The sequence below is a fragment of the Lolium perenne genome, chromosome 1, assembly GCF_019359855.2.
Source record: "Lolium perenne isolate Kyuss_39 chromosome 1, Kyuss_2.0, whole genome shotgun sequence".
Taxonomy (NCBI): domain Eukaryota; kingdom Viridiplantae; phylum Streptophyta; class Magnoliopsida; order Poales; family Poaceae; genus Lolium; species Lolium perenne.
Genome location: NC_067244.2, coordinates 42,599,286 through 42,663,104, shown reverse-complemented (window position 1 = coordinate 42,663,104; position 63,819 = coordinate 42,599,286). Strand labels below are relative to the sequence as shown.

The 63,819-nt window shown below is 47.3% G+C and overlaps 3 protein-coding genes and 1 long non-coding RNA gene across 4 annotated transcripts; 2 read left to right on the top strand and 2 right to left on the bottom strand.

The window, feature by feature from the left end:
- Positions 1 to 5,148: 5,148 nt before the first annotated feature.
- LOC127335594 (pectinesterase inhibitor 8-like) lies at positions 5,149 to 5,926 on the top strand. Its single transcript, XM_051362332.1, has one exon. The coding sequence runs from the start codon at positions 5,206 to 5,208 to the stop codon at positions 5,758 to 5,760; it is 555 nt and encodes a 184-aa protein (XP_051218292.1). The 5' UTR covers positions 5,149 to 5,205; the 3' UTR covers positions 5,761 to 5,926.
- Positions 5,927 to 16,910: 10,984 nt separating this feature from the next.
- Positions 16,911 to 31,237, top strand: LOC139832043 (uncharacterized). Its single transcript, XM_071821451.1, has 6 exons — positions 16,911 to 17,171; positions 29,461 to 29,648; positions 29,752 to 29,959; positions 30,051 to 30,266; positions 30,346 to 30,522; positions 31,226 to 31,237. Exons 1-6 carry the CDS (start codon positions 16,911 to 16,913, stop codon positions 31,235 to 31,237), a joined length of 1,062 nt encoding a protein of 353 aa, XP_071677552.1.
- Positions 31,238 to 32,550: 1,313 nt separating this feature from the next.
- LOC127347942 (uncharacterized) lies at positions 32,551 to 37,324 on the bottom strand. The gene is made up of 3 exons (XR_007879656.2): positions 36,845 to 37,324; positions 35,221 to 36,044; positions 32,551 to 35,128 (listed from the first exon to the last, which is right to left on the bottom strand). It is a non-coding gene; the product is annotated as an uncharacterized lncRNA (long non-coding RNA).
- A 5,016-nt stretch (positions 37,325 to 42,340) lies between these two features.
- LOC127347934 (probable F-box protein At4g22165) lies at positions 42,341 to 44,436 on the bottom strand. Its single transcript, XM_051374069.2, has one exon. The coding sequence runs from the start codon at positions 43,964 to 43,966 to the stop codon at positions 42,521 to 42,523; it is 1,446 nt and encodes a 481-aa protein (XP_051230029.1). The 5' UTR covers positions 43,967 to 44,436; the 3' UTR covers positions 42,341 to 42,520.
- Positions 44,437 to 63,819: the final 19,383 nt, after the last annotated feature.

Genomic DNA, 63,819 nt, shown 5'->3' with positions numbered 1-63,819 from the left:
TCCAGATTTCTTTGCTGTCACGAATCTGAGTCCACCTCCCTGCAGGTAGCTCAGAAAATTAAGCCAATTTACGTGCATGATCCTCAGATATGTACGCAACTTTCATTCAATTTGAGCATTTTCATTTGAGCAAGTCTGGTGCCATTTTAAAATTCGTCAATACGAACTGTTCTGTTTTGACAGATTCTGCCTTTTATTTCGCATTGCCTCTTTCGCTATGTTGGATGAATTTCTTTGATCCATTAATGTCCAGTAGCATTATGCAATGTCCAGAAGTGTTAAGAATGATTGTGTCACCTCTGAATATGTCAATTTATATTGTGCACTAACCCTCTAATGAGTTGTTTCGAGTTTGGTGTGGAGGAAGTTTTCAAGGATCAAGAGAGGAGTATGATGCAACATGATCAAGGAGAGTGAAAGCTCTAAGCTTGGGGATGCACCCGGTGGTTCACCCCTGCATATATCAAGAAGACTCAAGCGTCTAAGCTTGGGGATGCCCAAGGCATCCCCTTCTTCATCGACAACATTATCAGGTTCCTCCCCTGAAACTATATTTTTATTCCATCACATCTTATGTGCTTTTGCTTGGAGCGTCGGTTTGTTTTTTGTTTTGTTTGAATAAAATGGATCCTAGCATTCACTTTATGGGAGAGAGACACGCTCCGCTGTAGCATATGGACAAGTATGTCCTTGGTTTCTACTCATAGTATTCATGGCGAAGTTTCTCCTTCGTTAAATTGTTATATGGTTGGAATTGGAAAATGATACATGTAGTAATTGCTATAAATGTCTTGGGTAATGTGATACTTGGCAATTGTTGTGCTCATGTTTAAGCTCTTGCATCATATGCTTTGCACCCATTAATGAAGAAATACATAGAGCATGCTAAAATTTGGTTTGCATATTTGGTCTCTCTAAGGTCTAGATAATTTCTAGTTTTGAGTTTGAACAACAAGGAAGACGGTGTAGAGTCTTATAATGTTTTCAATATGTCTTTTATGTGAGTTTTGCTGCACCGGTTCATCCTTGTGTTTGTTTCAAATAAGCCTTGCTAGCCTAAACCTTGTATCGAGAGGGAATACTTCTCATGCATCCAAATACTTGAGCCAACCACTATGCCATTTGTGTCCACCATACCTACCTACTACATGGTATTTTCCGCCATTCCAAAGTAAATTGCTTGAGTGCTACCTTTAAAATTCCATCATTCACCTTTGCAATATATAGCTCATGGGACAAATAGCTTAAAAACTATTGTGGTATTGAATATGTAATTATGCACTTTATCTCTTATTAAGTTGCTTGTTGTGCGATAACCATGTTCACTGGGGATGCCATCAACTTTTCATTGTTGAATTTCATGTGAGTTGCTATGCATGTCCGTCTTGTCTGAAGTAAGAGAGATCTACCACCATATGGTTAAGCATGCATATGTTAGAGAAGAACATTGGGCCGCTAACTAAAGCCATGCTCCATGGTGGAAGTTTCAGTTTTGGACAACAATCCTCAATCTCAAATGAGAAAATTATTAATTGTTGTTACATGCTTATGCATAAAAGAGGAGTCCATTATCTGTTGTCTATGTTATCCCGGTATGGATGTCTAAGTTGAAGAATAATCAATAGCGAGAAATCCAATGCGAGCTTTCTCCTTAGACCTTTGTACAGGCGGCATAGAGGTACCCCTTTGTGACACTTGGTAAAAACAATGCATTGTGATGATCCGGTAGTCCAAGCTAATTAGGACAAGGTGCGGGCATTATTAGTACACTATGCATGAGGCTTGCAACTTATAAGATATAATTTACATGATGCATATGCTTTATTACTACCGTTGACAAAATTGTTTCATGTTTTCAAAATCAAAGCTCTAGCACAAATATAGCAATCGATGCTTTTCCTCTATGGAGGACCATTCTTTTACTTTCAATGTTGAGTCAGTTCACCTATTTCTCTCCACCTCAAGAAACAAACACTTGTGTGAACTGTGCATTGATTCCTACATACTTGCTTATTGCACTTATTATATTACTCTATGTTGACAATATCCATGAGATATATATGTTACAAGTTGAAAGCAACCGCTGAAACTTAATCTTCTTTTGTGTTGCTTCAATGCCTTTACTTTGAATTATTGCTTTATGAGTTAACTCTTATGCAAGACTTATTGATGCTTGTCTTGAAGTGCTATTCATGAAAAGTCTTTGCTTTATGATTCACTTGTTTACTCATGTCATATATATTGTTTTGATCGCTGCATTCACTACATATGCTTTACAAATAGTATGATCAAGATTATGATGGCATGTCACTCCCGAAATTATCTGTGTTATCGTTTTACCTGCTCGGGACGAGCAGAACTAAGCTTGGGGATGCTGATACGTCTCCGACGTATCGATAATTTCTTATGTTCCATGCCACATTATTGATGTTATCTACATGTTTTATGCACGCTTTATGTCATATTCGTGCATTTTCTGGAACTAACCTATTAACAAGATGCCGAAGTGCCGATTCTTTGTTCTGCTGTTTTTGGTTTCGAAATCCTAGTAAGGAAATATTCTCGGAATTGGACGAAATCAAAGCCCGGGGGCCTATTTTCTCACGAAGCTTCCGTAAGTCCGAAGGAGAGACGAAGAGGGGCCACGGAGGGGCCACACCCTAGGGCGGCGCGGCCCCCCTTGGCCGCGCGGCCCTGTGGTGTGGGGCCCCGTGCCGCCTCTTGACATGCCCTTCCGCCTACAAATAGCCTCCGTGACGAAACCCCCGATCGAGAGCCACGATACGGAAAACCTTCCAGAGACGCCGCCAACGCCGATCCCATCTCGGGGGATCCAGGAGATCGCCTCCGGCACCCTGCCGGAGAGGGGAATCATCTCCCGGAGGATTCTATGCCGCCATGGTCGCCTCCGGTGTGATGTGTGAGTAGTCTACCCCTGGACTATGGGTCCATAGCAGTAGCTAGATGGTTGTCTTCTCCCCATTGTGCTATCATTGTCGGATCTTGTGAGCTGCCTAACATGATCAAGATCATCTATCCGTAATTCTATATGTTGCGTTTGTTGGGATCCGATGAATAGAGAATACTTGTTATGTTGATTATCAAAGTTATATCTATGTGTTGTTTATGATCTTGCATGCTCTCCGTTACTAGTAGATACTCTGGCCAAGTTTTTGCTATTAACTCCAAGAGGGAGTACTTATGCTCGATAGTGGGTTCATGCCTGCATTGACACTGGGACGATGTGAGAAAGTTCTAAGGTTGTGTTGTGCTGTTGCCACTAGGGATAAAACATTAGTGCTATGTTCAATGATGTAGTCACTAGTTACATTACGCACCATACTTAATGCAATTGTCTGTTGTTAGCAACTTAATACTGGAAGGGGTTCGGATGATAACCTGAAGGTGGACTTTTTAGGCATAGATGCAGTTGGATGACGGTCTATGTACTTTGTCGTAATGCCCAATTAAATCTCACTATACTCATCATGATATGTATGTGCATTGTCATGCTCTCTTTATTTGTCAATTGCCCAACTGTAATTTGTTCACCCAACATGCTGTTCGTCTTATGGGAGAGACACCTCTAGTGAACTGTGGACCCCGGTCCAATTCTCTTTACTGAAATACAATCTACTGCAATACTTGTTCTACTGTTTTCTGCAAACAATCATCTTCCACACAATACGGTTAACTCTTTGTTACAGCAAGCCGGTGAGATTGACAACCTCACTGTTTCGTTGGGGCAAAGTACTTTGGTTGTGTTGTGCAGGTTCCACGTTGGCGCCGGAATCACTGGTGTTGCGCCGCACTACATCTCGCCGCCATCAACCTTCAACGTGCTTCTTGACTCCTACTGGTCCGATTAAACCTTGGTTTCTTACTGAGGGAAACTTGCCGCTGTGCGCATCACACCTTCCTCTTGGGGTTCCCAACGGACGTGCCAACCACACGCATCAGGGTGGAGCAGCGGGAGCACATCGTCTTGGCGCCAGAGAGCCTCCGCAACGGCAACCAGGCCTGGAGGTAGATTACCCATCGCCATCTGAAGAGCGACCAGTGCGGGAGTGGCTGCCCATCAGCCATGAGACTCAGCAGCCAGAAGATATCAGGAGCTGCCGAGGATGAACTCCCAGAAAACGCAGCACGAGCATCTCGCCAGTGACCTCCAGATCCACATCGCCTAGAGCTGCAACAACTCCTCTCCTCGCCTCCACGGCCGGCCAGAGGATGAAGGCAAACTCCAAACCACCGCATCTGGAATCCACCCCGCCTATCACCTGCATCGAGAAATAGCACAACAACCTGCGCCCTCCCCTCGCCACCACAGCCGGCCAGAGGGTGCCTGTCATCACCACCGCTCGACTTGAGCTCAAGGCAACTAAGAGCGATCTTATTCAAAGGAGTGGTGGCTCTTGCTCCCGCAACCCACTCCGGCCAGAGGAGCAAGGAAACAAGAAGGAAAAGCCCGAAAGACCGGCAGATCTGACCGCAGAGATCCCGGCCTCCACCCCTAGCTACGGGCATAGAGCCCAGACGCGGCATAAGCCGAAAAAACAGAAAAACAGCAACAAGAACTATACCTAAACTACTCCGGCGCCTCTCAGAACCTGCTCCGGCCGGCTACTCCGGCGGAGAGGCCAGATCGGCCCGGGATTCACTCGGAGACTCTCAAGAACACTGTAGAGGGAGGAGAGCGGTTCGGGGGGGAAAGTGAACTCATCCTCATACTTGTAACCTGCCACGTTTTCTAATGGAAGAACCTAGACCCTTCGGGGTCTATCCCTTGTTCAAAAAAAAAAAAAAAAAAAAAAAGAGACCCATGTCAATGACAGTATAATCTCAAAGTCAGCTGATCATGGCAGCCTCCGGGACCTGTGTACTAGTAGTTTCGTTATTTTAAGACGTGTTTCCAAACCATTATAAAAATGAATAAGTTGCTTGTGTTATTCTAGTCGAGTGGAATTAGTCGAGTGGAATTGTTGCGCGGCTAATACCGACCCCAAATCTCAGTCAGCTGATAGTGGCTGCTAACCGGACACTTGTGTGGCCTCTCCATGTTCCATGCAAACAGTACTCAGACACCTCTCCTCTCAATATTACTCTTGAAAATTTCTGCCCCTGTATAAAACCTCATGCAGTCCGATCACTTCCACTTCTCATAGTGACAAGGATTCCGGAGTAAAATCTTCAGACAAGTAAAAGATGATCAAGGCGCCCAGCTCCTCTCCCATGGCCTTTGCCGCGGCGGCCGCGGCTCTCGTCTTCGTGTCGGCGTGGGGCGGCGCGGACGCGACGATCGAGAGCACTTGCCGGGTCGCGGCGGCCGGCGACCGGCGCGTGGACGTGGCGTTCTGCACACGCCAGTTCTTGGCATTCAACGGCGCGGCGGACGCGGACGATTGGGGCCTGGCCAAAACGGCGGCGCTCGTCGGCATCAGCCTCGGGGACGACGCCATCTTCGACCTCACCCACGGGAAGCTCTTCCCGCCGCCCGCCGACAAGAAGGCCGAGGCGGCCATGGACGTGTGCGTGAAGGCGTACGACCAGGTGGGGTTGGCCTTCGCGAAGACCTCCGACGAACTCAGGTCACGTCGGTGCGCGCCTGCCAAGGAGCAGGTGGCGCGCGTGGCGGCGCTCGTGCAGCGCTGCGATGCCGGGCTCGCCAAGGTCGGCCTCGCGTCGCCGCTGCCCAAGTACAGCGCCGACTGCCTGCAGACGGCCATCATCGCCATAGCCATCACCAACCTCATCAAGTGATGCGTGCATGCATGCCTGCACGCATCGAACACGTCTAGTTCGGTTCTTAGTTCGTCGTGTGTGACAAATTAAAACTCGTGTAGGTGTAGCGCAGTATATATTGTTCCTCATCTTCCTTTACCAATAAAGCTATATAATAAATAACGCGCAATTCGTGCTTGGTTAATTTAGAGTTTAATTAGATTGCAAATATTTCCTCTAAATTTAGATTACGTTGATTTATCTGCTCCATTTGGTACTTTTGAGACAGTTCTATATTCATCTTTAAAGTGCTTACTGTGGTCGCCCGAGATATTTTTCCCCGATACATCAATATATATAGTTACAACGAACAAAAAATCATGTCGAAACATCAAGAACGTTTACGGCAATGTGTGCTACGGATGGCCGGCTCTCTTGATCTCATATCTAAATATATGTATATATATATATGCTTACCCGTTTAGTTATCGCTCCGTTCTAAAATAAAGTGTCATAACTTTTTTTTAGATACGAATGTATCTACAAACTAAAATGTGTCTAGGTACATCTGTATTTATACAAAGTTGCGACACTAGTATGTGTCATTTTCATCGATTATGATAATCTTGCTTCTTCACCTCAATTTCCATTCCAGTGTGTTTGTTTACCCAACTTATCGCTAGCTCATTGGCTATTTTAATCACATCAGGTTGTAAATTAAGTTCATCACAACATAACTTAGAAACCGCAAACTGGGTCTAGACAGGTATGTGGCGTGGTACATGTATTCGACTATAACAAGCACATCCCTGTAAACCTAACTCTGTTATTTCAGATCAAGGGAGCTGGAAAACTGCTTTCGAGCATAAGATCTCCTGCCCCAAAGCAGATCCTGGAAATCCAAACTCCGTATTTGAAAAATACATTTGCGGGAGATTTTGCACTAGGATCATCACGAGTTCATCAACAACACAATTATATAGATACATAGTTTCTGGATCTCTACATTCATAGATTAGTGCAACCTAAACCTAATCCTAAACTTTGGACCAAAGGCCGTGGAGGCACTTCACTGGGGACCAAATTTTCATGGCGTGGAATATGTACCCTGGGAAAAATCTAAATTTTACGAAATTCCCCGCAAGTTTTCGATTATGCTACTATGACTTTATAGCATCTATATGTTTTTAGATAACAACTTGATGGCATATGTAGTAACAACTCACAACATTACTAGATATGTTATCGTATAATAACATAGGATGAAGGTTCCATATCTTCATTGTCAATCTTGTGGCGAGTGAATCAAAATGGCTCCAAGAAATACATAATACAAAACTTAATTAAATTATAAAGGAGGTAGTTTGCTGCAGGAGGCGGTGGTATTTCGCTATGGGCCAGGACACAGAGGTAGTGGCCTGTCACTCCTCATCATCAGAGGAGTCCGCCATGTAGGCCTGGAGGCTGGCCAAACTTAAGTACGCCGACCGAACCAACGCCAACTCAACCACTAGCTTGGCTTCGCCATTGTGCTCCATCGCCCCTTTATTTTATACAAATTAATAATTATAAATTCAGTACTTTTTAGTATGTAAAATTTAAATGAGCAAAATAAAAAATAAACGAAAGAAGTGAGCCTGACTCACTTGGTTAGGAAAGTGTATGTGCAATCTAGCCACCCAGGTTTAAGTTCTCAGGGATGCAGAATTAGGTTCTATTTTTTTTCTAAAAAAAGTCATTGTAGAGGCTTCTCCTGCCGTATTCATATTTTTAAAAAAAAGAAGAGAAGAAACCGCTCTAACCGTGTCGCAACATGTAAGTTGTATGATCGTAATTGATGTTGTCGGATAAAGCAAGTGGAGGTGGCCCATCTGCTAGTGAATATGGATAAGATAGGAATACGGTAGGGATAACTAGGCAACAATCAAATGAAAAACACAGGGCCAAAGTCTTGGCCATGTTGGTTCCCAAAGAGTTAAATCCATAATTAGTAACTAAACTTGTCAGGCGAAATCAATTCAGTCACCATACTATACGTGATGGAGGGTCACCGCTCAAAATGTGACATTGTATTTGCTCACATGGCTGTATGGAGTGTATGGGGTCCCAGTGTCGGGTAACTTAACTTTAGGGCGTGTTCGGTTTGAGAAACGGAGGGAATGTAATGGAATGGTTCCATTCCGACGTTATGGGATGGTTCCAACCCCGTGTTCGGTTCAGAAAAATTTGACGAACGGAATAGTTTCGTTTTCTGTTCGGTTCAGGAATCTTACAGTGGAACGGAACGGCCTAAACCTGATTTTTTGTCCAAATCAAAATTAACATAAACCTAAACATGATTTGTTTTTTTCAAACCAAAGTCAACCAGGCCAAAATCAACACAGAACGGAGGAGCACGGCCGCACATGCCTGGCCACCGCGTGTGCCCTGCCTGGCCGCCGCTCGTGCCTGGCCCCCCGCGGGCTGGCCGCTGCCGCGCGCTAGCCGTCGCCATTCGTGCTCGCGGGTTGGGTGCCGCCGCGTGCTCGCCCCCGCATGTTGCGCTCCACCGCGTCTTTGGCGTCGCCGCCGCGTGCCCTGGCCGCCACCGCGTGCTGAGCTCCCGCCGCGCGCTGGCCGTCATCGCGTGCTTCCGCCGCCGTGTGGCCGTCGCCGCGTGCTAGGCCGTCGCCGCGTGCTGAGAGAGAGAGGCGCATGAGAGGACGAGAGAAATAAAGAGATGGTTAGCGTGAGCTTTTCTCCTTTTTTCGCTCGTAGGCAGCCGTTCCTCCAGATTCGACCAAATCGGTCGAACGAGACGGTTCCACATCTTACAGGTATATTCGCTTCTGAGGAATCACCTGGTTCCGTTCCTTCTCTCCAACCGAACACAAGAACGAGGGCTGGATGCGGAACCGTCCCGTTCCATTCCACCAAATTTCAGAACCGAACACACCCTAGTTGGCGAAACAACCAGAGGTGGCAGGGAGTTCTGTGCAAAAGCGTCACCGACTACTTGACCAGGGCTGCACAACCAGATCGTTGACTGAGATTTCCCCTCCCTTCCAATCCTCTGCCCGACCATAGTTCGGCGACCCTGTCACCGGAGCTCCACCGCAGGTCGCGAGCTGCCAAACGGTGCGGTGGGCCCTCTGTCAGCACTCCGCCGGTGGGCCTGTCCGTTTCCAATGATTCGCCACCCCGATTGCGGCTGAGGAGCCATGGTGATGGTGGCTGGCGCTGCTGCTCATGCCGCTCCATAGGCCGAGCCCTCCCAGGCAGGTCGCCAGCGTCGCGCAGCTCGCGTCGCCGCACCACTAGCTCTAGAGACAACAGTCTCTCTGCCGGCAGCTTCATCTCGACGGCAACGTCGCGCTGATCCGCCGCGACGCACCACTGGCAGTTGCTCTCCTAGGCCTGTAGCGTACCAGAGTGTGGTCAGTGCGTGGCAAAATCTGGCAGGGGGCAACAAATTCTAGGGGACAGGAGCAGATGTTGTTGGATGCGACACAAGTGGTGCTTCTAGTAAAGATTTTTTTTAGTTCTGCTACAAGTGTTGTGCGGTGTGTGAAGAAGCAACTCAACTGAAGAGAAAACTTTGCCAACATAAAATTTTGGGATTAGTTAGATCAGCCTCTCTGAAAAATTTGAATTACAAATGCATTTTTTCATCATTAGATTCGGCTGCCCACGGGTCCTCTTCATTCGACTCATCATCCTCTATTTGAGTTTTGGTTTGATCTTTATCTTTTGAAGCACAACTCTGAACACACTGAACTTTTCCCTTGGTAGAAGCAAATTTGCGCTTCAAAACCGAACTCTGAACTTGGTCACCATCAGACTTCTCACCTACATTATCTGCATACAGATCATCATCACCTTTACTAACTTCATAATCTGAGTCAACACAGTCAAAGTCGGAGTCATTTTCATCATCACTCTCTTTATCTTCTGTAGATACTTTTGCTAACAAGTTCAGAGATTGTTCGCTTTCTACTACTCCGCCTTGTTCTACCAGGAACACACTCTGCATCTTGTACATCAGTTTGACTAGCTGGCATCTCGGGCTGGGTGATGGTACATGACTTTGAAGGGTTGATGATAGGAGGCAAAGGAAATGGGAAATGTACAACATCATCATAATTCTTGAAGCTCATACCCTGATCATGATCCAAATAAATCTTGAAATGGTGCTGGCCAATGTCAACTAGAGTATTCATAAAATTGGTGCCCACTTCATCTCTTATCTCCCTCAACCCATTGTTCTCTATAGTCAGCATTGGAATGCAGTTGAAAACTTTCATTCTCCCTGCTAGCTCATACCCTATTTCTTCAATTATGTTCTCAAGCAACAAAGGACCACATGAGTGTCTACTTGATCATAGTAGATATTGTGGCCATCAACATAAGCCCTGTTGCAACCATTGCCCAAAAAAATCCACCATGATTGATTTCAATCGTGAAATATGAACTACATCGACCTGCCAATTCAAAATTTCATAATATAATTATTGAATCCATGAACAAGTACAATCCAAGTCAACACTCTTTTACCTACTGCAACCTTGAGTAAATGAAAGCCAACAAACTTCGTCACTATCTATTCTGTGTGAAGAATTTCAATTCAAACGATCCTTGCTTTAGTTAAACCTACCCATAAACCGCTCCAAAACCCCACTAAAATCCACTCCTCAAATCATACCGAACACCTTCCGCTAATAGCTAACACAAATCGCGTACAATATCTGAAATCAGAAAGCTATGGATTTGAGGAGAGATTGATAGAGATGTGGGCTTACCATACACAAGCGCGGGATTTCCTTACGGACAGCTATGGCAAGACATCGCTGACTCGGAGCACGACAACAGCAGCGCGCCTAACTCCCTCTCCACCTTGCTGCCGACGAAATCCGCTGGCGATCCACAACATCAATGATCGCGATGGTGTCGCGTCTGTTATTACGCCCTCCCCTTCACCTGGGAACGATCGACAGGGTCAGGTTATAATGGTGGAACACTTGGGCACTTAATGATGGGATGTCTGAGGGCCTAAACGCTAATAATCGATTGCTACTTATCGCTCATGGGCTCATGCGACACTGACAAAGGCTCGCCTGCGCTAGTGACCGCCTGTAACACTCCTTCACGCGTTCAATTACCGTATATAGGTATTCCCTGAGTACAATGTCTGAATTGACTTTGCGTGACAAGTTGAGTTACCTCAGATGGATTTAACTCCCAAGCCCAACCTCGTTTGACTAACTTCCAAACCTTCCGCTCTTTCTCACTCTCATCTTCATCCATCCTACGTTCCGTGGCAGATCTAACAGCCATCACGGAGCGCACGCGAAGAAACGAAAGATAGAAAGAAAATGGCTACACCCAAAATATTCAGCCGTGAGCATGCATTCACACTTGCAGTCACACTGATATTTTATACTTATTCATAATTTAATGTTGAGAGAGTAAAACTTAAGTGGTAAGCTTTCTACTTTACACACGAGAAAGTTGCCAAATACTACCTTTGTTTGGATATATAAGGTGCAAGCTAACTTTCGAAATCAATATTTTCACTATAATTTCAACTAATAATATGTAGCGCAAAATCTGGTACCATCCGACCCGTTCTCAAAACCACTTTCATATTACTATGATTTTTAACCACTGATTAAGCATTGCATAAGTAATTTGCATTCATAACATTTATTTAAAAAAATCAAAATACACATTACAGTTTGCAATGGATGGGTATATCATTTTGTGTAATACTGTCTGTATCACATGAATGACAATACATGGACATAATGTTACATTTAAATGAGATTGCATTCAAAGATATTTTATTTTTAGAGGATGTCCTGAAAATGTTAAGCAAGATCCACTTGCGAGAAAAATACTTTACATATTTATTTATGGCACTTTGTGGTGACCTCAATAATTTCAGCCCATTCGCGACGAGACAATGAAAATTGTGTTTATACTAATATTTTATACTTATTCATAATTTAATGTTGAGAAACATGAAACTAAAGTGGTATATTTTCTACTTTACACACAACAAAGTTGCTAAATACTACCTATGTTCGATATATAAGGTGTAAGCTAACTTTCCAAATCAATATTTTAACTATCATTTCCTCCAGTAATATGTAGAACAAAAATTGAAACCATCCGACCCGTTCTCAAAACCACTTTCATATTATTATGATTTTGTAACCACTCATTAAAATTTGTGTAAGTAATTTGCATCCACAACATTGATTAAACCTCTTTCTAGTGTGTATTTGGGTACATTTTAATTTCTTTACCATATTATTGCATACATATAAAGCGTATGGTTGAACAATTATCTTGATAGACATTTCTAGTGCATGTAGGAAACCAAAAAGACTAGAATTGTAAGTTTTTTTTGTTTTGTTTTGAGAATATAATCAACCAATGGCTTTCATGTTGCTTTAATAATGGTCAACATGCATATGTTGTAGTCACTTCAGTAATACTTTGGAACATGTCTTTGATTTGAGAAATATCGTCGATTTGACAATAACCATATATACTAGAGCTCATACTTCTTGTCAAATATGAATAATTTGCCCCATATAATTAGAAATAGGGAAAGTTTGCTATAAGACACCGTTAGTGTTTGCTGAAACACACTTTCAGATTGTGTTTTTACCATGTACCATTGGTTCATGCCATAGCTTGCCTTACCAAAATATTGGCAACCTTTGGCAAGCCAAAATATTGGCTAGAGATTCCTTGACCCCTTGTTAGCCAAAATATTGGCAAGATTTGTGAAGGCGATGTGAGAAAAGTTGGCAAGATTCCATTGGCAACCAAAATTTTGGCAACTAACCAAGCAAAGACCAAAATAATGTAGGCTGCCAAAAAATTGGTAGGGAAAATTTGGGCACCAGCCAAACATACCCTTATTGCAACGTGGTGCCCTGGATGCGGGTGGTGGCTTGCAGCCTTGCAGTCCGAGGCGCATGGAGGGACTGCGACCTGTTGTGGGGTGGTGCCGCGGGACGGAAAGGACCCGAAAAATCTAGGTGTGATTCTCTCATGACGACGTGGAGTGGACATAGGCAGCGGATCTGTCGCCTCTGTATCTGTGGGTGTATGGATGCTACTCGTAGGTGGTTTTGGCGACATGGGTGCATGCTCGCTCATGTTGTCCAAGATGCCTGGTCGGGCTTGGTGGCCGAGGTAGCATTGGCGTCCTCGGGTTTCATTCTTCTTCTTGATTATGTCGTTCGGGAGCTACGATCCGGGTATCTTAATTTTTTAAAGGATTGCAATACCGTCGGTTAACTAATCTGTAAAGCTTGGATTCGCATAAAAGAAATTCTCTAAGTGAAACCCAATGTACCAAACACCCAAATTTTCAGAAATCTCTGTTGCTACTACTGCATGTCGCACGCAGTAGAATGCCAGCACGCCACGGTAGAGAACATATCCAGTAATATCATCCACTAATATGATACTCCATCCATGGTATCTGTTTTTAAAATTCAAATTTCAAGTTCCTTAAATATTTGAAGATAGTTGTGAGTGTTCATGATATGTATGTTTACAACTCCTAAATTTTTTAGAACCAAATTCGAAACACAAGCAGAGAAACAAAAATGACAAATCCGACATGAATAGCGTAAAAAAAAGACAAAACCACAAATGACACTATTTACATGTCAATTTGTCTTTTTCATTTTCTCTGTGTATGCTTTCGAATTTGGTTCTGAAAATTTTATGGGTTGTAAAAACACGTGTTGTGACTTGTGAGCACTCCAAATTACTCTCGGATTTTTAAAATTTTGAAATGTAAATTTTGAGTACTGGTATCATGGCAGTATTATCACTTGGTGGCATGTATCGCTAGATATGTTGGCGGCCACGGTAGCAGGAGCGGCGCTTGCCTAGCCGACCGCACAGGGCCAGTTCGCTGGACAAGGAGCGCCGCCACGGAGCAGCAGCCTCATGTGCGGCGGCGGCGCAAGACGAGCGACGGGCTCGCCACAGCGCACGCACTTGCCGGCCCTTCTCGTGGGAGAGGTCACCGGGTGTGCCCAAGGCCGGCACGTCTTGGAGCGGGACCTGCTGCCGCCGCCAGGGCTCCTGTGCTGCCCCCGGCCGGGCATGCATATTTGCCGTGGGCGGCGCCTGTTGAGCTTCATCGTGGACCGTTTTCTCCCTACCGCCAACGCCATCGGCACGACGTCCACAGAGAAGCACGCGTAGAAGTCCCCGCACCGCTCCAAGAACTACTAGGGGCCAGCGCCACGGCCACGCTGCGCCGCGCCCTGAGCCCCTGAGCCAGGTTCCTTCCTTCTCTCCGGCGGGAGGAAAGCCGGGAGGACGCGCGCGAGGCGACGATCGAGATATCTCCGAGGGCGTACGGTGCTCTGCGGTTCCCCTGGCGTGTCCTCGGAAGCTTCCCATCTCTGGCATCTCTGGCAGTGGCGGTCGGTCCTTGGCACCAGCAGGAGATAGTGCGCCGACGCAAGGAATCTGCCGCGTTCGGTCGGCGACGGACGGTTGCTGCCCGAGGATGATGAGCAGGGAGAGAGCGGCAAGGTGTTATCCTCGCCGCTGCACCCAACATCCACGAGGACGCCGCCGTCTCTAGTCACGCGCACGGCGCGCGGGATAGTTCTTAAAGCTACTGCTGTGGAACACTTGGAGTATATGTGTAGTTTTTTTTTTTGGCTTTCGTGCTGTTCATGGCGGAATTGGTTCGATTATCTACCAAGAGTTGATTCTCCATTGGTAAAATGCCCATAAAAGGATTAAACCTCTCTATAATTTATCCAGGGGAGCTTCTGTGTAAACTAAACAAACCTAACCCTTTAATTGTTTGCCGGCCGGGGGGAACCCTACCGCAGGCGCCGCCGCCTCCCCCCTCTCCCCCCCCTCCCTCGCCGCCGCCAGGGGCGCGGTCGGGCAAAGCCTGGCCGGCGGCGGCGGGGATTCCCTTGTCCTCTCCCGCGCGCGGGTCGTCCTCCTCGGGCCAGGGCGCGGCCCTATCGTCAGGGACCTCGGTGGCGGCACCTAGCCTCGGCTCGGCGGCGGCATGACCGATGACGAGGCGGTGGTGTGCCCTGTCGGCGGCGGAGGGAGGGGTGGGGGCGGGCTGCAGGGGGAAACCCTATGTCCTCTTCTCCTAGTCTCTCGGCGGCCGGCGGTGGAGGGTTGACTCTCTGCTGCGACGGGGCCCAGGTGTGAGCGGAGTCTCCGGACTACGCGATCCGCGCTTGGTGTCTTTGGCGGCAGCCTTAGCCGGCCTGGGATGGTTGCCGGCGTGGGGGCGCGACCTGAATAAAGGCGGAGGTCCTAGGATTCCAACTGGCGTCAAGATGATGATCTCCCGGAGGTGAGTCGCCATTGATCTGGCTAGAGTGATGGGTTCCGGAAGGCGCCGCCGGCGATCTTTCATGGGCGATTCACGCCTGGAGACTGCTGGATCGGGTGGGATTCGGTCGGGCGCACCCGTGTTTTACTCTGGCTGTTTGGTTTCAGAGGGAGTGCTTCGAAGCTCTGCTGGCTGTTAATATCATGGGGCATGTTCTCGTTCCATGGTGCTGGCAGAGAATGTCATGAAGGCCGAGATCTGAGGACTAGCAATGGAGGTTCCAATTTTGGGGCGAGGATGAGTTGGCTTGGTGTTTCATGACTTGGAGCAGCGATATGCAAGTGGGGGCGACTGCACATGAGAAGACCAAAGTCTTACCTTTCAGGGTGAAAATCCAAGGTCTGGCCTTAATTAGTTATGACTGGCAATGACCTTGTTGAAGGCATTGTTTGAAAGCGAGGACCTTCTTCAGGGTGAAAACCCAGATCTTTGATCGGGCGACGACATCGCTTGTGCACTGTTCCCTTCTTGGAGGCGCCGCTTTTGAAGAAGTTGGACTTATAGTGATGTCTTGGTGGTGTTAGTGCTATTGTTTCAAGGATTAAACCACCGTAGCGGGACTTTTTTTTTGTAATTTTTCTTTCTTATTTTTGGCTGTGTGCATCCGTAATGCCGCTAGGGCAATGCGTTGTTGCAGAGGCTGGATGTAATTGGTATCTCCGATATTAATATATGCTCTTTGTTGGAAAAAAATTGTTCAAGGTCTCAACGACAATACTACCTTGCCCCTAGTAGATTTCCATCAAGCAGTCCACAAAACATATGTCCAATTTTCTACTTACTTGTGTATATATGTATGCAACTGTTGGCCGTCAATTTTCTAGCAACAATTAGAAGTGCCATAAGAACATAAGTTGATTTGCTGTACTGTCAATTCACAATTCGCAACTCACCACCCAACATGCATGAATTTTGGAAGGTGCACATCAGGAAGGGGTGACGGTACACCAAAACTGATCCGTCGAGGGTTTCTGATCTAGCCGACTGATATCCTGGTACAAGAACATCTTGTATCATCTCGGTTACATTACTCAGGGGCAATAGTTTGACATTGAAGCCCCTATTGGGTATTTAACAAATGGACAATCATCTTTAGGTACATGATCCAAGGCTGATGAACTTATGGGTAAATAACGAATTTTGAAACTTCATTCACAACTGTTAGCATATCCTTGCAATATTTGGATGATTTTGCTAGCAAAACTGAAAAGGAAGAAAATACATCTACTCCTACTAAAGAATGAAAGAATGGTGCAAGTGCAAGTGCAAGCATATCTGTACAACTGTATGCCCTAGCAAACTCTACAATATTTTTTATAGTACTATTATGAAATTGACAGTATTACACAATTGAGGATTTCAACTTGAGCCCGCAACAACGCGCTGTTCCTTGGGATCGACTGATCTTGAGAAAAACCCAGTGATCTCTCTGCATCCTTCTGGTTAATCATTTATGCTCTGAGTGCAGAACCTGCTCTTCTCCCCTTGACAGGTCACTGGAAAAGGGACGCCTTCCAAAGATAGTCTCTAGCAGAAGAAAGGCAAACTTATACACACGCGTCAGGCTCATTGAGTTCATCTTCGCTGTCTTTCCTGTCACCGACATCAGCCTTTGCGGCGTTTTCTTCCGTCAGGTATATGCATCAAGACTTCAGATTTCTTAGGATCACAGAAGAACATGCTGACACCACCCACGACCCCAAGCGTGGCCCCGCAGTGGTGCCGCCGCCTTCGTCAACAACGCGCTCAACCAGCGTCGTCCCCACCGACGAATCCAGTGGGAAGTGCGCCGCCATCAAGGATGACCTCAGCCCAGGGGCTCGGCTTCTCTATGACCTCACCATCGGCGCCTCCACGTTTCCCGAGTAGTGGCGTCCACGCCCGCGACTTCCACGAACCAGCGACGGCTATTTCAACTGTGACCGCCACGCTGGAGATATTGCGGGCCATGCCCACAGGCGACATCCACATGCGACCTTACAGAGGTGCTATTGGTCTCTACACCGGGCAGTGCTCCAGCTGCAACCGCAACGGATGTGGTGGCCCCGCTCTAAGCATCATGGTGTTTGGTGCATTCTACACACTGACTGGGGATATGCTACGCCTAATACTTGCTCCATATGGTCACTACAGGAATGGCGCGCTGCGCCGACGGCCGTGGCGTACGCCGACGGCCAAATGTCGGGGCCGTCGGCGTACTGCCCGGTCAGCCCAGCTGCTCGAAGCGCCCCTCGGCGTATAGCCACCCTCGGCACATGACACGCTATGCCGAGGGTGGCCCTCGGCGTATCGGCGGCCCTCGGCATAGGTTGAGGGTGCGACCCCGTCCCATCGCCCCGCGGCCATGCCCTAACGGGACCTTGACGGCGTGAAGCCTATGCCGAGGGCCACCGTCGGGGTAGCTGAAGCCAATTTCTCCCGCCGAATCCTCCCGCCCCTCCCGCCAAAATGACGTCAGTTGTCTAGCCTATGCCGAGGGGCACCGTCGGCTTAGCATCCATCTTTTTTTTCCTTTTTCCCGCCCATTTCTCCCGCCCAATCTTTCCCGCCAATTTTTCCCGCAATTTTCTCCCGCCAGCTTTTCTCGCCGTTTCAGCCCCTCGCCTCCCTATATATACCCATGTGTTCTTCTCCAACAAAACACCACCACCAGCATGGTTTGGTGTTGTTTGTCTAATGTTGTACCCCCGGGGTCTTTCGGCTACACGCACATGCGCTGACGGCACTTAGGCATGTCCTGGACGTATAGGGCAGAACTCACCGGTGGGGTGAACCGGAGGAAAACCTTAGATAGCATGGATCCATACTTGCCACCACATGACCTAAAACAAAGGAAAAAAGTCCATTGCTAACCCTAACTCTAACCCTAACCCTAACCCTAGGGGTAGATTTGCGGGGTCCCCGCCCCCTAGGGTTTCCCTAGATACAAACCACCGGAGCGTCCGAATCGCTGGAAACTCCTGCTACGGCTCATCCGGGGCCTATTTCATTCCAAACCTATGGTTTCCATGTGCATATGTCCTAAACAAAGCAAAGAAATTAAAAAAATCCATTGGTGAACCCTCGCACGAAAAAAGCTATAGGGGTAGATCTGCAAGGTCCCCGGCCTAGGGTTTCCCAAGATACAGATCACCGGAGCGTCGGAATCGCTTGAAAACTTGCATTTGTCCCTAACATATGTGTACAAGTGTGATGTAAGGTTTGTCTAACCTTGCATGTACCCCGCGTTGACGATTTCCGCATACATGGGCCGACACTTGGTAAAATCCAGGATTTGTATGTGGAAACTCCTGCTACGGCTCATCCGGGGCCTATTTCATTCCAAACCTATGGTTTCCATGTGCATATGTCCTAAACAAAGCAAAGCAAATAAAAAAAATCCATTGGTAAACCCTCGCACGGAGAAAGCTATAGGGGTAGATCTGCAGGTCCCCGCCCTAGGGTTTCCCAAGATACGAGATCACCGGAGCGTCGGAATCGCTTGATAACTTGCATTTGTCCCTAACATATGTGTACAAGTGTGATGTAAGGTTTGTCTAACCTTGCATGTACCCGCGTTGACGATTTCCGCATACATGGGCCGACACTTGGTAAAATCCGGGATTTGTATGTGGAAACTCCTGCTACGGCTCATCGTGGCCTATTTTATTCCAAACCTATGGTTTCCATGTGCATATGTCCTAAACAAAGCAAAGAAATTAAAAAAATCCATTGGTAAACCCTCGCACGGAAAAAGCTATAGGGGTAGATCTGCGGGGTCCCCGCCTAGGGTTTCCCAAGATACGAGACTATCGGATCGTCGGAATCGCTGGAAAACTTGCATATGCCCATAACATATGTGTACAAGTGTGATGTAAGGTTTGGCTAACCTTGGATGTACCCGTTGTTGACGATTTCCGCATACATGGGCTAACACTTGGTAAAATCCAGGATCTGTATGTGGAAACTCTCGCCATGGCTAAAATGGAGCCTATTTTATGGTAAAGTATGCCCAACCTATGGTTTCCATGTACATATGTCCTAAATAAACCAAAACAAGTAAAAAATTACATTGGTAAACTCTCGCACGGAGAAAGCTATAGAGGTAGATCTACGGGGTCCCCGCCCTAGGGTTTCCCAAGATACAGATCACCGGAGCGTCAGAATTGTTGGAAAACTTGCATCTTCCCCTAACATATATGTACAAGTGTGACGCGTCATTTTATGTGCTAAATGTTTTCCGTTTCGCGCGTTGGCGGACGGGTGCACGCGCGCGCCGATGCAGCCATACCGCATGTCCCCGTTGGCCCCGTTTTGCGCAGCTTGGCAAAGCAAACGGAGCCAAAAATCGAGCGGAGCCGCGTGGCGTCATTTTATGTGTCCTAGTAACCACCTTTGCAAAAGACGGAACTGGGATACGGCAATTATCTTGGAGAACCCTTCACGAACAGGGCTATCTCGTCCGAGTTCTATGGCTTTTAGGGGAAATGAGTAGGAAACGGCCCGTTTCACCACATAGTTTGTCGGAACGAGGCCATATTTGGCACGTGCGTGGGCCTTAGGATGGGAAGCAAGGCCCCGGTCGCGGATTTCCAATCCGAACCACGGGCGACGGTTTTTCCATTTTCGGGGTGCCGGAAGGGCTTTTTTTGTGAAGCAGCTACATGGTGCGCATTTCGAGATCGCGCGGGACCTCCGCGCGGCGGTAGGATACCTCCTACGCACCACCTATCACATGCCATATGCGCGCGGAAGCCATCCGGGAATCCCACCCGCTTCTGCGGTGCCCCGCCGAATCCATTGGAAACCGTCCGGATTTGAACCAGGCGACACTTTCCTTCGCTCAATAAATGGAGGGAAAAATGTTTTTAGGTCTAGGACGCGTCATTTTATGTGCTAAATGTTTTCCGTTTTGCGCGTTGGCGGACGGGTGCACGCGCGCCCGGTACGGCCATACCGCATGTCCCGGCGGCCCCGTTTTGCGCAGTTGGCAAAGCAAACGGAGCCAAAAAATCGAGCGGAGCCGCGTGGCGTCATTTTATGTGTCCTAGTAACCACTGCAAAAGACGGAACTGGGATACGGCAATTATCTTGGAGAACCCTTCACGAACAGGGCTATCTCGTCCGGAGTTCTATGGCTTTTAGGGGAAATGAGTAGGAAACGGCCCGTTTCACCACATAGTTTGTCGGAACGAGGCCATATTTGGCACGTGCGTGGGCCTTAGGATGGGAAGCAAGGCCCCGGTCGCGGATTTCCAATCCGAACCACGGGCGACGGTTTTTCCATTTTCGGGGTGCCGAAGGGCTTTTTGTGAAGCGGCTACATGGTGCGCATTTCGATATCGCGCGGGACCTCCGCGCGGTAGGATACCTCCTACGCACCACCTATCACATGCCATATGCGCGCGGAAGCCATCTCGGGAATCCCACCCGCTTCTGCGGTGCCCGCCGAATCCGCTGGAAACTGTCCGGATTTGAACTGGGGCGACACTTTCCTTCGCTCAATAAATGGAGGGAAAAATGTTTTTAGGTCTAGGACGCATCATTTTATGTGCTAAATGTTTTCCGTTTCGTGCGTTGGCGGACGGGTGCACGCGCGCGCCCGGTACGGCCATACCGCATGTCCCGTTGGCCCCGTTTTGCGCAGTTGGCAAAGCAAACGGAGCCAAAAAATCGAGCGGAGCCGCGTGGCGTCATTTTATGTGTCCTAGTAACCACTGCAAAAGACGGAACTGGGATACGGCAATTATCTTGGAGAACCCTTCACGAACAAGGCTATCTCGTCCGGAGTTCTATGGCTTTTAGGGGAAATGAGTAGGAAACGGCCCGTTTCACCACATAGTTTGTCGGAACGAGGCCATATTTGGCACGTGCGTGGGCCTTAGGATGGGAAGCAAGGCCCCGGTCGCGGATTTCCAATCCGAACCACGGGCGACGGTTTTTCCATTTTCGGGGTGCCGGAAGGGCTTTTTTTTGTGAAGCAGCTACATGGTGCGCATTTCAGTATCGCGCGGGACCTCCGCGCGGCGGTAGGATACCTCCTACGCACCACCTATCACATGCCATATGCGCGCGGAAGCCATCTGGGAATCCCACCCGCTTCCTGCGGTGCCCCACCGAATCCGCTGGAAACTGTCCGGATTTGAACTGGGGCGACACTTTCCTTCGCTCAATAAATGGAGGGAAAAATGTTTTTAGGTCTAGGACGCGTCATTTTATGTGCTAAATGTTTTCCGTTTCGCGCGTTGGCGGACGGGTGCACGCGCGCGCCCGTGCGGCCATACCGCATGTCCGCGGCCGCGTTTTGCGCAGTTGGCAAAGCAAACGGAGCCAAAAAATCGAGCGGAGCCGCGTGGCGTCATTTTATGTGTCCTAGTGACCACAGCAAAAGACGGAACTGGGATACGGCAATTATCTTGGAGAACCCTTCACGAACAGGGCTATCTCGTCCGGAGTTCTATGGCTTTTAGGGGAAATGAGTAGGAAACGGCCCGTTTCACCACATAGTTTGTCGGAACGAGGCCATATTTGGCACGTGCGTGGGCCTTAGGATGGGAAGCAAGGCCCCGGTCGCGGATTTCCAATCCGAACCACGGCGACGGTTTTTCCATTTTCGGGGTGCCGGAAGGGGTTTTTTGTGAAGCGGCTACATGGTGCGCATTTCAGTATCGCGTGGGACCTCCGCGCGGCGGTAGGATACCTCCTACGCACCACCTATCACATGCCATATGCGCGCGGAAGCCATCTCGGGAATCCCACCCGCTTCTGCGGTGCCCCGCCGAATCCGCCTGAAAACCGTCCGGATTTGAACCGGGGCGACACTTTCCTTCGCTCAATAAATGGAGGGAAAAATGTTTTTAGGTCTAGGACGCGTCATTTTATGTGCTAAATGTTTTCTGTTTCGCGCGTTGCCGGACGGAGTGCACGCGCGCGCTCACACGGCCATACCGCATGTCCCGGCGGCCCCGTTTTGCGCAGCTTGGCAAAGCAAACGGAGCCAAAAATCGAGCGGAGCTGCGTGGCGTCATTTTATGTGTCCTAGTAACCACTGCAAAAGACGGAACTGGGATACGGCAATTATCTTGGAGAACCCTTCACGAACAGGGCTATCTCGTCCGGAGTTCTATGGCTTTTAGGGGAAATGAGTAGGAAACGGCCCGTTTCACCACATAGTTTGTCGGAACGAGGCCATATTTGGCACGTGCGTGGGCCTTAGGATGGGAAGCAAGGCCCCGGTCGCGGATTTCCAATCCGAACCACGGCGACGGTTTTTCCATTTTCGGGTGCCTGGAAGGGCTTTTTTTTGTGAAGCAGCTACATGGTGCGCATTTCAGTATCGCGCGGGACCTCCGCGCGGCGGTAGGATACCTCCTACGCACCACCTATCACATGCCATATGCGCGCGGAAGCCATCTGGGAATCCCACCCGCTTCCTGCGGTGCCCCGCCGAATCCGCTGGAAACTGTCCGGATTTGAACTGGGGCGACACTTTCCTTCGCTCAATAAATGGAGGGAAAAATGTTTTTAGGTCTAGGACGCGTCATTTTATGTGCTAAATGTTTTCCGTTTCGCGCGTTGCCGGACGGGTGCACGCGCGCGCCGGTACGGCCATACCGCATGTCCCGCGGCCCGTTTTTGCGATTGGCAAAGCAAACGGAGCCAAAAAATCGAGCGGAGCCGCGTGGCGTCATTTTATGTGTCCTAGTAACCACTGCAAAAGACGGAACTAGGATACAGCGGATTCGGTCAAAGGGGTAGACCGCCAGATCTAAAGGGTAGACCGCGCACTTTTTCCCACAGCTGCAGGAAGCATGAATTGCTGCACGTTCATTAGCTTTTGAATCACACAAATGCGGGAGGTCTAACGGCCGGAGGTAATTAAATCACCTCACTGTAGTCTGTACTACTAGTACTCAGCGCATACATAGCTACCAACCAAAAACCTCGACTAGTCGTGCCTAATTGTGCGACTAGTCCATGGGCCGGTACCATAGCGACTCATCGAGGCCGAAACCAAGATAGTACCACCAGCGCAGTTGCTGCTCAGTGAACTCGCCGCCACTGCCTGCCCTATCATATTAGGTGGACGCACATTCTCGTAGATGATTATCCGGCCAAATGCATTTCTTTTAAAACAACAAGATAGTACTAGAAAACAATCTTGGTTCAACCATCATAGTGCAAGCAATTAAATAAAATCAATGACCATTAAATAGATAACTTTAAGATCATTAATTTTCAGTCTAAAAAATTTAAAAAAAATACATTATGCCGAGGGGGCCCCTCGGCGTATCATCACCCTCGGGGTATTCAAACCCTAGCCGCGGGTCGAAAACCCACCTGGTCGGCCGCCTTGGGTCCACCTCGATGGGTAACCCGAGGGTGGCCCTCGGGGTATCACCTGGTCGGAATCGGGTTTTCCCCAAATCGAGGTGGACGCCCGCCGCCCCCAAATCGTTTTTCCCCCCGCGCGCCCTCTTTTCCCTGTCGTCCCGCCGCCGCCTCCTACCCGCCGCCGCCGCCTCCTACCCGCCGCCGCCGCCTCCTACCCGCCGCCGCCGCCGCCTCCTCCTCGCCCCGGCCTCCTCCTCCTACCCGCCGCCGCCGCCGCCTCCTCCTCGCCCCGGCCTCCTCCTCCTACCCGCCGCCGCCTCCTGACCCGCCGCCGCCCCCGCTCCTCCTCACCCCGGCCTCCTCCTCCTCGCCCCGGCCTCCTCCTCCTCGCCCCGGCCTCCTCCTCGCCCCGCCCCCGCTCCTCCTCGCCCCGGCCTCCTCCTCCTCACCCCGGCCCCCTCCTCCTCCTCAGCCCAGTGAGCATACGAAGAAGCACTCCACGTCGCTATTGGCAAATGGTGAGAAATAGTACGATCATAATTTGGGCATTTTTCCGATGATTCTTGTTGTATACAGTGGTAACTAACTGTGGTCTGAGCCTGTCATTTACTGAGTTTTGTTCTCCTTAGCATCTCCATGTTGACACGAATATTGTTGATGTAGAACGAGTAATAAACATACGGTACTATGGTATTTGCATCAGACGTGTGTAGGGTGAAGTTGCTTGTGGTGGTGGACATCAATCTGCCACAGTTGTCACTTTCTTAAAGCAACGTTTTTCCCAATTCTTCAAAAACAGTCGTTTTGAGAGATGGTGCCGCGGGAACGCCTGCATGTTGTGCAGCAGCTACAAGTCTTTGCATATATATTCCTGCTTCTATGATTTAATAAATCTGGCTGTTTCCCTCAAAACAAGAAAAGAAAAAGAGAAGCAACCATCGACGTACATTATGTTCATGCATCTCTGACCTGTGATGGCGATGTCACGGGACGTAGCTCGATCGTGTCGACATGCTATTTTTTCTCTTTCAAACTCAGGCGCGGGAGTGTGAGATCAGCCTCGTCTTGAGTTGAAATAGAAATGTGTAGTTGAAATTGAAATGCTATGTTTAATAATGTAAATAGAAATGCAAATGTGAATTTCTTCTAATAATATGTATTTGTAATAGGCCAGGCCGTGACCGCCTCGTCTTGAGCACCCCGGCGTGACGATCCCGGATCTTGACGCGCTTCTCGACGGCCGCCGACATCGACACTCGATTGTTCGACTACTTCCTCTACAGCCGAGGGTGAGCTAAATTTCCAACTTCTTCTCCGCATTTTATTTATGTCACTAGATTCATTTTCCAAGTCAAGTTGCGTAACCTAGGTGTCACTTCCCGTCCTCAAGCGTTACGCGGATAAATATGCATTAGTGGTCGGCATATTTTCAACCGTAACGCTTGCGGCATTTACGGGACAGTCGGCGGATCCGTAGTTGGGTACGTTCTCCATGCTCTGCTCCGGTCCGAGTCAGGATTTCGGCAGCGCCTCACCGTTGTTCTCCGGATGCACATCCTCTTGTCTTTTTGGCGAGACGTGTATCGGGAGAGCAGCGGGGAGGTGCTGCCGAAATTTTGACTCGGACCGGGGTAGAGCATGGAGAACGTACTCAATCTACGGATCCGGCGGCTGCTAGGAGCCCACCTAGTAGAGATGTAGGTTGATGCATTCGTTTTGCACATTAAAAAATTAAAATATGATGCATTTTCCTATTTGATATAAATGCTATGCTTGTCGTTTGGCTTCCAATAGAGCAGAGGATGGCTGATAATGGATGGATGTACACCGGCCGTGTTAGTGCGACTAATAAAACAGATGAGTGGATAAGGAAGACTTGGCATTTAGTGAAGGAGTTGGCGCGTGGTACAAAACAGAAGGTTCAGCCACTTTGCCCGTGCAATCGTTGCTTGAAGCATCACCGTCGTGGAAAGGATGACATGTTTAAACACCTTCTGCAATATGGGTATATGCCTCGTTACGTCACGCAGATCGACTTTGATGAGCACGAACGTGACAGAGGTGAGGTGATGCGGCAGCGGCTCAATGGCAATGAGTACGATGGGGTTAGAGACTTTCTAGATGATCTTGTCGATGCCCACATGCCAGTAGTCGCCACCTTCACGGGAGGAACCGCGTAACCGGAGGAACCTCCGTAACCGGAGGAACCAGAGCCAGCCGCGAAGGCCTTCTATGATATGATAGCCGCTGCTAAGACGCCTCTGTACGATGGCGCCGAGATTTCTCAGCTCGATGCCATCTCCCAATGTCTAGCCGACAAGACCCGGTACAACACCACCCGTGACGGCTTCAAGCAAGTCTGAAAACAATGGTAACATGTTTCCCAAAGGGCATTGTCCGCCTAAAAGCCTGCACGAGACGAGGCAACTCATGTCGGCGCTCAACATGGATTATCAAAGGATAGACTGTTGTGAAAATGGCTGTGTTCTCTTCTCGAAACAGTTTGCGGAGGACAAGTACTGTCCCATTTGTAAGGCCTCTAGGTATGAAGAGGTAACGGGAAAGGATGGTCAGGTGAGGCGATCAAAGATCGCAAAGTCGATTCTTCGGTATCTCCCATTCATAAAAAGAATCCAGCGGCTTTACTTGACCGAGGAGACCGCCAAACAGATGACGTGGCACAAGATGGGGACTCGAATAAAGGACAATCGGGGCGGACGAAGATGGGACATCCATCGATGGCAATGCATGGAAGAACTTTGATAGAAAATACCCCCATATGGCAGCAGATGCTCGGAATGTCGGGATTGCGATAGCTACGGATGGCTTCAATCCATATGGTATGTCGAATTCCAATTACAGTTGTTGGCCCGTGTTTGTAATTCCGCTCAATCTCCCTCCCGGAGTCCTAATGACGAGGAAGACCATGTTTCGTCGCCGATCATTCCAGGGCCCCATTACCCGGGGAAGAACTTGAGTGTCTACATGCAGCCGATTGTGGAAGATTTGAACCACTCTTGGCACCACGGGACGTTGACGTACGACCGAGCATCGAAGACAAACTTCTGCATGAAAGTTTGGTTGCAAGATACCATGCATGACATGCCCGGTACGCCCTAACATGCGGATGGTGTACAGTGGTAAATGGCCATGCCCGGTGTGCGAGCATCGACTTGAGTTCCTTTGGCTAAATAAGGGTCGCAAGTATGTTGCGTTTGACACGAATCGGCGGTACCTCAAACGGAGGCATCCGTTCGTAGAAGACCAAAAGAACTTCAACAAAGGCAAAGTTGTGCATGAAGTAACAGAGGTGCCAAAGTTCGATGTTAAAGCTGTTGATGCCGAGCTACGTGCTCTCGTGCCGGCGGCATCAGAAGCTGGCCATCAATTTGAGGGATATGGTGTAACGCACAACTGGACTCACGAGGCAGCCTTAACGAAGCTCGAGTATTACAAGGACCTCGAACTTCCCCATAACATCGATGTGATGCACACCGTAAAGAATGTCGCGGAGTCCTTATTTCACACGTGCCTAAACATTCCCGGGAAGTCAAAGGATAATGTCAAGGCTAGAGTCGATGTTTAGAAGCTAATTGATAGGAAGAAATTAAACATTCAAAGTCCTACAGGCCGTCGAAAGAATTGGTTCAAGCCGCACGCCGACTTCTGCCTTGATTCCATCCAAAAGAAGGAGGCATTCAAGTGGCTAAAATACGTTGTGATGTTCCCTGATGGTTATTGTTCGAATATGAGCAAGGGAGTCAATCTTTCGACGGGAAAAGTCACCGGGCTCAAGAGTCACGACTATCATATATGGATTGAGCGGCTGATGCCGGTGATGCTTCGAGGGTATCTCCCGAGAAAATATGGCGAGTGCTCGCGGAGTTGAGCCATTTCTTCCGCACGCTCTGTGCTAGCGGATATGTCCTAAGGTTATTGAGAAGCTGCAAGTTCAAGTGCCGGAGTTGCTATGCAATTTGGAGATGATCTTTCCGCCAGGCTTCTTTACTCCGATGGCACATCTCATTGTGCACCTCGCAAACGAGGCACTATTGGGTGGCCCAGTGCAGTTTCGGTGGCAGTTTTGTATTGAGAGAGAGTTCAAGTATATTCGGAAGATAACTGGAAACAAAGCCAAGATTGAAGCATGCATAGCTGAGGCAACGTGCCTTCGGGAGATGGCAGATGCCGCAACAACGTACTATCCTGATGAAGTTCCCACTCGCATAACCCGGTCTCTCGTTACAATGTCGACGTGCCCATGGATGACCCCAAGCTTCAACTATTCCAATGTCCCGGTGGCAAGGCTGGTAAAGGACAAAAATATAGATTGGAGAGGGAAGAGAAGGATTGCATAATGCTCTATGTGCTTATGAACATGAAGGAAGTGGTGGGGGGGGGGACGACGACGATGGCGGTCACGATTTCATTAGGTAACATGGTGTAATGCTTATTGTATCTAGTTTCGATCACCTACACTCAACTAGGTCTAATGCTTATTGTATCCTTTCAGCGAATTCACGGATGAACAGTGGTGGCTTCCGCGCGATCCCACGGGCGCGGAGTTGGAGACTCTACTGAAAGAGGGTGCTCCCGAAGTAAAAATAAACTTTGTGTCTTGGTTCATGAAAAAAGTAATGTCTAAGCTGTCCCTCTTACCTACCAATATGTGACTTGTCCCTGTTATTCCACGTAACTAATGCACACAACAAATTTGAACCGTGCTTGTAGGGAGCTGATGCAAACGTTGAGATGACAGATGAGTTGAGATGTGTTTCCCAAGGTTGTAACCGTGACGTCATGAAGTATGAGAAGTATGACGTGAATGGGTTTCGATTCCATACAGAGACACACCAGAAGGGCCGGGCGAATCCAAAAACGATAAATACTGGTGTCTTCACTAAAGGATCCGATACATTTGATTACTACGGGAGGTTAGAGAATGTATACGAGCTGACCTTCAACCGTACAAACAAACAACTCAATCTCGTTGTGTTCAAGTGTCATTGGTTCGACCCAAGAGGTGGACAGAGAATTACCAAGTCCATTGGGTTAGTTGAAGTTAAGCCTTCCACCACCTATACCGGAGCCGATGTCTATATTGTTGCTCACCAAGCCAAGCAAGTTTATTATTTGCCGTACCCATGCCAGAAAGCGGCCCTCAACGGCTGGGAAGTCGTGTTCCAGGTATCGCCACATGGTAACCTACCGATTCCCTCCGAGGACGATTACAACAACATTGACCCTGTAACATACGAGGGAATTTTCTATCAAGAGGAAGAGGACTTCGGGCACTTTGAGTTAGAATGTGTTCTTGAAGAGGACCTCAGAACGATGCGAAACTCGTGGTGAGTCAGTGGTGGATCTAAAGGACATAGATATGCTCGAGAAGTTACAAGTGGAAGATGATAGCGATGATGAGCCTCCACCCGTCTATCAAAATCCAACTTACTACTCAAAAGATAGTGATAGTGATAGTGGCAAGGAGAAACAAAATGAGATTGACGATGAGATTGATGACGGCTGGTGAGGGTCTTTTATGTGTTTATATTTCAACATGCTTCTTTATTGTTTAGTATCTTTATGCTTAGTATTTATATTTTTTTCAACATGCTTCTTTATTGTTTAGTATCTTTATGCTTAGTATTTATATATTTTTGAACATGCTTCTTAATTGTTTAGTGTCTTTATGCTTACTATTTATATATTTTTCAACATGCTTCTTAATTGTTTTCTCTTTCTCAATGCAGGTGATTGAACAATATGAGCGGCGGCAAGGAGGACTCGTCGAGCTTGCTTAAGAAGATGCAACAACGCAAGAACAATGTTAGAAGGAGTGAGAGGGAACCGCGTCGCAATCCGCGTTACGAGGACTTTGCGGTAGGAGGAGGAGGACGAGGACGGGGACGAGGTGGTGGAGCTGGAGGTGGCTTGGGAGGAGGTGGAGGTGGAGGTGGAGGTGGAGGTGGCTGGGGAGGACCGGACTTTGAGCCACCACCCTCGGCTTGTGCGACGTTGCTTCCGGGTTCTTTTTGGAGGGGACGTCTAGAGAGGAGGCGGAGACGGAGTCTAGAGCCGAGGAGGACTCTAGCCGCGGGTTTGAGACTCCGGAGGAGGATGGGCGGCCGAAGGCACTGAAGATTCGTGGGGAAGCGAGAGTCCCCGACGAGAGGAAGGAGCCTAAGACCCATGAGGCGAAGACCCTTATAATTCCTGCTGGCACTGAGTAAGTGTACTAATTTGGCAATTTCGATTTTCATGTACTAATGTTTGATTTTCATGTACTAATGTTTGATTTTCATGTGCTAATGTTTGATTTTCATGTGCAGCAATTGGATATTTCCTCCGGGGGTCAAGGGGCGCCTGCCTAGCAGCATGATTGGAGCTTTGCTTAGGAAGTTCTGGCCGGGCAAGTACTATCCCCTCGGCACTGTCCCAGCTGGCGAGAAGAAGCTAGCCACTACTTGGACGGACTACGAGAGTGCCCCTGGCGTAGGCTTCCCGACGGCTGCTGAGGCCGTGATGAGAAAGTTTTGGGTAAGACATATTTTCTCGAGCTTCGTTCATATTTGATGACCCCAATGTTCTAACTCATGAATCTCACAATTGTTTTTTTGCATGATTGAAGTGTTTTTATCGTGTGGCGCCCGAGGTTGAGGAGGCGGCCGCGAACAGGACTTTGCGGGCGACTTGTGAGAGGTTGACACCGCAGGTGTGGTACAACCAAAGGATCACGTCCGCGGGTCACTTCTGGGCAGAGAGAGGCGAGAGGGTCCATAAGCCGGACATTGTCGGTAAGAATGCTAAGGCCGAGTACGAGATGACGGTGGAGGACTACATGTCGGTGAGTAAAATGTCAATGAGATTCTACATTGCTACTAAGTTGCGATTGCATTAGATTGAGTTGAGTATTGCATTTTCAGGTTATCCCCGATTGGGCCGAGCCGCATGCCGAGGCATGGGAGGAGATGGTTAGGACGAGGTGGCTCAAGATGGACGAGGACTTTGCAGCCGTGGCGAGGCGGAACGCGGAGAACCGAGGCGACGGTGGCACACACCGTGGGGGAAACCTCGGCTACGAGCGCTACAAGGGGAAGACGGTATGTATACATTTTATTTTCCTTCGGGTTCAAAGTTGGTACTCACAACATTTCCTTTCGCGATGCGAGAGGGCCGCGTTAGGACCCGAGGAGGAGATGTCGACCTCGAGATATACAACAAGATGCGGCTTAAGAAGCCCGATCTCTCGCAGCCTCAGCCCTCGCTCCCTGAGTACTTCGGCACCTACGCCGAGGACGTCGAGAACTACTGCGAGATGGTGAGGCATCGTCACCCGGAGGTGGATGACCCCATGAGCGCGGAGGTCGACGAGGAGTCGTTGGTCCTGTCGTCCGGAGGGTTGCCGCATGGCCGTCTCGCCATGCTGAACAAGGCCGTCAAGCATACCCTCACCACGACCTTCACGCGTCTCAAGGCGGGACTCACCAAGGACAGCCCCCCTCTCCCGCCTCGTCGCCGGGCTCGGCAACAACCCGCATACGACGTAAGTTTCCCTCATTTCCATCCTCTTTCCGACTTTCGTTCATACATTGCTAAGTGCTAACGAGACATGAATTTGTGAAATTGTAGCTCGACTTCGAGGCGGCCTACGTGGCCGCTCATCAAGAATATCAGGTGGCCTTCAACCAGCACCAGCAGCAGTTCATGGAGTACATGGCATATATACATGTAAGTTCCAACCTTTGTTTTCGCAAATGATGACAAGTCCCACTTTCCCCTAGTTTGATGCTTCATTTCGCAAAGACCGACATGTAAACTATCTTGCAAAGCGTCGTTTGTGGCCAATCAAAGCTGGACAGACAGATTTAGGGCCGATGCCTCCTTTCCGGGGCCGGCGCCAAACATGCCATCGAAGGAAAATTTCGCTGCGGAGTACTATGGGAGAACAACGGTAAGTTCTTCGCCAAACCGAATACTACGGCTTTCCTTTGCCTCGCAAATTGCTAACATCTCGGGAACATGTGTGTAGGGAACGGGATGTTCCGGAAACCAGGGTGGTGGGAGGGACATGACACCGGTTCATCATGGTGGTCCTTCTCCCGGTGCTACACCCGGTACTTCTCCCGGTACTTCTCCCGGTCCTTCTCCCGGTGGTTCTTCCGCAGCTTCTACCGGAAGGAATCGGCCCGGGCCGGTGTCTAGCGGCGACGAGCTCCTCTAGTAGTCCCATGTATCTTATGCACACTATGGCACCATGCATGTATGCACACTATGGCACTATGTATGCATCCCATGTCACTATGACACTATGTATGCAACCTATGGTACTATGACACTATGTATGCACTTGATGTTATATGTATTTGCACTTCATGCCTATGAATTTCATGTGAATTATATGTGCTTGTGTATCCTGTCAAATCTGGAAAACGCGCGAAACAGCAAAAAACGAAAAAAATGAACCAAATTGCACCCTCTACGCCGACGGGTCTACCCTCGGGGTAGCTCCCAGGTTCCACCAGGGCGCGCCACGCGTCCAGAAATGGACCAAATGGTCGCCCCTACCCCGACGGTGAGGCCCTCGGCGTAGCGTCCGCCGCCCAGGGACGCCCAGGCCGCGCCACGTGTGCAGGTACCCCGACGGGGAGGCCCTCGGCGTACCGTCGCCCAGGGACGCCCAGGCCGCGCCACGTGTGGAGGTACCCCGACGGGGAGGCCCTCGGCGTACCGTCGCCCAGGGACGCCCAGGCCGCGCCACGCGCCTCCGTACGCCGACGGGGCGACGCTCGGCGTAGCGTCCGCGTAGAAGCGGCCAGGAGGCGCCACGTGCCTCCATACGCCGACGGGGCGACGCTCGGCGTAGCCCAAACGGACGTTAGCCGGACGGCGCCGGTCACCGTGCTACGCCGAGGGTTGCGACGCCGACGAGCGGTTCCAGCCGTCGGCCCTCTGCGGCTACGCCGACGGCGGCCTCTACGCCGAGGGCCGCGTGTGCTCTGCCGAGGCCTATCTTCCCCGAGGAGCTACGCCGAGGGGGCCCGTCGGCGTATCGTACGCCGAGGGCAAGCGCGTGCTACGCCGAGGGTCGAATGCCGTCGGCATCTACCGCGATTCCTGTAGTGGGTGTGCAATGGCTCGTTGTGAATCCGAGAGCCACCACTCACAAGGGTTCTCACTACTTGAAGGCCATTGTCCAGTTGAGATCAAGGGATGAGGCGGCTCGGCCTCCTGTGTCCCTGCATGGCAAGTATCTCTTTGAGGAGTGCTGCTACCTCGACGTCAAGTTTGCTTTGCCATACGAGTTGGGGTCCATGGCGACATCAACGAAGTTGCATCTACCACCGGCCCGACTGCTTGTGTGATGTGCAAGGGCGTTCCCCACATCGAGGTCGCCCCTGAGGCCATCAATACTAAGATGGATCCATGCGAGGACATCATCCTCACCGCAGAGCTGCTAGCCAAAGGATAGACGACTGAACTTAACTCCGGCTATTGTGCCCAGCAGATCATAGAGGCACCCTCTTCCATGGACGACTCGCTCCAGATGGCTCCTGCACCTGGTGTTGTTTCCGTGAGTAACATGGAGCTCACTTAGGTGTCAACAGCCCCATGTTCGATGTGGTCATCCGGTGGCGCAGAAGCTTCGACGGAGAGCAACAACTCCGACACCGACCAGTCCATCATCGTCAATGCGGAGAGTGTCGACCTTCTTATTGTCACTATACCTCGGCATATGAAGCTGAAAGCTATCTCAGCTATTACCAGTCTGCTTGCCACTGGCCTAGTCACTGTTGCTACCTTTCAGAATGGCGGCAACATCTCTCTGCAGGCAGTTTCGTGCATCTTCAACAGGCCTTCTATCTTATTTTATGATCCTTCCCTAATTTACAGTCTGACTGCAGTGGTGTTAGGTTCATAGATTCTCGTGGTCAAGTACGATGAAGCAATGCCCTGGCCAATTTTTCAGTTTCCTACAGGTAACACATACCTTTTACTGCCTTGGGATCCAGGGGCTTGCAAGATTGAGTTGTGGCATAGGAGGATACTACTTCAGTTGGTTTCAAGTTATGAGTTCTGGGACTTGCCGTGTGACAATGGACAAAAATTAATTGATGGTCACAAGCATCTCGCTGGTGTTGATTTTGCTGCGGCTCTCTACACTCATGATGTCATGGATATTTGTCTCAACCAACTACAGTTCCAGAACAGTTCTTGGGCCACTTATCTTAAGTTTGGGAAACTGCAGGATGTTATTGGAGCACTAATAGAGATGAAACCCTGGCATTTTCGGTTGTTTGACTTGGAGTACGCTGATGGCAGGAACTTGTTCAGGCGACCATTCTCTGCACATGTTCAGTGGCAACTTTCTTGGTCAAGTGAATTTCTGAAGTTGGCTGCAGCCATATCTGCCACGGCGAAGGTCTCGTTGACGCCAAACGATGCGGCCCTCCAAGCTACACACAGCTGCATTATTCTCATTACTACTCTGACCGCCGTCTCCAAACATGACAGTGCCGATCTTATCTCCGCCACCAAGTCACAAGCCTTAGCGGCGGTGACTTGGTACTCATACTTATTCTTGGAAGAGGCCTCTGCTAACAAAGAACTCAAGCCTTGGCCTTCATGGGAGGTGTCAGCTGCAGATAAATAGCCTGTATCTCAAATTCTCAACTGCAAAAAGCTTCTATTGGAAGTGCAAGTTTTCTTGCTGGTGATTGGGTCTCAGTCTTGCCATACGACAGATTGTGGCTGCCATTATTTCCCTTCAAGCAAGATAAGTGCAGCAACATTTCAGCTGCTTGTTTATGTCGTCATATGGAACTTCAGCAGTATGAAGTTTGGTCCCAGGAAGTTTCATGGGCTCCTGACATATGGGCACCTCTCTACTTCTACCATAGGATCTGCAAACGAGATCAAGCTAAAGAAGGGGGGCATGCCCAACCTGCATCTCACGACATCAATCAAGCTCATATCAGTAGCTTCTACTACATCAGTTATGATTGCTACTTCGACAAAGTCCATGCTGACAATGAGTATTACTACGACGCATTCCTCAACTGCATTGGCTGCTACCTTGATATCTTCAACATGGTTCATAACCAGGGACATCAAGTGCAATGGGATCCTGGTGGTTCTGTGTGGCATCAGCTTGGAATGGACGGCTTTGGCCTCCTCTGCTTTGGCTATCTCCTTCCTCCCTAGTTCATCTTCCTGTGTAATTGCTTGAACCTGGTGAATCCATGGCTGTAAACCCAATTGCCGAGTAATCCTTTTTTTTTTTTTTTTGCGGGGATAATTGCCGAGTAATCCATCTGTGAGAATAGAGCTGTGATAACAGATATCTGCTGCTGCGTGTGTGGTTCAGACAGTATGCTACTCCCATGCATCACTGTCTGTAGGCGTGACTGACTGACTGCCAATTCAGTTAACCCTCCCATGCTACCTTATTCTTGAATTGTGCTTCAGCTATAGGAGGCCAGCCCGTAGGCATGTTACTGCAATGTAGACGCAACAGCTATTTCCGCTCCACCTGGGAGGGTTCCTTCATACAATGCACAATACCAGGTAGTGTACCAATTGCATAAGTTGCTAAATTCTTCAGAAGCTGCTTCCAGTTCTGACCATCAGTACCAAGTTACGCCTCCAAAACCCAAGTTAGAAGTTGACTCAATTTTTTGTTTCATTGGTTAAAGGAAAGACACACTGCTGCAAAATATGGCAAAATCATAGGGATGCAGTTTACCATGGTATTGAACAAAACTTAAACCAAGAAAAAGAAAATCCATCAGCATACTAACCTCTCAGGACAATACTCTGCAATTGCCTACTTGAAGACACGGGCACAACAATACTAGCATTCCTGCGGCGGTAGCAAGGAAATATTGCAGCTCCTGATCCCATTAACGCATACACTGTTGAAGAACTGCTCTTGCTCTTTCTCTCTTGGCTCGCAGTTTGGTCTTTGTTGGGAACTACAGGAGCGGCAAGGGAAGCAACAGCAGCACTTAGCAAACAGGGCAAGCAGCAGCATGCCGAACACTCCCGAATCCATGGATGAATCAAGCTCCCCGTCCTAAGTATCGAGCTTGCCAGTGGATGGTGTTGGCGCTGGTGCACCTGTCCAGGTGAGCTAGGAAGGCAAGGGCGTAGCTATCGTGGCCAGGCAGCAAGTCAGCAAGAAGAAGCAGAAGAAAGGCACACTTGTACACAGTCGTCAGGCTCAATGAGTCCATCTTGGTTGTCTTTCCTGTCACCGCCAAAACTGATGTCTGAAGCCTTTGCGGCGTTTTCTTCTGTCAGGTATACGCATCAAGAGTATAGATTTCCTAGGATCACAGGAGGATATCTGCTCCTGCGTGTGGTTCAGACAGTATGCTACTCCAATGCATCACTGTTCATAGGCATGACGGACAATTCAATTAACCATCACATGAGATCTTATTGTTCAATTGTGCTTCAGCTATACGAGACCACACACAGGCATGTTTTAGACGCAACAGTTATTTCCGCTCCACATGCAGAGGGCTCCTTTATACAATGTACATCCAGGTAGTGTACCAATTACATTGCTGAAATCTTGAGAAGCTGCTTCCAGTTCTGACCCATCTGTACCAAGTTGTGCCTGCAAAACACAAGTTAGAAGTTGACTCTTGATTTTGCTTCATTTTTTTTTTGAGCTGGAAACAAGATTTCCATTAACAGGTACGCCCAGCAACATCGCTGGCTACCAAGTCACAAACAAATTCAGGAACACAGTCCAGCCAGACTTCTGGAGAACTGCGACCAAGCTTAGCACCATACGTCGCCAAAGCGTCCGCGGCCTTGTTACAGGCCCGAGGGCAATATGAAATATGGAAAAAAGGGAAATTTAATCTAACTTGAAACTTGATCTCTTTAAACACTGCACCATTCAGCGCCAGGTCTTGATCATTTGCGGAAAGAGCTTGAACCAACACTTGGCTGTCAGTCTCAACATGTATGTTCTGCAAGCCCCAGGCTTGAGCTTGGCTGATTGCTTTGAGGCAGGCACTAGCTTCAGTGTGCAAAACATCCTGGGCCTGAGCTAGATGTCCCGCGCCAGAGCCAACCACACTTCCTTCGGAATCTCTTATCACAAAACCCCAGCCACCAGTGCGGCTATAAGCATCAAAGCTGCCATCAACATTGATTTTCAAGATGTTATGAGCCGGTTTTTGCCAGCACACCTGAGTCTGCCCCTGCACTCCCTTATCTTTGTTGCAAAACTGTGAGAATTCGGAGGACAAAGACAAAACCTGGAATAAGATTGACTCCTGCGAGGTTGCTGATTCACCGGCGTTGCACTTATTTTGCTTCATTGGTTACAAGAAACACACACTATTGCAAAATCTGGTATTGAATACAACTTAAATGAAGAAAAAGAAAATCCGTCAGCATATTGACCTCTCAGTACAGTGCTCTGCAATCTGCTGGCTTGAACATTCCGTCGAACACGTCGCAGGCGCCACACAGATGGAGTTCAAGAGAGCAGCTCCGGGTGCTCGGGCAGCCCTACGGTGAGCTCGCCTGCACGGTCCTGAGGAGACCGTGTGCGTTGTCGACGGCTGGAGGTTGAGGTCGGGCTGGAGCACGCGGCGGCTGAACAAGAGGAGAAGCTAGAGGAAGCGGCGGGGAGATGGGCGTGTGCGTGGACGAGGACGAGGACGAGGAAGAGAGCGAGGTGGCGAGCGCGGCGTCTTGGCCGGGAGGAGGGCGCCGGAGAGGCGGAGTTCGCCGGCGGCGGCGCCGGAATGCGGCTAGGCTAGGTGTGAGGTGCGGCTCGACCTGGGAGTCGGTCTGGTCTAGTCCGGTGCGGTCCGGTCGGGTCGACCGTTTAGTTTTAGTGTCAGCTGGCGGTGGACCGGCGAGCCTCCGCCCACCACCGGCATCGCCGGCGGCAGAGAAGACAGAAGAAGAAGAATTTAAAATAATAAAAATCAAACAGAAACAGAAAAAAGAAAAAAGAAAATCCCCCAAATAAAATCCCCTCCCTTTTTTATAAATAGCCAAACGTTCCCGGCTCCCGCTCGTCCTCGCTTCCTCTTTCCCCTGCTCGACACCAAGAACCTCTCGACGCCTCCCTCCGGCCAAGAACGTCAAGACCGGAGGAGCAAGATGTTGCAATCAATCCGGCGCATCCTCTCCTTCGGCTACTCCGACGTCCGATCCTCCCCGCCGCCCAACCACGGGCCAACGACGCCTCGCCGGCGCATGGCCTCGCCCGAGCGCGCCAAGTGCTCCGACGCCGACGGCGTCTGCCCCTCGGCGGAGCTCTGCGCGACCGTCTCCTCCACCGGTGTCCAAGCCAGGAGACGAAGGAAGCACCAACGCCGCAAGCTCAAGCTCAAGCCAGGAGATGACGATTCAGACCAAGAACCGGCGGCGGACCACCTCGACGTCACCAAGGCCAGCGTCTCCGACCCCAAGAACGACTTCGACCTCCAAGACCTCCAAGACCACGCGCCTGCGCCTTCGATCGCACCCTCCGATGACCTCAAGAACAAGCCCCTGTTCTACCAAGGTCTGTCCTCGCACCCGCCCCTGCTGCGCCGCCGCGGCGCACAAGACCGTCCACCTCTGCTTTGGGACATCGTTCCCCTGCTGTCGCCATCCTGGGACGGCAGTGCCCGGCTGAGTCTGTGGGCCTTCTCGACGACCTCGCCGGAGTAGAGAGTTTCTTCTACAAGTTCTTTGACGAACCAGTGGACGAATGCAGAGCGAGGCATCAGCGGTACATGGCGTCCTGTTCCTCCGTCAAGAGCAGCCTCACCTTCTGCTTAGCTTGTTTCCTCAAAGATGAGAAGGAAGACCTTGCCCCGATTGCAAATAGCTTCTTAGAGGTTGGCATTTTCGAATTGAAATTGTCTAATTTTGCTTGTAACAAAGATTGTGTTGCTGTTTCAACTAACGGTTCTTAATTTCTTTTCAGGTGATGAAGCATATGAGGAGTTCTCACAAGGGCGGACGCTGGTTCAAGTGCGAGAAGAGCGGGTGCTACGCAATGGCAACCACAGCCCAGGACATTGGCCTTCACCACCTCTACGCTCACCGCGCATGATATTTCGTATAGAGTAGCATCATTGGGTTTGTCTCCTTAGTTCTTCAAATTGTGCATTTCGTATTGTTTTGCTCATGTATTCTGGTAACAAAACTCTTATTGTTTGTTGAATTGCACTACATTTCATCGGAAAAGTTGGTGCTTTATGAGAAACGGAACATCAATCATCAGTGGTACAAATATTCATTACATACACCGCATTATTACACATGGATAATTAACCAACACTTAGACGCCCTAGCACATTCTAGTTACTGTAACTTGTCAATGCAGCGATCCATATATAGCCGAAGTTCCTCCTTGCGCCATCTTCACAAAGTCCCAGTAAGATCTGTCCATACAAACCCCTAGAACAAAAAGAAAAGGCATTCCTTTAGCCTCCACAACAAAAATAGATACTCATAAGTTTCCCAAGTCTATTTGCTAACTTCTTGCAAAAGTTAGTAATAAACCTGCAAATTGTTGCATTTGGATAAATCCCAGGCTTTACAAGTAATCTAGTTCTCTAGTTGATGGCAGATGTATGTTAGTATTTTTTTTGTCTTATCCAGTAGCATCCTAGTGTTCGCAGTTATTGCAATGATTTTTTGAAGCACTAGCTATTGAATATCTTATGCTATCTGCTGGACAATTCGTAAAACAAAATGCTCGAGTTTTTATGTAAAGAGTGCCAATTTGAACAATATGCTGTGGCAGAAGAGAATCAAGAGAGAAATTACTAAAAGAAGCATCTCCCCAAACGCTAAGAGAATCATATTTAGTTTTCCATATGTCCACTGAGATGCCTGTTACCCTCTTACAGCCGCAAACTCGTTTATATTGGTCATAGGAAATACGTCGTAGCAAATGAATAGAAAGAATTAGATCAACCTTGCAACACAAATCAAATACAAAAACTATTTGCGTTATGTATGCTGTTTAGAAAGGAATATGGATTTGTGCCTTTTCCGGAAGAGGATATCATGCTATCATCTTCAAGTACCTCACCGTTGATCCCTTCATGATAATGCCCAAAGAAAATGTTATGGAGGTAAAGACACTTCCAAATAGACAGGTGATTCAACAGTCAGGTGCCTCATTAAGTTGACGAGGAACGGAATGCTTCTGTTGAACCTATAAGTTAGTTCTCCAGTCTAACAATGAAACACCGAATATGTCGGCACAACTCCTTGCATACTATGCGTCCATAGAAGTAGAAGTACCTAGAACAAAAAAAATTATCAGCTTCTGCAACAAAAAAAATATACATCCCATTACAGAAAGGCAACATATGATCTTTTGTGTATTTTCTACAAGCATTTATATGCTGCAGGGCATATAGTGCTGATAACATAGTCCCTGGAAACATGCAACTTAAGTAGGCAGTTCATGGATTATGTAACTTAGGAATTAGGTCCATATATCTTTTTAGATAATGAGCTCAGCTCCACATGCAGGATCCACTAGAGAACTGCTCTTTTTTATATTCTGAATGTAAAGAGCATAGGTGTTATGCCGGCAAGTGGTATGGAAACACCACCACACAAGAACAACAATAAAAGCAAAAAAAAAAAGTTAGAACTGCAACAATGATGTTTTAGCCTTGCCAATTGCAGGCAAAAACTAGTTACCAGAAGGTTTTGTCGAGAAGGAGAGAACGTACTTCCAGGAGGTCAACGCCTTTGAGCATTTGGAGGAAACCTAGAAATTTGACTGAACTAGAGTGCAAAAATCAAGATCATCTGCCGATCATGTGGTTATGATACTACTGGAATAGCAACAGGTCTTGTACAAAAATGTAACTGGGAGTAATGAAGTAGCAACTTACAGCTATTGTAGCATGAGAAGAGTTCTAGTGCTATACTGTCTTATCATCCAACCTGAACCATCGAGGTCTCGATCTGGACCCGCAGTTGTATCTGTGCCGCCACAGCCAGTTCTGGATCTGCAGATGTATATCTCCACCTTGGCAGCCAAGATGTATGGCCATGATGCGCCAAACTGGTTAACAAGGTGTTTACGGATTTCAGTGGTTTGTTTATGAGAATCGCCGCAACATGGTTTTATTCAGTAACACATTTTATTAACGTCTGCTGAATTTTGCTCTTGGAATCTACTTTGGACTTCTGTATTCAAGTCCATGCTGAAACTTTGTTTTCAAAGACTCGGTTCAACAAGTACTGAAATTTCTAGAACAGTTGGACAGGAAAGCGAGTGTACGATTCAGTAAAACCAGAAGTTATTGTAGAAAAAGAGATATTGAGAGAGATTCATTTTTCAAAGTTCAGAGTGTTCTTGGGTTAAATTTGAGATAAACTACAGCTCACTATTTATTTTAGATATAACGTTTATACTCCATCAGAATACATTGTGGTCCCAAAATTCACCGCATTTTCCTTTCGTGCATATACATAATATTCCTTGTATCTGATAAAATCTGAACCAAGAGAAAGTATGAAACATAATACAGCCTGATGTCTGAAGCTACTTGAAGTTCATAAAAAGGATAGATGAATCTCTAGGACTTCAATTGAATTGACATCATTGACCCAACAAAAAATTAGAAACTTCAGTAAAGTTTAGGCTAGACAGGGAAAATTAGAATATTTATTCTCTTTGGAAATTGAGGTGTCCATGACTTTTGAGCATAAATGTCAGGAAACTAATAGAGTATAGAGTTTCTGAAAATCATCCAACAGCGCAACTTAACTTTTCTGAAGAAGATTCAAGAGGACAGACATGAATGGGGCAATTGGTTCAGTTCTAAAAAGGGCTACATTTTGCAGCAGGCAAATTACGAGGTCATGGCTGTACCATTCAGTTCCACACGAGAACCAATCAAAATAAGCTCTAGGGTCGCCACTGGACAGTGCCGTTGCTGAAATTCCACACGTTTGTCATGTACTCTGTGTGTTGCCATTATCCTGCACAGTGATCTGCCACTGGCACTAACTGGGAAAGCAGCCCAAATCAGGAGAAGGCAACAGAGTTGCAGTTAGAATTCCTTAACCCTGGTGGCGCTTTGGGGAAGAGGTTTGGGATGTGATGTCTTTGCAAAGAACATGGTATTTGTGGGTGCGAATGCAAAAAAAAAACAGCTAATTGACCTCATCTTATCCATTTGTTTGAATCCAATGGTCCAGAACTGACTGGAAGATGGTAGTATCCGAAGCGCTTGTTGCACTGGATCTTCTCATTGTAGAACAGGGCATGCGCCCCAATGATTTCTGGTGCTTATATTTCATCTTTTTGTAGAATTACAGTACAGCTGATACTGGTATCTCAAGATGAGACAGGTGGTTCTAGAGCCAAGCTAGTAATGAGCTCAGAGCATACCAAATATATTCTTATAAGTTTATCTAGGATAATGCCCTTGCTAAATTATGTAAGCGAACTTGGAAGGACATTTGCAAGGCTTAGCACAAATCATTAAGTCCATACTTCTTTTTTATTTCCTGAAACTTCCAAAGTTTTGGAGATTTGCACATGTGACATGTGGGGACTGGCTATTCATTGCGCATTAGGTTTTCATCATATCAGGCCATGAGTGTTACAGAAAACCACACAAGCCCGAGAAGATACCGTCAGCCACAGTATGCCCCGTTAGTGGATCACCGATTAACAAGCATGTAGAGGACATGTAGGCTTGGGCTTGCATGGTATCTCCGTGCCATGTGTGAGCCGACATATGAAGTCTAAATTCTAGTTTTTTTGTTAGGCACGACCAAATCGTAGGCCGTGTTAGATGAAAGGAATCACCTCAGAACATTGTGGTTAAAATCTAAAATTGTGGTTCCATGTTAGACTATCCTGAATGTAGAAGATACTATGTGAACCGTGAACAACACATATTGGACAGTTCAGAAAATAAAAGCCTTTTATAAAATATAAGAGACCAGGTATATGAAGAACAGAGAAACAGAACACGCCTCTGTGTCATAGCAGTTGCCCCCAAAATTAGAAAATTTTGTCAACATGGTCCTATTGGACATTCTCTAATAGCATTCGAGAAGGTAGATACTCAAATAAATACAGTACATTAACTATTTGTACACCCCCATGTTCATCCTTGTGATATTGGGTGTTATCCATATGGGATTTGGCCAGTTGCACCAAAGCTTGGATGCAATTTCTTCCCTGCCACCATTTTCTAAGTTGAGAATACCAATATCCCGGCGATCATTCTTATACCTCGAAATATATGTATCGTCATCAGTGAAATAAACACAATTTGTCTTCAGCTGCGGATATTGTTCAGCACTAAGGCACTGTGACTGACTACGGCCAAGAAACAACACATGATCATGCAAGCCGTTCATTTTCACAAGCTTTTTTGCTGACATATCAGCTTTATATACCATTATTTTGTCAGTCTCTACCAGGATATCTTCTGTGACTTCAGCACCCCTGCAAACTTGCAATAGATCACCACATGGGGCCTGAACAACATACATCAACCCATCCATCCCACTGATGTGATTCTCCATCTCGTCTGCAATAACATTCCTCGGGAAGGTAGGACCAGTGAGATCAAAAGCATCGATTTGCCCGGTTCTTGTGAACGCATACAATAGACCATCCATGTGGATGCATTGTTCATAGTCCTCACCTGGTGGCAGCAAGGTCCACTTACAATCACCTACCCTTGCAAACAAAAGCTGGCGGTATGGAAAGATGATTAAAACCACAATGTAGCTTCCCGTAGATGGATCAGGAAACACAAATGCCCGGAAGTAGAGGCAGTCACGGAGCTTGTCTAGATCATGTATTTCCACATCCAAGTCATCCCACAACTCATATTTACTAATTGCACCGGCATCGTCTAAGATCGGCTTTACATGCTCAATGGTGATCACGGGCGGGAGAGCTATCTGTTGGCCAGTTATCGGATTAAGAAGATGAAGCTCAGACTTGTCATCTGCGGTAACTAACCAGCCATGGGAGGACCCAATCAGATACCTACTACGGATGGGTGGATCCGGAAGAGTAATATTGTAGGCCCTCTTCTCAGCGAGGCTGTAGAGACAAGCTACGTTGTCAGCAACAGACTCAGAGGTGTAGAGGAGGCAAGGTGTTTGGCGCCGTTTGTACTGCACAAGCTGGCTGTGTAGGATGGTATATGCGGAGCGCCAGGCGGAGCAGACAGAGCCAGCGCGTATGAAGTCAGGGATCTCTAGTTGGGCAAAGATATCCATTAATACATCCAGCGGCAGCTCCGGCGAATTTTGCACCACGGTCTCGGTCTCCATCAGCAATGGGTCTTCTCTAAATTTCCTGTCCAAAATTTCGACCACCGTCCCGGTCTCCATCAGCAGCGTGTCTTTTCTGAACTTCCTGTACGAATTTGGTACCAAGGTCTCGGCCTCCATCAGCGGCGGGTCTTTTCTGAATTTCATGTGTGAACCGGGAGAAAGAGCCAGCAGCTTATGCAAAATTGTCAAGTCCAGATGCCCTAAGCTCATTATCCTGGTGACACTACACGCCTCCATTGGGGAAATTGCACAATCGGGTTGCTTCCGTCGCTTCCAACCAACACTCAATTCAGGCTAGGATGAAAGCACATCAAGAGGGGAGGGCAGCACTTAAATGGCAACCACGGAGGCATCAACTCTAATAATCCGAGTAGGAGATGAGTCCAAATCCATGAATCTGATGCACAAAGAGTCCGGAGAGATTTCCAACTTCAAATCCGACTAGTTCCTAGCTCCTGCGTGCGCCCCTCTGACAAATCCGACTAGAGGACAGGCAGAAAAACTAACCAGAAGGGCAGCTGGGAGCGGAGGCGGCGGCATCTGTGTAGCCCGACAGTGCAAAGGCGGAAGGGCAGTTGGGAGCGGAGGCGGCGGCATCTGTGACGACGGCTGTATTCGTCGCCGGCGGAGTTGCTGGAAGTGTGGCTTCGTCGGCGGAGAGCCGCGCCGCCTGTAACAAAGTCTGGACTTGCCCCCTTTTTCCTTGATGGGCTGGACTGGTTCAATGGGCTTTTTATGTCGGCAGCCCATCTTTCCCTTCGTTCACGGAACAGACGTATGTGGCTACCGGCCACCGCACACCCCTGGTCGGGTATGGGCCAGGCCCATTCGTGGTTGTTTAGCTGTAGCAGTTCGTTTTTCCTTTTTTTTTCTTTTCTGGTTTTATTTTTCTATTTTCTTTTCTTTTTTCTGTTTTCGGTTTTGTTTATATTTTTTCAGATTCGAAAATTATACTTTTTAAAAATTGTTCAAATTAATAAAATGTTTAAATTTGAAAAACGTTTAAATTTGAAAATCGTTCAAATTTGAAAATCGTTCAAATTTGAAAATCTTTTAAATAGGAAATTTGTTTAAATTTGAAAATTGTTCTAAATATGAAAATCGTTCAGATTAAAAAAAATTCAAATATAAAATTTGTTCAAATTCGGAAAATTTTCATAGAAAAAAATACATTTTTGTTCAAATTTAAAAATGTTCAAATCTAAAAAATGTTCAGATTTTTAAAAAGTGATTTCTTTTAATTTGATTTTTTAAATTTTTTTTAACAAATATTCAGATTGAAAAAAATGTTTTAAAAAAGAAAACAAACAATAGAAAACAAAAAGAAACGAAAAAAAAAACGAAAAAGCAAAAACTTAAGAAGTGAGAATGTTGGGCCGGCCCAACAACCCGCCTGGGGGGTGTGCGGCGCCTGGTCCGCGCCGACCAGGTCGGCCTACAACACCCCCCTAGTATACGGATATACGGTTTCGTTCCGGCTTCGTTCGCATAATCGCGCTTTGCGCCGGCTTCGTACGATTGTTATTCCGACTCGTACAATGTTTCAAAAACCGATATGACTGAAGGATAAATTATACCATTGTCTGAGTACAGAGAGGAATGTTGTGTGGCATGGGGAAGGAGGAAGGAGTGTGGTTGGTTCCGTACGTTGGCATTAGATACTACTTAGGATCCTGCCCAGGTGGGGAAGAAAAAGGTTACAAAACCAATCACAGCAGCTGTTCTTTGGAAGAAGCTTGGTAGAGGAACGTACAAAATAAATGTTGATGCTAGGTTCAGTGAAGAAGAAAAATCAGGAGCCATTGGTCTAGTAGGCCAAGTTCTCCCCGTCCGACCCTAAGGAATTCGGCTACTCCGCCATCGTCTCCTCCCCGTTGCCCGATGACGAAGTAAAGACATCTCGCCGGAGCACGTACTCACCACATTGCGCCAAGGCCTCCCCGTCCGACCCTAAGGAATTCGGGTTCAACCAAGCTCGATGCTTCCTCCAAGAGGCTCACGGCTAGGAGACAACATCAACGCAAGAAACGACATGAGCGAAAATATTTTTTACAAAACTTTTATACTTCTAGTGAACTTATTGTTATCATACTATAATCCTATTGAGTACAATTTTAGATTACTTAGATTGCTTAATTAACCACATAACATTATTTCCGGATATTAGTTCTTTGTTGTACAATTGTGATCGTACATTATGCGCAATTTTCTTGTGCTAATTTAAATTTATGACTCAATAAAGTTTTCCTTAAACTATTTTTACCTATTGCTAAAATTATAAGGTGTATTTATATATATGTATGTATGTTTGGTGGTCTATATTGATATGCACACATACCGGATTAATAAATGGTACAATCAAATGAATATCTTAGTTTATACTAATATTTTATACTTATTCATAATTTAATGTTGAGAAACATGAAACTAAAGTGGTATATTTTCTACATTATACACAACAAAGTTGCTAAATACTACCTGACATAGGCATCCCAAATGGGCCTGCCAAAGATGGTACCCGGGGTTTACTGGAGGCCCAATATTCGAAGAATAAGAAGGTTCGGGAGTCCAAGATTTACTAAGGAAAGATAGAGTTGTAATAGGAAGTGTTGTTTGTAATCTGGCGGGATGAGTTAGAAACCGTCCCGGACTCTGTAAACTTGTATAGCACGAATCCCTCGGCTCCACCTCCTATATAAAGGGGGAGTCGAGGGACGAAGAATCAATCGAATCATTGTCTGCAAACCTTAGTTTTCATATTCGTCGAGTATTTTCCGGCTGAAACCTTCGAGATCTACTTACCCTCTACTTCCAACTAAACCCTAGCCTACAATCCATAGGCATTGACAAGTTGATACCTTGTCAATTGGCGCCGTCTGTGGGAACTAGAGGCGTAAGGAGCTGATCTCGATGGCACGCTCAAGATCTTCGACATCGTCAACCGCAAGCAACACAATGGATCGAGGTAAACAGATCGCTGCTGGTCCTGTCGATTTTGTTCCTCACCCACCCTCCCGTTTGGATGCATATGCGTATCTGGCGGAGCCCATGGAGATGACGTTCGGAAGGTTTCACTTTCGCGTCGAGAAGGAAGGATCGTATCGTGTCGAGATTCCGATTTCGTCGGGATCGTCGGTGGTCGATTCCGATTTTTCAAACTATGCATCGTCAACCGAGTCAGGAGAAGAAGAAACCTCGGCGACACGCTACGTCAGCACCAGAGCAAGAGAGAAACTCGCCAAGATCTTCAACGACATGTCGTTTGAGTCATCTCATGGACTCATATATAAGCGATGGTTCAAGCGATGTCGATAGTTACGACTTCATCGACAAATCTCTCACAGTGGGCAAGGTCTTCATCAATCTCAACGATGATGTCGCCAAACCCAACGTAGATCTGAGTACAAAGTATCATCAGATTTACGCCATTGAAGATCAAGAGGAGACATCTGAGGCTTTCGACAGTTTGGGAAATCCATACGTCGATCCCTCCAATCTGCGACAAGGCTTGGGCAACAAATACGTCGGGCCAGAGCCGCGAGATAGAGTTCAACTTTCACAAGCAGCGTGGGACAGAGCCGCGAGAGCTATGAACGGCACAGAACCAATGGCTACCACAGCCACACCAGAAGAATTGCAAGCATATCAATATAGGCTCGCACGAGCTGCCAGGGAATTGGAAAAACAGACAGCTGAGTTGAACAGGAGAAAGGAGGCAGCTTCTGCATCCAGCAGGAGAAGAGCAGATCTAAGTCGACAATCTAGAACTACGGGTGATAGCCACCGGGAGGCGCGGAACAGAGCAAGATTAAGGCTGCAACACATACCCGAAGCAGAAAGAGAGCACTTGGTCCAGAACCTCGACATGTCCTTCATGTCGATAGATACAAGAGGAAACATCATCCCTAAGACACCAGAGGCTGGGTATATGGCGACACATGCTTTTATCCTTGCGTCTAAACCACCTCCAGGTGATCCAAGGGAAACATTGTACAATATGGCGGTAGCAGGAGTTGGAGCTATGGGGACAGCGTTTGTGTCAACGCCTCCCGAAGGAGTGGCAAGGCAAAATAGTCCACGACCTGCAGCAGCAACGGCAAAGACCGAAGGGCCAAGTGGAGCAAGAGACACAGCAGACAGCAAGAGTCGACAGAGCGCGGCAAAGCAGAAGGGATCATCGGCAATCTCCGGAATTGACCGACGAAGATATGTGTGGCTTGCCATGCTTTACGAGGAGAGTCCGGAAAACTCGAGTCCCCTCAGGATTCAAGTTACCCGATAATTTCAAGAAGTTCGACGGCCTTCAAGATCCAGAGGATTGGCTAGTGGACTATCTGGAGACGGTGAAGCTCACAGGAGGAACCAGGGCAACAGCCATGCAAAGCATCCAGGTGCATTTGAGTGGAGCCGCACGATCTTGGATAAAGAAACTCGCTCCAGGATCCATCGACAGCTGGGAAAGTTTCGAGGATGTGTTCGTCAAGAACTTTAGATCCACGTGCAAAAAACCCGCGTCGTTAGAGGAGTTGAGAGCGTGTCGACGAAGCCGATGAGCCAATGAGGAAGTACATCCAGAGGTGGAATATCATTAAAAACTCGGCAGAAAATATATCTGACGAGAGAGCAATAGATGCGTTTGTCGCAGGAGTCAGACGTGGAGATTTCGTCGAAGATTTGGGAAGGACCAATCCAAAGACAGTATCCGCGTTAATGGAGATAGCAAATAAATGGGCAGACGGAGAAGACGCCGTCCACAACAAACGACACAGGTCGCCAGAGGAGGACCGCGGTCGAAACTATCAACCGAGGCGAAGATTTCCTCGGACGTACCAGAACTACGACGCTCCAGGACAAATTTCGGCAGGTTTTCGGACAAACACAGGAGGAAGCAACGAGAGATGATTATCGTAAGCGAGTGAGCAGCGAGGTGATAACAGGGATGATTCACGCAACAGGCAAAATAGCGGGCCTAGTTTCCCAAGACCTTTCGTGTCCCCTGAAGAGATGATGAACGGACCGTGCCAGATGCATTTTTTCCTCGACAGCAACGGAAAAAGACAGTCAGGGCACTTGCAGAAGGATTGTCGAAATTTTCAAGCAATGTTACGGTATGCAGAGAACGCTAATGCGCGGGCAGCACAGAGAAATCCTCGAGAACCCAGAAGCGAGATTCACTTGCCGCCTCCTCCCGCGATTACAGATGACAATCGGCATCAGCTCAGAATAGCGGCAGCACCTGCACCACCACCTTATGTTGATCCTAATTCCAATGGAGCAGTGTTGATGATTCAGAAGGGAAGGCCGTCCAATAGAGCTCAGAAAGTAATCTCACGACAGGTGTTTATGGCAGAGAAAATGCCTCCACCAACAGTTGAGTACCTTAATTGGTCAGGACAAGATATCGGCTTCACAATAGCAGATCATCCGCAGCAAGTTCCTCGACCAGACAAGTCAAGCACTTATTCTCGCCAAAGTTATCGCGGGATTTGATGTCTCTCGAGTGTTCATAGACGGCGGCAGCAGCTTAAACCTTATGTATGCAGATACATTGAGGAAGATGAACATATCCTTAGCAAACTTGAAACCAACAGACACAAGGTTCCACGGCATTACACCGGAGAAACCAAGTTATCCATTGGGAAAGATCAATCTCGACGTTCAGTTTGGGACCCGAGAAAATTATAGAATCGAGAGGCTCGAGTTTGAAGTCGTGGATTTTCCGTCGCAATATCACGCTCTGTTGGGACGACCAACATATGCTAGATTTATGGCAGTGCCACACTATACATACTTATTGTGGAGGTTACCTGGACCAAAGGGACCAATCACAGTTAAAGGAAGCTTTGCCTTAGCAGATAAGTGCGACAAGGATTTCCACCGGTTGTCAGAAACCTTCGGGATGCAAGCTGAGTACTTGGCGTCAAAAAGCATGACTGATTACGACGTATTGCCCAGGACGTTGGAAGGCCAAACAAAGAATCAACTTTCAATCTGAGAAAAATTCAAAAGAGGTGCAGATTCACCCGACAGACCCAAAAAAGACGACATCTATCGCAAACGACATGGATATCGCATAGGAAAGCGCGCTCGTCGAGTTCCTCCGTGAGCACTGGAAAATCTTCGCATGGTGTCCAGCTGACATGCCAGGAGTACCCAGGGAACTTGCCGAGCACCACCTAAACTTGGATCCACTAGCGAGACCAATCAAACAACCTTTGCGACGTTTTTCGGAACCAAACCGCAAAGCCATGCTGTCAGAAATTAATCGACTACAAGAAGCTGGTTTTATCAAAGAGATATTCACGAAGCCACATGGGTAGCAAATCTGTCTTTGGTGCCGAAGAAAAACATTAAGGTCCTTCGCATGTGCGTCGACTTTACGTGTGTCAATAAACATTGTCCAAAGGATCACTTTCCCCTCCCGAGGATCGATCAAATTATCGACTCCACGGCTGGATGTGAACGTCTTTCCTTCCTGGATGCATATTCTGGTTATAACCAGATCAGGTTGAAAGAAGATGATGAAGTAAAGACCGCGTTTATTACACCTTACGGCGTGTTTTGCTACAGAACAATGCCCTTTGGTCTAAAAAATGCGGGAGCAACATATCAAAGGATGATGCAGAAGTGTTTGGCGACACAGATTGGGAAGAACGTGCAAGTATACATTGATGATGTCGTCATAACATCAAAAAAGGGGGCAACGCTGATCGAGGATCTCAAGGAAACCTTCGACAACCTTGATAAATTTTGCCTCAAACTGAACCCGACGAAGTGTTCCTTTGGCGTCCCAGCAGGAGAACTTTTGGGGTTTCTAGTCTCAGCAAGAGGGATTGAAGCAAATCCCGACAAAATACAGGCTATCGTAACAATGAGGAAGCCAACAAAGTTGAAGGAGATACAACAGCTAACGGGGCGAGTCGCAGCTTTGAGTAGATTCGTCGCTAGGCTGGGAGAAAAGGCACTGCCGTTCTACGCTTTGATAAAACAAGGAGATAAATTTCAGTGGAACGAAGAAGCTGACAGAGCTTTCGAGGATTTGAAGCGCACAATTTCGATGCCGCCAATTCTGGTGGCACCAAAAGAAAGGGAACCCCTCCTGCTATATATCGCAGCCACACCCCAAGTGGTGAGCACGGTGCTAGTTGTCGAAAGGGAAGAAGAAGGAAAACTCCACGGCGTGCAGAGGCCAAAGATACTTCGTCAGCGAAGTTTTATCGCCATCTAAACAAAGGTATCCGCAGTACCAAAAGATAGCATATGGAGTATTCACGACAGCACGAAAATTGCGCCACTATTTTTCGGCACATCCGATCATAGTGGTCAATGAAGCTCCCTTGTCAAATATACTGAACAACCCAGAAGCTACGGGTCGTGTCTCCCTTTGGGGAATAGAACTTTCCCCTCGGGACATCACGTATGAAAAAAGAAAAGCAATAAAATCGCAAATACTGCCGGACTTCATCGCAGAGTGGATGGAGTTGCAAAATACAGGACCTCCAGATTTATCGAGAACTTGGACCATGAACTTCGACGGGTCCAAAAGACTGGAAGGAGCTGGCGCAGGGGTAGTACTCATATCACCTGAAGGCGACAAGTTGAAGTACATCCTCCGGATGACGTTCCCTAACGCATCTAACAATGAAGCAGAATATGAGGCTCTCATACATGGAATGAAGATGGCGAAAGCATGGAGCAACTCGACTAAAAATCTTTGGCGACTCACAGCTGGTGGCACAGCAAGTTATGAACCAATGTGATGCGGTCAATGATAGCATGATGGCATACAAGGAGGTATACAACGAACTCGAGAAGTTGTTCGATGGATGCGAAGTAAACCATATTAGCAGATTGAGCAATGACGAAGCCGATGTTCTTGCAAACATCGGGTCGCAATGCCTTGCAGTCCCGCCAGGTGTATTAGGAAGAAATAACAGAGAGATCCACTAAGTCGACAAAATCAAAAAAGAAGGAGAAGAAACCCTCGGGGCTACCAAGGAAAAGCAAGAGGACGAGGAAGAAGATCAGACCTGGTCATGGTGATACGTATACCGTGGATGCAGCCGTACATATCATACATCCCGAGGAAAGAAATACCCGACGATCCAGTTGAGGCAAGGCGAGTAATTCGACGCTCCAAAGCTTTCACGGTGGTCAAGGGAGAATTGTATAAGCGAAGTATTTCAGGCGTCTTGCAAAGGTGCGTCACACCAGAGGAAGGAAGAATAATTCTGAAGGATGTACACGAGGGAATATGTGGCCACCACGCAAGTAGTCGAGCTATCGCAGCCAAAGTTTTTCGAGCAGGATTCTACTGGTTGACAGCAATCGAAGACGCCAAGGACATAGTAAGAACTTGCGACGCGTGTCAAAGGTTTGCCGCAAAACCTCACTCTCCAGCAGCAGAGCTAGCACCAATACCATTGTCATGGCCCTTTGCTCAATGGGGACTTGATATGGTGGGTAAGTTACACAAATCCTGGCCAGGAGGAAAGGAGTACATGCTAGTAGTCGACAAGTTTACAAAATGGATAGAAGCGAAGCCGATAAATTCACCGAGATGGAGCATCCGCAGTAAAATTCGTAAAAGGCCTCGTCTTCAGATTTGGAGTGCCCCATAGCATCGTCACAGACAACGGCAGTAACTTCACATCCCACGAATTCAAAGATTATTGCGAAGAGGTGGGCATCAAGCTGAACTTTGCGTCAGTTGCACATCCTCAAACCAATGGGCAAGTCGAGAAAGCCAATGGTATCATCTGCAATGGCATCAAGAAGCGCTTGTTAGGACCACTGGAAAAAGCTCGACATACCTGGCCAGAAGAACTACCAAGCGTGTTGTGGAGCATCCGAACAACACCAAACACAAGCAACGCAGAAACCCCGTTTTTACGGTTCATGGAGCAGAAGCAGTACTACCAATCGAGATAGAGCACAACTCTCCACGTGTCGCTGAATATGATGAAGAAACATCGAGAAGAGCGCTAGAGGACGACGTCGACGCACTTGATGAAGCTCGAGATGAAGTATTATCTCGGGTAACTAAATATCAACAGGACTTGAAGAACTACCACAGTCGACGTTTGCGGCCAAGATCTTTTCAGGTGGGCGACCTAGTTCTTCGGCTCACGCAAAAAAGTCATGAAAAACTCGAGTCACCATGGCTTGGCCCTTACATCGTCACGGAAGTAATCGGAGGAGGAGCATATAGGATAAAGGACAAGAAGACAGGGGTGGAGGAGCCAAACCCCTGGAACGTGGCGCAACTTAGGCGGTTCTACGCCTAGAGTCGAAATATAGTCCTTGTCAAACTTCAATGTACTGAAACGCCCGCGAGTTTTCAGACGCACTCTTTTCCTTTTTCGGGGCACCGAGTGGGGCCGGAGAAGGTTTTTAATGAGGCGGGCTCACGGTGCTGCAATATAATAAAGATAGTGACAATATAACTTTTCTTCTTTATCGACATGACCAAAATCTTTGCTCCGACGAATTTCAATATAGCTCATCGACAAAAGAAAAACCTTGCCTTGGTATTCAAATACCTCGTGAGTCAATAAAAATACAAAATAGTACTCAGTAAAAGCTCGGGGGCTCATATTCACCTTAAGTATATATATGCCTTGGTTTAAAACCTCGCAAATATACAAATATAATAAAGAGTCACCGAAACACTCGGGGGCTAGACAAACAGAGAAATATAATGATTGCTTTACAATATAGTCATGGATTACAAAGAAGAAATATCTACAAGAAGGAAATAACTAGTCTTGATTCAGTATGTCATCAAGAGTAACTCTGTTTTCCTCAGGAGCAGCACCAAGAAAATCGGCATAATGGCCATCGGCAAAAAAGTCGGCATCCATCCGAAGCAGGTCCTCAATCATTTCTTCGGCTATGGGCGTAACCTTCGTATTAATCCTGTCAACACCAACTCTCCGACGTTTTACCTTTTGGTGAACTTTCTCGACAACCTGGGTAAGGTCAAGTTTCGAGTGGCAGATCTGGAGCATGATAAGAGCAAATCTGGCGCCAGCTACTAGTTGAGCTCTGACAAAATCATGGATACTGCGGGCATCCTTAAACCTTTCCATCAAATCAGGAAGAGTTTTTGGTTGGACGTTCCGAGGAAACATGGAGTTGTAAACCATGGACAAGGTCTTGGTGCAGAAGTCAAGGAAATCGCGAGTCTGAGAGGTGCGATCTTGAAATCTGACAATCTGGCGGGTCCTCTCCGGGGTAGCCCAAAACAAAGAACCATGATCCAGGGAAAGATTAACAAGGAGGTTTGTCCTAGCACTTACTCTCTCTTCCTCGGCAGCAGCATCAGTAAAGGCACCTATCAGAACAAAGAAGTGGAAACCTTTAAGAGACAATAGCATGAAGATGACAGATATCAGAGGATGAAACAGGCATACCCGACATATCTGCACTGGCTTCATTCATTAATTCGAGCATGAAATTTTCTCGAGTAGTCGCCTTTTCAGCCTCGGAAGCAGCAAACTCCTTGGCAGCCACGGCCTCGCGAGCTTGCTGGAGAGCAACTTTTTCGGCTTCAGATGACTTGCGAGATTGTTCCATCATCACAAGTGTCTGCTTCTTTGCATACTGAAGCTGCTGTCGAAGTTCGTCCAGTTCTTGCGACAAGGTATCGTCGACAGTGCGATTTCGACAAAAGTTCTCCTCGCGTGAGAAGAAGAAGGCGACACATTGGAAGGAGCGGAAGTTGGAGTATAGTTATCAAATATCAACTGAAATATAAACAGGATACAATCAAACGACAAGCAAAGATAGAATTTTTCATTAATTTCTTGGAATAATTACAAGGGCATTACAGTGGAGCTAAGGAAATACGTGTCGCTAAACGACTACTTTGGCGACAAAAGCAAAAGAAACAAAGAAAAACAGAGGCATGCAACTAGACCTCCGGCCTTGACGAGCTAGGAGTCGACGCTGGCTTAATCCCGAGATAGGCCAAGATCTTCTTCGTGTTGGGCTTGGCCGCCTTGATCAGCGACTTCCACCTTGATTGTTCTATTTGCTCGGTGTCGCCAACTTTCATCCAGTCGATAGTCTGTTGACTGTCAGCAACCAAGGCGACAGTGTTTTCAACGGCAACCTTCATATTCTCTTGGCGCATCTTCAGTCCAAGGTCTTCTGGTGTATTGAACATCTTGGCAAGGTTGAGGAAAGTCGCAGGCTCCTCCTTCTTCGGGAAGAAGTAAGGGAACAATGCCGACAATACTGCATTAGCATTCGATACACCTTCACGAATCTCGGACCCATGAAGCTCCAGATAGGAAAGTGCGTCAAGGACCGGATCATCGACAGGATTCGTCAGGTCAAAATCCTGGTTTGTTTGGACTGTCAAGGAAACAAAGTATTAGTGAAAAGACAAGAAACAAAGATTCTCCTAAAAATAGAAGGGAGCTGTAAAATTACCGAAAGTACGGCGACTCTGAGTCTTCAGGCGCTTGAGGATTCCTTCTTCACGAGAAGCTTGCGCAGCTTTGTGCTCATCTAAAGCAGCTATAGCATCCTTAAGCTTTTTCTGCAGTTCCTCGACACCAGCAGCTTTCGCCTTGGCTTCATCAGCTTCGGTCTTGGCTTTGCTAGCAGCGAGGTCCGCTTTCTTGCGAGCTGCCTCACTTTGCTCAAGTTTTCGAGAAAGTGCGTCGGCCCGTTCGTTAGCCTCTGCAAGTTTCTCTGTCGAGATATGAAAAAAGAGAGGAGAAAGATCAAAAATCGCGACAAGCACCAAGAGTAAAAAATCAAGGAAAAACAGCAAGTACAAAAGTCGTTACCTTCGGCTCTATTAGCATATTCACGGTACCCAACAAATTGGGAACCGATGCGGAGAAGATCCTTGATCATAGGCTGTTCAACGTGAACACAGAAAGAAAAACATCGGCATGAAAAAGAGAAAAGGTGTGAAAAAACAAAATAAGGAAAATATAGATGTCGACAAGCTTACATCATCTAGGAGCAGAGTCGACGAACTGCCCAACTGAGGGGCAGGTTCAATAATCTTTTCAACCCTTGCCCTTTTTGGTGAAGGGGCAAGGGGGCTTGATGGCGGAGTAGTGGTGACGACGTTTTGTTGAGGAGGCGAGGTTTCTTCTCCTTCAACTAGCGTGTCTGAGGCAAGTACAGTACGTGACGTGCTTGTCCGAGGAGCCACGTCAGTAGTTGGAACTTCTTCCTCGTCATCGCTAATAATCAAAAAATCGGCAGCATAAAAAGCAAGATAAGCTAAATATTTCGAGTACAAAAATAGAGAGAAATAAAGACGACTTACGAGCTGATGAGGGATTCAGCATAAAGATCGTAAGTTGCCTTCGGATGAGAAGGAACAACTTCTTCAGCCTTAGAGGTGACAGAATCTTCAACATCAGTCCTTTTCCTTTTGTTCTTGGGAGAAACAGCAGGAGGAAGGGATTGCGTCGATTCAACGGCTTCAGACTCAACTTCTTTTTCATGAGAAGCCGCAGATTTGTGAGAACCCGCGACTTCACTTTCACGAATAGCGTAACCTTGAATATCTTCCGCAACGATGTCCTGGTCTTCGACTTCTCCACCCTCCGGAAGAGGAGGAAGGGAAGTCATGGTAGGATGGTTCTGTAAAAAATAGTGACCAGAAGGAAAATTAAAAGAGATGACAATATAATGAGGTGCAGAGAAAGTGCAAAATAAGGTAAAAACTCGGCAAGACAAAATACCTCGGGGAGTGGATTGGCGGCGCTGTACGGTTCCACGCGACAAGAGGAAGGAATTGGGTCTTTACCCAGGCGAGAAAGTCTTCGAATCAACTTCTCCAAGTCCTTGGTGGAAAGGTCACCGGAGATTCTGTTGGCGTCATTTTTACCAGAATATGTCCAAAGGGGATTTTTGCGAGCCTGGAGAGGCTGCACTCTAATCCTAAGGAAATAGGCAGTGATTTGAACACCAGAAAGCTCTTTGCCTCGAGTATTTTGAAGTCGGCGAATACGAGACATGAGCGCCTCGTCGCCTTTTCTCTTCCTCGGAAGCTTCGGCATCCCAGGAGCGGCGGCGCTGAATTTTGGCACTTCCGTCGAAAGGAACTATGTTGTGCTCAACGGAGTTGGCGCTTTCTTCGTGAATGTAGAGCCACTTTTTGCGCCATCCTTGGACAGAATCAGGAAATTTGACGTCGAAATAGTCGACATCAGTACGAACACAGATAACAACGCCACCTATGTTATAAGTGACGTTGTGGGAGCCATTGCGGCGGAGGCAGAAGATGCGTTTCCACAGAGCCCAATTAGGAGGGATTCCGAGGAAGCATTCGCAAAGTGTGATGAAAATAGAAATGTGAAGGATGGAATTGGGAGTCAATTGGTGCAATTGAATCCCATAAACAAAAAGAAGACCGCGGAGGAAATCGTGGATTGGGGTCGAGAGGCCGCGGATGAGATGATCAACAAAACTAACCCGATACTCCATTGGAGGCTTGGGGTAGCTTTCTTCGCTAGGGAAGCGGATGGCGTCCTCCTTCTTCATGAGGCCAAGCCTCTTCAGCATGTTGGTGTCTTGGTTGGAGATTTTGGATCTCTCCCACTCAAGATCCTCGGCGGCCATCTTGGATTCCGGAGTGCTGTGGCGAGTCAGACGCGCGCGCGGTGGCATCAATGACAATGACAGAGCAATGTGTGTGACTGTGGAAAATCAGAGAGAGATTGGGCGCAGGAGAAGTTTTGCGAAGAGGAACAGGTGAGCGGCGCAAGCGAGGGGATGAACGGAGGTTGAAGAAAGGTTTATATAAGAATCGGGTGAAGTAGTGTGCCGTTGGATGAAGAAATCGTACGGTGAGAATAGATCTTCTAGATACAAGGGTAAAAAGGTATTTTTACTGAGATAGGCGTTACTGTACGTGCGCCAGAAAAAGCGGAGGACGTGTGTCCCCCACTTGCACGACGTGTTAACGTGGTGGAAGCAATGGACCCACAGGGCAGAAAGATCACGACTATTCGAGAGGGATGAAGTAAATTTGGTTAAGGGAAGCATGTCGATAAAGAAAGTTAAAGAAGATTGGCGACAGGAAGAATTATTCAATAATTCGGGAGCCTTTGATCAAATACAAGTTTTTGCCCAAATGCTCGGGGGCTACTTCGGAAAAAAGTAAATTTTCGAGTATGACAAATATAGAAATTCCGGGAGCCTACAACCAAGCACAAGTCCTTGGCTGTAGCCTCGAGGGCTACTCCCATCGGGAGCGCTGTTCGCGCACCCGAGAGATAAAAAAGAGAGAAGAAGAAAAAGATCATATTGGGAAATAATGACAATATGGCGACAAGGTGGACTAAAATGTTGAGCCTACAACCAAGCACAAGTTCTTGGTTGTAGCCTCGGGGGCTACTCCCATCGGGAACGCTGTTCGCGTGCCCGATGAAATTAACAAAGGAAAAATAGAAAAGCAAGAGAGTATATTTCGAGTTATAATTAACTCTACATATACTCCCATCGGGAGAGCAGTATAAGTCATATTTGACTCGATAAAATGTGCCATTCCAACAGCCGGAAAAGCACTCGACAATATATTCTCAGAACGCCGAAGTTGCGATCAATTTCTGAATGCCGCAAATTTGCGAAGGTAAGACCCCAGATCCGTTCTGCTGGGCGTGGCATCGCCAAAGACTGCGCTCTGCTACTTTTATCCGTATCAACAGATACGAAGAAAAATCCTAACGGACGCGTTAGGTACCCGATAAATTCGATCGGGACTCGACAGAATGGTAAGACCTTAAGCGGCACCTGTCGAAGTTTACACCAGTATCCCGAGATCATGTCCAGGGACGTGATTTTGAAGTAGGTTTTTGCGGATTGCCACTAGAGCAGTTAACTAGTACCTGATCCGTCAGATGAACTAGCCCCAACTACCATTATCCCTGTACAATATAGAATTTTATGTGAAGAAGTATAAAAAAGTTAAAGCTTCCGAATAAAAATAAACAGTGGAGATTTTCCCTGATTCTACGATTCAAGCAAAATCTCGGGGGGCTACTGACATAGGCATCCCAAATGGGCCTGCCAAAGATGGTACCCGGGGTTTACTGGAGGCCTAATATTCGAAGAATAAGAAGGTTCGGGAGTCCAAGATTTACTAAGGAAAGATAGAGTTGTAATAGGAAGTGTTGTTTGTAATCTGGCGGGATGAGTTAGAAACCGTCCCGGACTCTGTAAACTTGTATAGCACGAATCCCTCGGCTCCACCTCCTATATAAAGGGGGAGTCGAGGGACGAAGAATCAATCGAATCATTGTCTGCAAACCTTAGTTTTCATATTCGTCGAGTATTTTCCGGCTGAAACCTTCGAGATCTACTTACCCTCTACTTCCAACTAAACCCTAGCCTACAATCCATAGGCATTGACAAGTTGATACCTTGTCACTACCTATGTTTGATATATAAGGTGTAAGCTAACTTTCCAAATCAATATTTTCACTATCATTTCCTCCAGTAATATGTAGAACAAAAATTGAAACCATCCAAACCCGTTCTCAAAACCACTTTCATATTATTATGATTTTGTAACCACTCATTAAAATTTGTATAAGTAATTTGCATTCACAACATTTGTTAAACCTCGTTCTAGTGTGTATTTGGGTACACTTTAATATCATTACGATATTATTGCATATATAAAAAGCGTATGGTTGAACAATTATCTTGATAGCAGTTTCTAGTGCATGGTTAGATACAAGGAAACCAAAAAGCCTAGAATTATAAGTTTTCATTTTCGAGAATATAATCAACCAATGGCTTTCATGTTGCTTTAATAATGGTCAGCATGTATATGTTGTAGTCACTTTAGTAATACTTTGGAACATGTCTTTGATTTGAGAAATATCATCGATTTGACAATAACAGTATATACAAGAGCTCATACTTCTTGTCAAATATGAATAATTTGTCCCATATAATTAGAAATAGGGAAAGTTTTCTACAGGGCACCGTTAGTGTTTGCCGAAACACACTATCCGATTGTGTTTTTAGCATGTACCATTTGTTCATGCCATAGCTTGCCTTACCAAAGTATTGGCAACCTTTGGCAAGCCAAAATATTGGCTAGAGATTCCTTGACCCCATGTTAGCCAAAATATTGAAGATTTGTGAAGGCGATGTGAGAAAAGTTGGCAAGATTCCATTGGCAACCAACCAAGTAAAGACCAAAATAATATAGGCTGCCAATAAATTGGTAGGGAAAATTTAGGCACCAACCAAACATATCCTTATTGCGACGTGGTGCCCTGGACGCGGGTGGCGGCTTGCAGCCTTGCAGTCCGAGGCACATGGAGGGTGTGCGACCTGTGGTGGGGTGGTGCCGCGGGACGACAGGGACCCGATAAAACCTAGTCGTGCTTCTCTCATACATAGGCAGCGGATCTGTCGCTGTTGTATCTGTGGGTGTAGGGATGCTATTTGTATGTGGTTTTGGCAACATGGATGCATGCTCCCTCCGGCGAGGAAGCCGAGGCGACCACGCCTCTCAGCTTGCTTCTCATGTTGTCCAAGCTGCCTGGTGGGGCTTGGCGGCCGAGGTAGCATTGCGTCCTCGGGTTTCATTGTCCTTCTTGATTATGTCGTTCGGGAGCCACGATTCTCTAACGATATAGGTATCTTAATTTTTTTAAGGATTGTAATACCGCTGGTTAATTAATCTGTAAAGCTCGGATTTTCAAAAAAATATCTAAGTGAAACCCAATGTACGAAACACCCAAGTTTTGAGAAATCTTGGTTGACAGGATAATTTGGGTAGATCTGGAAAACTTCAAACGAGGCCGAGCTACACGTAGCCCTTTATTTGCAAGAGTGTGAATTTGTTGCCACCGGTGGGCAATGCCACCCACTTGGCTAGCGTACGATTTGGTGCTGGAGATTCGTAGAGGTTTGTGAGACTAGTGTTATCTACGGTGATATGTGTGATTTGAGGACTCAGATTCTAATTAGTCGTTGTTTACGATCCAACCGTGTCAGCCTGTCAGATTCCTTTTTTTTCTTTTTCAGGTGAACCTATCACGTGATAAGAGTTCTCACTAGTAGAAATCGGAGCACCGGTTCAAAATGGCCATATACACCGGATGCCCAACCGGTGCTAAGCATCCGGTGCTAAAGACCCCCCCCCCCCCCTTAGCACCGGTTCAGTTACGAACCGGTGCTAAAGGGGCACCACGTGGCGGCTGCCGAGCGCCCGAGCGAGAGGACCTTTAGCACCGGTTCGTAAAGGGTCTACCGCGGAAGGAAAACACACCAAAATGTTGCCACTGTAGAACCTCGCTACCGTAAATTTTTTCGAATTATTTTCCACTCCCTTTTTTCTTCTTTTTTTCGGAATTTCTAATATTTTAGTTATTTCACAAGTTTAGTCTCTAACTACACTTATCTCTAGTCAAATTACTTACTCGTAGTCAAACTTCCTGCTCGCTCACCCATCCTCCCACTACTCTAGCACTAGCACGCTTAACTTCTAAGTTTCTACCCGTCCCGCATCCAAGTGCTTCGCGCGCATGTATGTGATACTAGTATCATATCAATCCTATTAACATGCTGGTCATGTCATATTTCTTTATTGTTTGAATTCAAATAATTCTTTTAATAAACAAAATTAATGATGTAATAATAATCTTGAATAAATAAATAAATAAACATTAACTTTATAATTTGTATTATTTTTAATTTTTATATTTTTATATTTTTTTTTGCCAAACCTAAAACCTTAAAATTTGAAAATCTTATACTTTTCTAAAAGTAATAGTTATCTTTATGCAGGATGCAATCATAGAGGATGACATGCGGGTCTCATTTAGCAGCAGCGGTATCACCGTTTGAGAGGCGGCACGGGATCGAAAGAAAAAAGCAAGTGACCAAATATCATGTGCCAAAAATAACTCCAAGAAAAGAAATTTGATTGCACATAGAGGATGACATGCGGGTCCCATTTTGCAGCAGCGGTCTCAACGTTTCCAAGGCAGCACGGGATCAAAAGAAAAAGGAAGTAGCCAGAAATCAGGGGGTCAAAAAAATCCAAGAAAAGAAAGAATTTTCGTTCATAGAGGATGACATGCAGGACCCATGATCCTGCATCGTAAACGGCTCGATCGAAGAGCGTTGAACGAGATGGCACGATCGAGAAAAAAACAATGCTAGAGAGGCTGTCATCTGGGCCCTACATCCCTGGGCAGTGCGGATTTGCGTTGACTCGGTCGGCAAACCTGAGAATTCGTGATGCACCACGTCCCGGCCACCATACGCGACGTTTTGGACATTTTCGTCGGGCTAGGTGGCCTCAAACACGAGAAAAAAAAGTTTTGACATGCACCACGGAGAGACGAAAAATCGTCGGCCATGGTGCAGCAGCAACCACGGCGCGACTTCAACTTCGTCGGCTATGGCAACTTTTCTTGTAGTGTGGGTTGTGGTGTTTCTCGCGTCCATTTCTCTCTGGATATCTCGAGTTGCCGCCACTACGTGTCGAGGACTATTTTGTCTTGGAATATTACAATGTGGAGAACTTGCGGGTTGTTGTACTATCTGTCTCCCCGCTATTGTTGCACCCATGACACCGATTCCTACCATAGCCGTCTGGTACAACGATGCTCAAGGATCTCCTTGGGGTGTTCTGGTTGCCATCAAATATGCGTGTGTTGCCATGTATCCTGCCTCTGGCATTTTCGGTATTATATGCCCTCTCATATCTATCGACATGAAGGACATGTCGAGATTTTGGATCAGATTTTCCCGCTCAGCTTCGGGTATGCCTGCCATCCGAGATGTTACTCTTCCGCGGCTATCTCTATGGTTATCTGCTGAATTCCTCGAGTGTGTAGTCAAGTTAGCTATGTGTTGACGCGTAAAGCACACGCCCGTTGGGAATCCCAAGAGGAAGGTGTGATGCGTACAGCAGCAAGTTTTCCCTCAGTAAGAAACCAAGGTTATCGAACCAGTAGGAGATGAAGGCTGATACGTCTCCAACGTATCGATAATTTCTTATGTTCCATGCCACTTTATTGATGATACCTACATGTTTTATGCATACTTTATGTCATATTTATGCATTTTCTGGCACTAACCTATTAACGAGATGCCGAAGAGCCAGTTGCTGTTTTCTACTGTTTTTGGTTTCAGAAATCCTAGTAAGGAAATATTCTCGGAATTGGACGAAACCAACGCCCATGATCTTATTTTTCCACGAAGCTTCCAGAACACCGGGGGAGAAACGAAGTGGGGCGACAAGGCGGCGACACGCCAGGGCGGCGCGGCCCACCCCCTGGCCGCGCGACCCTGTTGTGTGGGCCCCTCGCGTCGCCCCTAAACCTACCTCCTCCGCCTACTTAAGCCTTCGTCGATAATAACTCCAGTACCGGGAGCCACGATACGGAAAACCTTCCAGAGACTCCGCCGCCGCCAATCCCATCTCGGGGGATTCAGGAGATCGCCTCCGGCACCCTGCCGGAGAGGGGAATCATCTTCCGGAGGACTCTTTACCGCCATGGTCGCCTCCGGAGTGATGAGTGAGTAGTTCACCCCTGGACTATGGGTCCATAGCAGTAGCTAGATGGTCGTCTTCTCCTAATTGTGCTATCATTGTTGGATCTTGTGAGCTGCCTAACATGATCAAGATCATCTATCTGTAATGCTAAATGTTGTGTTTGTTGGGATCCGATGAATAGAGAATGCTATGTTATGTTGATTATCAATCTATCTATGTGTTGTTTATGATCTTGCATGCTCTCCATTACTAGTAGAGGCTCTGGCCAAGTTTTTGCTTGTAACTCCAAGAGGGAGTATTTATGCTCGATAGTGGGTTCATGTCTCCATTAAATCTGGGGGAGTGATAGAAACCTCTAAGGTTGTGGATGTGCTGTTGCCACTAGGGATAAAACATCAACGCTATGTCTAAGGATGTATTTGTTGATTACATTACGCATCATACTTAATGCAATTGTCTGTTGTTTGCAACTTAATACTGGAGGGGGTTCGGATGATAACCTGAAGGTGGACTTTTTAGGCATAGATGCATGCTGGATAGCGGTCTATGTACTTTGTCGTAATGCCCAATTAAATCTCACTATACT

Coding starts and splice junctions, on each gene's coding strand:
- LOC127335594 (XM_051362332.1), top strand. CDS start 5,206: ATGATCAAGGCGCCCAGCTCCTCTCCCATGGCCTTTGCCGCGGCGGCC.
- LOC139832043 (XM_071821451.1), top strand. CDS start 16,911: ATGACCTCAGCCCAGGGGCTCGGCTTCTCTATGACCTCACCATCGGCG. Junction 29,960..30,050: donor CCGTGATGAGAAAGTTTTGG/GTAAGACATATT, acceptor GCATGATTGAAG/TGTTTTTATCGTGTGGCGCC. Junction 30,267..30,345: donor CGGTGGAGGACTACATGTCG/GTGAGTAAAATG, acceptor TTGCATTTTCAG/GTTATCCCCGATTGGGCCGA.
- LOC127347934 (XM_051374069.2), bottom strand. CDS start 43,966: ATGGAGGCGTGTAGTGTCACCAGGATAATGAGCTTAGGGCATCTGGAC.